The sequence below is a fragment of the Elgaria multicarinata genome, chromosome 2, assembly GCF_023053635.1.
Source record: "Elgaria multicarinata webbii isolate HBS135686 ecotype San Diego chromosome 2, rElgMul1.1.pri, whole genome shotgun sequence".
Lineage (NCBI taxonomy): Eukaryota > Metazoa > Chordata > Lepidosauria > Squamata > Anguidae > Elgaria > Elgaria multicarinata.
Window position 1 is genome coordinate 65,376,626 of NC_086172.1, and position 72,089 is coordinate 65,448,714.

The 72,089-nt window shown below is 43.4% G+C and overlaps 1 protein-coding gene across 2 annotated transcripts; it reads left to right on the top strand.

Moving 5' to 3' along the window:
• Positions 1-6,975: 6,975 nt before the first annotated feature.
• MARCO (macrophage receptor with collagenous structure) lies at positions 6,976-33,256 on the top strand. Of its 2 annotated transcripts, XM_063118641.1 has the most exons (18): positions 6,976-7,135; positions 10,930-11,031; positions 13,496-13,654; positions 16,599-16,643; positions 18,116-18,169; positions 18,735-18,797; positions 18,917-18,949; positions 19,585-19,638; positions 19,745-19,789; positions 22,091-22,198; positions 23,104-23,211; positions 24,076-24,120; positions 25,243-25,326; positions 25,413-25,466; positions 27,463-27,507; positions 29,388-29,432; positions 29,719-29,895; positions 33,000-33,256. In XM_063118641.1, the coding sequence occupies exons 1-18, from the start codon at positions 7,027-7,029 to the stop codon at positions 33,128-33,130; spliced, it is 1,461 nt and encodes a 486-aa protein (XP_062974711.1). In that variant the 5' UTR covers positions 6,976-7,026; the 3' UTR covers positions 33,131-33,256. The 2 variants fall into 2 exon arrangements, with proteins under 2 accessions (XP_062974711.1, XP_062974712.1); XM_063118642.1 differs by lacking the exons at positions 18,735-18,797; positions 18,917-18,949.
• The last annotated feature ends 38,833 nt before the right edge of the window (positions 33,257-72,089 follow it).

A 72,089-nucleotide genomic window follows, 5' to 3' on the forward strand; every position in this document is an offset into this window, starting at 1 on the left:
CCAAGGGTCCATTTGGTCCAGCACTCTGTTCACACAGTGGCCAAGCAGCCATCGGCCAGGGACCAACAAAGCAGGACATGGTGCAACAGCACCCTCCCACCCATGTTCCCCAGCAACTGGTGCACATAGCCTTACTGTCTCGAATACTGGAGATAGCACACAATAGAGATAGATCTCCAGTACACACCCAATCCCTATACTATAGTGTACACACTCTCATAATAACGCCACCCCTCACTTGTCCCCATCCACACTGCAGTTACTGAAAAATCACAAACTGTACAAACATCACAAACTACCTTCTTCTTCATGGCAAGAGTGAAATGCCTGCAAAAAGATAAAAGGGGGTTGATTTTACTAAGCCTCCCTTTCATTCTACTTTCAGATTAATTAACCAAAGCCAGGCCAAGTGCACTGGAAGTTGCTGCCTAGATGTATCAGCTGCCTTAACCCAGGGCCTGCCCTACCATAAGGCAGAGTGAGGTTGCCACCTCAGCCAGCAGATGCTGGAGGCCAGCAAAGGGTTCAGGGTGAGGAGTGGTGGTGAGTTGTTGGAGGAGAGAGCTGTGGATGCTTCATAGTCTGGACTAGGCCTCCTAAATTAACCTGCTGCCTTCAGGCATGGTGGAGGATACTGGCCCATTGCCAGTGTTGAAGTAAGATTAACTCTCCATCTAGCTGACTTCTGTAAGTGGACTTCAGGAGGGAGGCACCATCTTGCCTTTGCCTCAGGCAGCTAAATGTCTTGAGATGGCTGTGCCTTAACCCCTTTAGTCTTTTTCTCAATCTCAACTGAAGCCTAATGTATGACTGTATTTGAACCTATGTTAACTTTTACCCTCTTATCCTTGCCTTTCCTTCACTTCCCTTTGTTGTTTCCCCTCCTCTGTCTAAATTTAGACTGTAAACTTCTCAGAGCAGGAGCCTCTATAAAGCACCCTCTCTGCTGATATAATAATGATAATGATGAAAACAAGAATGACGGCTCTAAGACACAAATTCAGGGCTAGATATGTCAATAACAATGAACCCTGGGAATTAAATTGCACCTCTACCTAAGTATACGATGGAATAACAGCTGCTGGAAACAGAAACAAAAAGCCCATGAAATGAATATTACCATCGTGCTGTTACATGATGTGCTCTCATTAGACCCGTGTACAACTTGCACACATTCTAATGAGACTTACACCCACTTATAAGGAATCTTTTTACATTGGCAATAGATCGTCTGTGGTAAAGTAAGGTGATTCTTACTCAAGAAACTTACAGCACTGAAGGGGATAAGGCCACAATGTCACATTGAGGTTGAAACAAATACAAAGGCACAAGCTAGTTTGGGGGAAATTAGCTGAGCAAGTAGAGGCTTAGAAGCAGTTTCAAGACTGAAAAATAGACTTTTTGAGACTTAAGAGCATACACACAGAGACAGCAGGGGAAAGAGTAGAGGGAATCTTTAAAGGCAATATACCTTTCCTTGGGCTGCAGCCCTTTCCTGTAGAGCAGAACTGGGGAGCGTTGCAACTCTTGGTCTTAGGTGAAGAGGAAAAGAGTACAGCCAGGCAAAGCACTCACTCATGGCAGCTTGCTCTCACAAGCTGGAATGTGTAGTACATTCTGTGTTTTTGGTTCAAGAGAGAGAGAGAGAGCTAGCCCGCCTCTTCCCCCCAAACTTGAGGGTTTTTGTATGATCTTATCTAAAGATCGACTTGCTATGGGAACAAAAGAGGGAGATTTGGGATGATGGCTGTACTTGATGCAGCCTGGAGTTCAGCAACAGGGCTGCATTAGCACGTGTATGACCAGGTATGACACCTGCCATCCAGCATTTATATTCTGCTTGATTTTACCCCTACCTTTGTCTCTGGGGAATGCATTTGAAGAAGTCTGTCAGGAAATGGTTACTTGACCCAGGCCTTTTGTGAACGCTGTCAGTCTGTAGGTGGGGTTTTGGGTCGCTTCAAAATGGAGTCAGTACTGCTCACAGAAGCTACCTTGTAACAGTGCCCTGCATGTGAGCATCCCAAGGACATCTGGCTGGTCACTATTGGAGACAATGCTAGAAGAGATAAGATTTCAGACTACCCAGCAAGGCATCCATTACATTCTAACAGACTGATGCACACAGTAAACATCACTGGAAGTCCCATCACTGAATGATTTATCGACTGAATATGTGACCTGAAGTTTAATATGTGAACCATTTCCATGGAGAAATATCTATGTTTGAGGATACGTCAGATGATATGAGAGCTCTTGCCTGTGCTGTTTGATCTGTGGTCCTACTATGTTCAGTGTGACTTATTCTCAGCTAAGCGTGCATAGGATTGTTCCAGCCACAGCATGTGTGTTTCACATGAATGACAAAATGAAATCGACAATGTGTGAGAGGTATGGGTCAAAGTGAGTGGTTGTTACATCTAGCAAAAGTGACTTGTTCTTTATGCTTTCACAACTATTTACCTGTCATGCCCCAAGTCACATGGTGTCGCATAAAGCATTTTAGAGGCCACCAGTTCAAATTTGGCTTGGTTCTGAATTTGTCTTCCTAGGAAGAACATACATACGGTTCCTAAGTAAGAAAAAGTGTCTTGTTTTCCATTTGGTTTCATTCAATATCTACTTTGTCAATCCACACCCTGTGAAGTTCGTTTGAAAAATTGGGAATTGGCAGGAAGATGGGGCCTTCTGCAAATCACTTTCTCATTACGTTTTTGCCATCATTGTCCACATCACAGCAAGGTTTGATCGGTGTTCTCCTCTGTGTAACCAATCAATTTGGTTTATTCCCCTGTGGCCCTCTTCTAATTGTCATTACTTTGTTAAGTAATTAATTTAGAGCAGTGTTGGTCGAAATGTTCAGAAACTAATCTGTTCAAACTACAGAAGGGAAAAATCAGGTAAGGTGGCTCTCATTAGCAGAACAACATCTGTTGCTGCCAGTAGACAAAATTACAAAGGTAATATGGACACAGTTGCCCAAATTCCTTGGAAAAGAATGGGCAACAATACCCTGAGATGCTGAATTCCTATTGAATGCAATATTCTTTGGGGGAACCCTGTCTGAGAGCAGACATTTTTCTTCCTCCTACCCATTTGGTCTTCAGGAAGAGTTTCACGCACTTCAAGCATATCTTTGCAACCATATCATGCAGAAGCTTGATGTTAAGAAAAAGAAAGAAAATGGTGTTGTCTGTTGATCAATAGATTCAGACACCTCATGGGTATTAGTTGATTTGTTTATGTGGTTATATACAGCTCCCTGGCAGAGCTCCTAGCACAGGCCTGGAACAGAGTTTCTCCAGGGCTGGGCGGGGGTGTGGGGGGGGGTGGCACAGTGGGGCCAGTTGGCATGGGCCTATGATTTTGAGGGGGCCTACTCCGAGTCCCCCTGGGCAAAGTTGCTTGATTTCTCTGTTATTGTTGATGAATTTGCCCAAAGAAAAGCACTTAAAGCATTTCTGAATGTGAAGATGTGATGTGTAACATACATCTTGAATAAAAGTGCTTGCCGTTACCTTTTTTTAAATAAATCATTCTAGTTCATATGTATTTAGAACTGATTAAAGATACTTAATGAGCAGTTTGAAATGGGGCCTACATTTCCCATTTGGCCTGGGCCTACTACCAGCTTTGCCCAGCCCTGGGTTTCTCCTACTGTAACTAATGGGAGAGAGCCTGATGGAGGCTGTGCTGTGCTTCAGGGGACAGTATACAGTTAATACACTGTGCCTGAATCAAACTCAAAAGGTGTAATCCTTAGGAAGTCAAATTCTATGGTCAATACTACATTCTGTAGCTTGGGTTTGCTTTTGTGGAATCACACCATACCAAGCCCCACATCCTTCCCATATTTTATCATTCAGTGTCTATCTGAGATATTTAGATAGGCCTTTTTGACAACCACAATCTGTTGCCTGATGTAGCCACTTCACTCTGCCTGATGATACAGACAGCCCTGCACCATGTCCCTTCTGTGACAAAGTCCCCTTCTTGTGAATAATGCTTGCAGGACATTTAAATGGTTTTAGTACACAATGGCTATTAAAAGAGGTTACTCTCGGGCAACAATCCAGTTCTTGTAAAATCGACTGAACTGCCAATTAAATCAATGTGGATTTGGAAGAACAGACACAGGAGAGTAGGGCTGTCAGATGTCCCTCATTTTTAGATGTATCCTTTATTCCTGAATCGAAAAGTCTGCTGAAATCAGTTCCAAGTTCTGGATATACTGACCTAGCCCCACAACCCCACAACGCTTAATGGAAGAATCTGTACAAACGACAACTTCCCTGACTGATTTAGCATTTTAATGCTAAAGCAGAACTGTGGAGGGGGAAATACTTCAAGAAAGAGGTTCCAGCTACCATGGTTATTTTGTCCTATAGAATAGAGACTCCTTGGGGGTGGGGGTGCACTACAAACATCCAGATTAATCTTGCATTTTTTTTCCTTTCCTTTTTTGCACGTGCACAGGAGAGCATAGTGATTGACATGGACCTGGGAAGTTTGTTTGACTCCAATATGCAGAATTACTACACCTGACATTGAAACAAAACATATCTTTCATCTAAAGCTCTTGACCTAACAAAGCATTATCACCGAACACTCCTTCTTTGGGAATCTTAGTTTTGGCTACGTCAGATGTAAAGGAGATGTATGGGAGACAGGAATGATGCTCTCCACTCACTGATCTCCCACAGCTCCATGACATCTGACATTTATCACACTCCTAGGGGGAATGCAGCGCCATCAAAGTAACCTGTGTGACAGCCTGTTCAGCCTACTGTTGATGAGAAACAGTTCTTATGGTTCTTTCTCTTTCAGCTGGAATTGGACTGGGTAGCCCTTCAAATAGCTGAAAATGTTTCACATCTCACTCTTTCAATGAGCCGCTTAGGTCTCTCTCATGATATCTGTAACATATGTGAATGCAGGATGGAGTGTGAAAAATAAACTGAATATATCAGCTGTTTGTGAAGGGATTACTGGATTTTATTTTATTTTATTACAGTTTGGTCAGCTAACTTGACCAGCTCCATAGCTGAGGCCTAAAACATTGTGTGTGTGCATGTGTCATCCCATGGTGTCCCAAAGTAACTTGGTCCATCCTTCCGTGGTGAGCCTGTTTCTATTACAAAGGCAGGGCTGGGAGACTCAAAAGGAATAACACATTAATGGGGCTAGACTTACACATCATCTAAGAATTTTACAAATGAACTGGCTACATCCCAACTCACTGTGACATTCTCCAAGGCTATTACAAGAGACTGTACAGGCTCCAACAACTGTACCCATGGCTAACTGTGGCTTCCTGTTCAGAGATACTTCTTTTCTGCACCTATAGAAAAAACAGACTACTTGATTTGGGCCACAACCCTATGTATGTTCAGAGACAGAAAAGCCATACAACTGCCAGTGTTTCCCAGACAGCTGTGCTGGCTGGGGAATAGTAGAAGTTGTAGGACATTTTTCTGTCTCACCAGGCATAAGATTGCATCCTACTTATTTTATTTTTGGTAGGTGTCAATAAAGATAATAAAGTGTTTGGCATGACAGTGATAGGATTATTTATGTAAGATTATGAAGCTAGAAACCCTATGGTTCCTGGGAGAGTAGCCTAGGGACCATATGATTATTTGGAATTAGTGCTGGGCTGAAATTTTTGACCATTCTGTTTTCGGCATTTCGTGGTGGGTGGAGAAAAAATGAAAACTTGGGTGAAAGCGGGTGGGAGAGGTGAAAATTTCTGAGGATGTTCTCCTTGGGGTGGGGACAGAGTTTCCACATGTCTTTTTAAATGTTGTTAAGGGATTTTCTTTCTTTCTTTTTTTTAAAAAAAACCACAAACAACCATCATTTTCAGAAGACCAGGAGTTCTTCCTGAGTGCTTATTGGAGAGGGAGAGGTCACATGGACTCCAATAGGCATTCACTACGAACTTCTGGGCTTCTCCAAATGCCGAGGGAAGGGGGGGTGTTTTGAAAAATTTAAAAATAGAAAGAAGCCCCCTCAGCAACTGCCTACACAGCCTGACCCTCTCACCAAGGTGAACATTCTCAGAATTGCCCCCTCTCCCTTGGAAAGAGGCAGGGGGGAAATGCTTCTTTCACAGGGAGGGATAAAGTTCTCAAAACCAGAGGGCAGGATGTGGCCCAGGACTATTTGGAATCCATCACCCATGGCCAATCTCATGCTACGATCTCCCGTGCTATGATCTCAGGAGGCAAACTTTGGGTTCCAATCTCTTTGCACCTACCCCCTTGCAACTGCCATAGAAAGAACTGCATCGGCTACTTCCTGAGACTGCAAATATGGCCTTGGAGGGAAGGGGAGGGAGAACAGAGGCCAGGATATGAGAAATCCTATGGCCTCTCCAGGCCAGGCCAGACCCTGCCAGCACGTTCTCTCTACATGAGCTAAAAAGTTCATCTAGAGAAAACACATTTAAAAGGAGGACAGAGAGGCAAAAATCATCCACACCACTTCTCCCACCCTGCTGGCTGTAGCTCATCAGGGCACTGGATACACAGAAGCCTCCAAAATCGGAAGATTTCTTCTGTGGCTCAAAATTGATTTGAGGAAAAGATCCAGAGTGAATGTAATTGTTTACTATCTCTGAAGTCCTTTTTTATTACATGGTAATTAGGTGAAACCAGCAGCTTAGGCTAGTCCAACGGTAAAGTCATCATTATGAGAAATTTCCAGAAACGACATTCATGCTGACAACTGGCATTCACACTGCTGAGTAAACATCTTACATTCCAGCTTGAGACCCACAATGACCAGCCTAGTTAGATGTTTTAAAGGAAGTGTTAAAAAGATACCATGTCAGATATCTTTCTTTTTTTGCAAGTCTAGTTAAAAAAAAGTCACAAGCCAATAGAAAATGTTCATCTAATTGTATGCATTGCATATATCCAATAGATAAAATTAGGAAGCCCGTTTTCTCCTCCTTCTTTTCTTCTTCTTGTCCTTTGCCTACGTTTATCCTGACAGAACTGTAGGATACAATAAACTTTGATCATGGAGACCTCAAGCTGTTACAGTGATGATGGATTCTTCAAAAACACGTTAACTCATTCAGATAAAGTGAAGTTTACAACAACCGGAATAACGGCATTTGAAATAAATGGTAAAGTACTTTCACCATTTGATAATAATACAGACTTGAAAAGGAGAAAAGCAAGCTATTTGATGAGTGAATGTTTCAGATTACTTTTCTTTTGGGAAGTTTAACTGGGTTTTCATTGCATAACATGGCACTTAAATTATTGCAATTATTGTAGCAGAATATCATGAAGTATCATGACGACTGCAATCCTAAATGCATTTACTAGATAGTTAAGTGTTGTTGAACACAGTGGCTTTCAATGGGATTGCTCTGCACCAGGGATTCCTAGTATTAACTTTATTTGCACCCACGTACTAACTGTACATGTGCTTCGCATCAGCTGAGAATGCTATGTGCACGTTTAAAGATGCAGTCTTTCGCCAAAGTATAGAGCAGCACACTGTCCCACACATTACTTCTGTTTATTTCACAGAAATAGGAACAAATTAAATATGCTTATACACAATCTTATTTGATACAACATATGTAGATTTTGTACTCAACTACTCCAAGCTACAGGCTAAGGATTCATGGATTTTGTTAATTCTGTTCCATCTGTGTTCTACAGTTTGTCAGGCATCTTTTGTTCCATTGACCGCTCATCGATGGAAACCCATTTTTCACAATTTACCAAACTTGAGTTCATGTTGGAAAGTACAGAATTGCACAAATGTGCATTTGCCTCCCCCCCCCCAATTTGCATGTTCATGCTTTAGGCTATGGGGGGGTATGCCTCGTGTGTGTGTGTGTGTGTGTGTGTGTGTGTGTGTGTGTGTGTTTTTCAATGTTTTTATACAATTAAGTTTCCCTACAATTCCAGAAAGTAAAAAACTTTCATGAACTCATGAAATCCAAACTCATTTGAATCCATTGTGTATTTGTAGTGAAAAAGAAACTGAGAATTGAGTTCACACAACATTAGTTGTTGGTTGTTAGTTATTAATATGACGGTGTCTACATGAGCTGACCATTCAGTGGTGTGTTGATCCATTTCTGTGAATTTCTCAGCATGTGTTCATATCTCAGTTTACTCTGTTTAATCCAATATGGGGATTTTTTTTTTCAGTTCAGGTTGAGTCAGCCTGTGGTGCTGTGTTGAATCATTCACAAACTCACTCAAAAAAAAAAAAAAGCACTATGAAGGCAAGTCATGTTTGCTTGGCTTACTTCATAAAAAATGATGTTATGAAGAAACCCTAAGACAGGGGAATCTCAGGTCACTACAACACCATGGACACAATTCTCTGCACACTTATTTGGGGGATGAATCCTAATGAATTTAGTAGTAGGAGAGTCTTGCTTGCGTGTAAACATGCATAGGCTAGACCCCGCACAACTTATTTGTAGCTCTGGGGATCCATGAAATGGGGAGCTTTGCCTAGAAATAAAGCAAAGTTTAAGCAACGTTGAAGTAACAATCTATCACAGCTTGCTTTTCCAAGAACTCTCTGTTAACTGTAATCATGCAGCTTACTACAATTCATGTTTACTCATAAGTAAGTCACTGATTTCCATCATAAGTACTTGTGCAGGATTATGGCCTTAAACATAGGGTGACCATATGAAAAGGAGGACAGGGCTCCTGTATCTTTAACAGCTGTACTGAAAGGGAAATTTCAGCAGGTGTCATTTGTATATATGGGGAATCTAAGGAAATTTCCTCTTCATCACAGCAGTTAAAGCTGCACATGCCCTGCCCTCTTTTAAATCTGGTCACTCTAGTATAGCTCCTGCAGCTTTAACTGTGGTTTAACGAGGTTCTCCATATATACAAATGACACCTGCTGAAATTCCCTTTTCTATGCAACTGTTAAAGATACAGGAGCCCTGTCCTCTTTTTCATATGGTCAACCTACTTAAACAGTAATACATCAGATGACACACTGGCCACTCTTTTGTAACCCAAAATGGCAGAATCATATTACTATTAGGGATGTGCTCCGCTCCGATTAGGAGCATAGAAGCAGTAGCGGATTGGCCTGCTCCGCCTTACCCAGAGGCGGAGTAGGAGCGGACCGCGGACCCCCTAGAAGCAAGGCGAAGAGAAGCGGCCATTTTTCGGAGCTCCGAGTTCAGGCGGAGCGCTCCGGTCGCCATCTTGAAAACATTTCGCCATAGGATTGCATTGCGGCAAATAATCGCGCATAACTACGTTGTTTTTGAAGCTATCATTCTGAAAATTCTTGTGCACAGAGAGTCGTGGATGGGGGTCATTTTGAGACCACTCTCACCTCTCTGCGTTGTCTGGGTCGCGTGCTATATTTTTGTGAAAATCGGGTCAACCGCGCGGCTCAAACGGCGTTTTCGGCTTTTCGCCCATAGGATTGCATTGAGGGAAAGAATCGGGGATAACTGGGGGGGGGGTTTAAGCTATCATTCTGAAAATTCTTGTGCACAGAGAGTCGTGGATGGGGGTCATTTTGAGACCACTCTCAACTTTCTGCATCGTACGGGTCGCAGGCTATATTTTTGTGAAAATCGGGTCAACCGCGCGGCTCAAACTGCGTTTTCGGCTTTTCGCCCATAGGATTGCATTGAGGGAAAGAATCGGGGATAACTGGGGGGGGGTTTAAGCTATCATTCTGAAAATTCTTGTGCACAGAGAGTCGTGGATGGGGGTCATTTTGAGACCACTCTCAACTTTCTGCATCGTACGGGTCGCGGGCTAGAAGTTTTTAAAAAATCGGCGGGAAAAATACCTTTTTCAAAGGGCTGAGGGGCAGAGTCAGCTCCCGGTCATGATGATCCCAAAGTTGGAGGAGGGCATAGGCAAAACAGGTAACTTGGGATTCTGGGAAACTTCTCTTTCTTCATCTGAACGGGCTTTTCCCCGTGTTTTTTAACACAGTAGCCCCACCAAATGCACAAACACAACCTGAAATCATATACTAAGCCAAGAATAAGAGATAGAAACACAGCACTGCTCCCCACCCTAACCTTGGTGAACAACTGAATCGATGTGGTGCAAGGGGATGAGCTCCCCTAGGGCATCTCATCGTGGACGTGCCCCCACTCTCTCCTGCACTGGAAGGCCATTAGAGCCTTCCAAAGAGAGTAAAACGGTGGAGCAATGCCTATCATGAGTTGAAGTGAATGGTCACTTTTCAGTGGTGGAGCAATGCCTGTTATGAGTCGAAGTGAGCGTTTTACTTCTTCTCAGAGCTGTTGGTGGCTGTCAGTGTCTTGAACTGGCAGCTACTTCCCCCTCCCCCGGGCACGTCCCCCTATTGCTGGTAAAAGACAGATATAGCCTTTTTAAAAAAATTCTTCTTGCTGTTTATTGAGCAACACTGCTGCTTTTAATTCCACCCCTCCTTTGTTTATTGATTGATTTATTCCATTTTATATGCATTACTGGCTTATCCTTGGCTCACTTCCTTATGCCCCCAGAAATGCCAGCTGCATGCCTGCCTGCCTTCCCTCCCTCCTCCCCTGCCCACCTCGCAGGGATGTTGTGTGTGGGGTGCCCGATTTTCAAAAATTCGCCAAAAATCAGGGGATGATGGGATTGCTTTGAAACTTGGCGTGCGTGTGTATATCCCCATGAGGTGTCATGGTGCCAAACATGAGGTTTCTAACTTGAACAGAAAAAAAGTTGTATAATTTTTTAGCTTTCAATGCAAGCCTATGGGGGGGGAAACGGAGCTCCGGATCCGGATCCGGAGCTCCGGGCGGAGCGGAGCGGAAGTGGGCGGAGCGGGGGCGGGGCGGAGCGGCCCGATCCGGAAAATGGCGGATCTGCAAGTGAAGCGGAGCGGGGGGTCCGTGCACACCCCTAATTACTATGTGTCTTTTATTCCTCTCCAAAACTTTAGAACCAAAAAGCAAGAAAAGGAGATGCAAATGCTGTATTCAGGCTGTGCTTATAACATACCTGCTTATGCTCACTGCAGGCCTAGGAGTGTTGACCTATCAAGGTAATTGCTCTTACATGATGTTTACTGTCCTGAATCTAAAGTCAATGACATTTGTAGAGCTAAAGAGAGCTCTTGCGGACACTCAGCAGATAAATCTGGCTTTCAAGAACAGGTTATTAATTTATTGCTGTATTTCAAATCATTAATATTGGGAGGGTGGCAAGGCTTTCTTTCTATATTTAAAGGGCTTTTAGTCAATCTTACCCTAAAGCAGACTCCCCAGATATGTTGGACTACAAATCCCATTGCCCCCCAGCCAGCATGGACATATTGTTGGGGATGATAGATGTTGTAGTCCAACATATCTGGAGGGTCCCCCAGTTTGAAGGAGGCTGCTCTAAAGTCTCAGAAAGCATAGGCATAGAAAAATATACATATCTGTGAGTGGGACCTACACACATTGCTACTCAAAAAGTCAAAAACATTTGAGAGTGTTTTCAATGTGTCTTTGAAAAATGAACACAAAAGGATGCCCCATTCACCAAGGGCAAATTCCCAGCATACAAATAAATGTGCCTCGCCACAAGCTCTGACATCCAGCTACATGCTAGACACATTTGTCACTCAAGGACCCTAATGACAGCCTGGACAGACTTTTAAATGGCTTCTTCTCCTGCCGGATAATCATGTCTTCTTCTTCTTCTTCTTCTTCTTCTTCTTCTTCTTCTTCTTCTTCTTCTTCTTCTTCTTCTTCTTCTTCTTCAAACACAAAAACTTTCTACTGTTCAGTATAAGTTTCTGTGATCATGAGAAATAGCCTGGGACTGGCAATATATTGAACCAGCCTATTTTATCCAAATCATTTCAGGCACTGGTCTTCAGCTGGTGAACTGTACCTACTGGGTCACACATATAAGGGGCACTACTGTTTTCCTTTCGGTTTATATTTTTTGAATGCACACACACAGAAGGACAAGAGGGGTGGGGAGAGGAGAGTGCAGAAGAAAGAATTGGGGGGGGGGAGAGAGAGAGAGAAAATCAGAGGAAAAGACAACCAGAGAAAAAAGGCAAGAAAAAGGAGTGAAACAGATGGTCATACATAGCCAAGCTGTAAAAATGGTCAAGCTGTAAAAGCTGTACATGGTCAAACTGTAAAAGTGGGGCGCATGCAGCAGGTTGAGGTTAAAGGTGCATCATGGGGCTAAAGCCTTGCAGCTGGCACTGTAAATGCCCATGCAGCGAGGAAATGAAGAACCATTTCCACATAAATGAACATCACTTGATTTTCTTGGCGCTTAATGGTTCACAGCTGAGGCCTGAAATGTACATGGGAACGGCCACTTGTGAATCACCCGGAAAGAAGACACATGCATCACTAACAAAGGGGACAAAAGGGAATGCCAATTTGCATAAAATGTCACAAGTGTAGATATAATGATTGTAATTTAAATAGGAATATAGAATATTTCACCATTACGTGGAAGACTGATCAGGTGGCCTGTGTGCTTTGCTCAGTGTGCTGTCGGAGGGCAACTTTAAGGCTCAGCCCTTCCTCCTGATGGTTCTGTATCTTTAACATGGAACTTGACAGGCCATAGCCATAGCCCTTCAATTAGAGGACACCTTCAAATAAGAGGACTGTCTTCTGTAAAAGAGGCCACCTGGCTGCTCAGCAATGGCAGAGAAGCCACTGCAATGTGGCTGTTCCCATCTGATGGAAGTAGTGCTTGAAAGAACTTGATTATGTGGTGAGGCTGGATATGATTGCCTCCCATGGCTTCATCTATGCACCCGAGGCCCTGGCAATGGAAGTGTTTGCGAGGTAACCAATTTGCAGACCCTGCCCACATGATCACCATCCTACAAACATTTGGAGGTAGTGTATGCAATGGGCCAGAGTATGAGGTGGCTCTTAGTTTGGAAATGTTGTGTTTGAAGAAGTGATGTGGAAGTTTTAGCTGTGGTGCTGGATCATTCAGAGATGGAAGCCATCCCTGCTACAATCACTAGCCACTGGGCTTCTGCTGCAGCAGTTGCACAATCACATTTCATAAGCCAGTAGTAGTAATGGTAATAGATGTGCTGTTTGGCTGGCCCTGGAGCGGAGAGGGAGGATCACTTTCCCCCAAGAATAAAACATGTGATAATTTTGCTCACAAAATGTGATATCTCTGCAACAGCAAGAGAAAAGACAGTACAATTATGGCACTAAAACATGGCTCTCTGGAAAGACAGGGGTTTATCAACATGAGTTTATCAAAATGGGAATGTTCTTCACTTATTTACACCAAGCAGGATAAATGGTTTGAAAACCGTTTATGGAGTGTGTCATGAGCCCCAACGATTTTCAATACTGTTCCGAACCATTTTAAAACAGTAGTGTAGTTCCTGCCTTAGTGTTACATTACCACAGGGCTACATGAAAAATGCAAACAAGCTTAGAAAGCCCATGCATTTGGATAACAGGTAGTGAGCAATATTGTGCATTACTTATTTCATGACTTCCTCTCTTCTATTTTCACAGTCTTTTTCCTTCCACAGTCACATAAGCTGAGCTCTGATGTAGATAACACCACAAACTTAACAAGGATGGAAAAAAATTGGATCAGAAACTTAAAGGAAGAAATCCACGTCATCAAGCTGAGCAACCAAAATTTACAATGGAAAGTGGCCAACATAACACGTACGTCCACACTTCACTTAGTCTGTAGGATTGCTCCACTTGTGCTCCCCCCCAACAGTCATAGTGCTCATATTAAATGCTGTGAACTCTGTGTACAAAATGACAATGACTCTCCATATACAAATGGCAAATCTGTAGCTCAGTGATCACTTTCTGAACATTGTCATATGCCTATCCTTTCTCTGAACTCCAATGGAGGAGGGACCCCAATAAAGTGTATTACACAGCTCCCCCCAAACATGGAAACAGCTCTACCTTTGCCGTTAATTAAAAAATAAGGCCCACAAAGGACTTTTTAAAACTAATTGTGTTAGCTAATAACTTTATGCATTCTTCCTTTACGATTATTTTATTTTATTGTGATTTTAATAACAATAGTTTGCAACTGAGAGGTACTGGATGTGTTATTATTATTTCCTGCCTTTTTCCTCTTGCAAGGAACTCAAAGTGGCTTACATAATCTTCTTCCTCCTCTCCATTTTATCCTCACAACTACCCTGTGAGGTAGGTTAGGCTGAGAGTCAGTGACTGGCCCAAAATCACCCAGTGAGCTTCCATGTCCAAGTTTGACATTTCTTCAATCATAAGTCCATCCCCTCCCATTTGTTCATCAGTCTACATTTTAAAGAAACCCAACTATGAACATTTATATTTAAAGTTTAAACTGAACACATTTCCCCCTAAAATATTCATATATATATATATATATATATTCCCCCTAATATATACATTTTTGTATGCATTCTTCCCATAAATATGCATGTTATATGCATTTTTGAGCCTACAATTGTAAAATTCAGAGAGAGTGTGCAATCCAAAGAATGAAAGTGTCCCCGTCTGCATATTAGTTCTGGAAGTGTGAATTTGGTCACTTCACTTAAAAAAGCAGACCAAAATCCTCCACACTCCTAGTCCTGGGTCCTTAGATGAGATGGGGTGGGTGGAGAGGATACTGCCAGCTGGACACCAAATTAGCACTGAGTCAACATCTCTTAACAGGGGCTTAAGGAAACCAGTGGGCAAATAATATCAGAACCGACATCCTCCTATCCAACTTTACTCATATCTTTATTTATGTATTTATTTATTTACAACGTTTATATACCACTCAATTATCTAACGCAGATTCCAGAGTGGTGAACATAGGTATAAACCGTAAAAGAAAGAAGATTTAAAAGGCAAATTAAAATTGTTCAATTTATAAACAAAGGAACCAGAGAAACAGTGGCTAGTCAGTTGAGGAAGGCTTCTCAAAACAGATTTGTTTTCAGGAGGTGCTGGAAGCAGCCTAGTGTTGCTGCCTGCTTGACCTCCAGGGACAGAGAGTTCTACAGAGGGGGGCACTACATTAAGGCTCTTCTCCTGGTGGATTCCAATTGGGCCATGGGTCCTCGTGGAACCACCAGGAGCATGTCCTCCAATGACCACAGTGATCGGGCAGGTTGGTATGGGAGAAGGAGCTCTCAGGTATCCTGTGGACTACACAATGACCAGGATATATTTAACAACGAAATGGGGGGAATGTGGAATCAAGATGAATACACATACACACACATGCAATGTAAAAGTAAAGCCAATAAAACTGATCACCACAGGTTATTGAGTCATTTATAGTAGCTACTGCAGTGGCTAGCAATTAGGTCCTCGCTTTTATTGAATATGTCATTAACACATTGACCTAGTTTGCACATAATGAGAATCTACCATGGGTGAATTTCCCCGCAGTGTTTCTTGTCGTGATAGTGACTGCTGTTTTGAATATTTGATCCATATTTCAAGGCATGTCATTATATGTGAACCCAGCAAAGGTGAGTTCTTGGGTTGGTTGACAAGCTACCCAGAACCCCCCAACAACCCACCCTCGCCAGGTTCACACCTAACAAGCTACAGTGCACTCCTGCCACAGCTCAAATATTCAAAATGGCAACTGCCACTACAGTAAGGAGCCCCGCAAGGAAATTCACTCAAGGAGACTTCTCATTCTGTGCAAAAGACCAGCAGGCAATTGGAATCCACTTCCTTAACCACAGCTTTCTGCAATGTTTAAAGCTGAGCTTACCAATAATAGCTTAGGGTTGTTTGGAGGAGCAGGGTTAACTACAGGTTTAAGTGGTTTTATGAAGAAGCCCAGCTCATTTATGTCAGCTTGATGCAGTCACCAGAGGACAAATTAATCACAGAACATTACAGTGGCGCAGTTCTTTTGTAATGACAACACATGGGTGGTTAGGTCATGTGTTGTTGGCGTTACATGGGAGCAAGTGTCATGCCTCCTACATAACTGCTGATTTCACTGCATCTGGTTTTTCAAACAACCCAGGAATGTCCTGTTCCTGGTTTGCTTGATGCAACACTCAAAGCCAGAACTCTGAGGATGGGGGTTTGGGAGGACGAACAACCCAGTTTGGACCCATGGTTTGTTGTTAGGTTAAAACTCTGGGTTCAGACATCGCATCAAACAGATTTGAGAAACCAGATGCCAAGCGGAAGTGGTGAGCACATTGGAGGCAGCCTACTTACTTGCTCCTGCATAGCCCAAAAAATTCATGGATTAAACAACTCATGAATTGCTGTAATATGCAAACCACATCAATATTTTGGAGTACTCCAAGGAGAGCATAGGCTTTCTTAGTAGTTAAAAGATGTATAACCCGCCTTTTAAGGTAAACCTTTCCAAGATAGGGTACAACAAAATTTAAAGCTATATAACTTTATATAATTTATATAAAGCAATTGTAGAAACAATGATAATAATGAAGTCAACATTCCCCACAGAAGCTACCCAAATGGTATATGTATTGTCAAAATTCTGCCTAAAAGAATTTCTCCTTGAAGAAGAAGAAAATGATCTCCTTCATGAAAGCTAAAGTTTTTATTTTGGTTGTAGACTCCTTTTGCCATTGATAAGTATCAAGATATTGATAGGTATGAATATCTTTTTCAGAACAACTTGAAAGCAATGAGATCCAAGGATTTTCAGGACCTCCAGGTGGGTAAATAATATGTTCCATTAATCACTTCATCTATGACTCTTGCCTAATTCTGGTAAAGCAGCGGAGATTGGATCAACAGTGAGTTACATTAGTCAAAGTCCAACAAACTGATCTACAGAAAGTTTATGCTAATTTTCAGCACCTATGCAGAAAAGGTCTGTGAATCAGTATATGCAGTACCAGACAAGTTGAATCACTTTGAAGAGGGATAAATATCCCCAGGTAAATTAACCTTATGGTTAACTGCTGTTCTTATTGTTTACTTACTTATTGTTTATTTATTTGAGTGTATAAGTGTATTGTATGAGTAAGGGGTTGGAAGTTATTGTTTTAAATAGTTGTCTGATTGCCTCCTTGAGTTCCCTCTCTGTTAAATAGGTTGGATATAGCCCTTTAAAATGAAATATTAAAATAAAAGTTAAGTTTTAAAAATAGTAGTGAGGGCAAAAAAAATTGGTTAACTAAATAGTCAGGCCCAGTTCATATGCTACAGTAGAAACTGATTTGCATGACAAATGAAGCATTCACTTCCTTCTTTATATCCCACCCTTTTCCAAGGTGGCATGCATAATCCTCTTCTTTTCCATTTTATCCTCACAACAATCCTGTGAGGTAGATTGGGTTGAGAGTCTGTGACTGGCCCAAGTCACCCAGTGAGCTTCCATGTCCAAGTGGGGACTAGAACCCAGATCTCCTGACTCCCAGTCTAACACTCTAGCCATTACACCACACTGAGCTTGTTCAAACAACGTGCTAAGCCACAGTGGTTAAGAATTTTGAACTAAACATTATGGCTTAGCACATCGTGAGAATCATGACTTAGTGTGTCATGTGAACCATTTCTAACCATGGTAGCTACATAACTATGGTTTAAACACACTCACTAACCATTTGCTGCAAAAGGATAAGAAGCCTAAGCATGATTTAACGTGTTGTCTGAACAGGCCCACTGGCTTCTTCCCTGGAATAAGTGATTTGCATAGCCTCCAACATAAATTTCCATGCTGTATACTACTGCATTGGCTACATATTCATTTCTGGACTCAATTTAAAGGCAATAACCTATACAGTCCTAACTGGTTATTGAAGGAATATCTCTAACCATATAAACCAGCTCAGGCCTTGAGATAGTCCTAAGGAGCCTCTTTATGCATGCTGACTCTATGTCCTATAACTTACCTTTCCAATTCTCACATATGTTGATTTATCTCAGATTAACTCAAATGCAGTTTAGTTTAACAAATACTTTTAGTTTGCATTTAAATGTTTTGTTTTGTTTTTGTTGCTTCTGACTACTGTATTATTATTTTATTTGGAACTTTGTAAATGACCCTGGAAATGTTTGTTTAAAGAACAGTTGAAAATCTATTACATAAATACATGTTAACTTAGTTTCCAAGACTTTTTTTTTTCCTTTCTGGATCCCATTATTTTTGGATCTCTGAAATTAAGGTTTTCTTTTCTTCAGGTCCCCAAGGAGAGAGAGGAATTCCAGGAACAAAGGGAGACCAGGGCAATAAAGGTTTGTTTTCATGCACGTATATTATGAATTTGGAGCACACTGGCCCAATTCAGATGTCACAATTTAAAACAAATAATTCATAAACTGAACAAGCCATGTGCCCAGCACACCCTCCCTCCTTTCTCTTCCTTTCTTTCCTCCCTTCATGCACTCAGTTTCTTAAACCACAGTATCACAGGACATCCAAACCACATAACTGTGGGTTCCTTCCAAACCAGGATATATCACCAGGAATGCCCACATGACTCATTCCTGATCTAATAAACCATCATTTATCAGATCACGGTCATGACATCTGAACCAGACCCCTGACTGGTTCATTGAAAAATACAGAAATATATTTGGAGTCAGAGCTCAATCAGTGAAAATGGCAAGGGGAATGAAAATGACAGCTAGTCCATGGCCTAGATAGGCAGGCGAGGTTGAATGGGAAACCCAACAAAAGATGGAGCTAGCAGGTGGCTTTCGTTCAGCTAGCAAAGACATGGTTGGAGCTGCAAACATTTGCAACAAGCACATCTTAGAACAAACTGCAACAAACACATTTGTTTTGGATTTCTTTCAGGTGATAAAGGTGATAAGGGAGACGCCGGATTAAGAGGAAGTAAAGGAGAGCCTGGGCCGAAGGGTAAGCAAACAATATGACATCCCTAATAATCAAGCAGAGAGAGGAGAGATACTTAATACATCTGAAGCTGATTATTTATTTATTTATTTATTTTAAATGATATTTATTTAATTTGCCAGGTATCGGATTTCCTGGACCAAAAGGAGAAATCGGTAATTTGTTTTCTTCTGGCACTATAATACATGTAAAGTATTGCTGTAAGCACTGGAAAATTCCTGTGATAGTACATGATCCTAATTCCTAAGAAGGTAATCCTGCACTTATTTTCAGCTTGCAATGTCCGTAGAGTGCTAGGAGCAAAGGCCAAACTAACGTTACATTGAAGTGTAGGCAACAGCTGTCCCACCCATCTCTGTAAAGACCTTTTTTCAAAGGCAGGAGCAGTAAAAGAGTTGCCCTCCAGATGTTGTTGGACAGCAATTCCCATCAACTGTAGCCAACATAGCCAATGGTGAGGGATGATGAGAGTTACAGTGCAAGATCTGGAGGGCCACAAGTTCTCCACCACTGTCTCAAGGTGTTTGGAATTGCAGTAACACTCTGAAATATTCAGCAGAAAATCCCAATCTCAATGGGGCTGACTCCCAAGTAAGTGCATTTGGGATGGCAGCCTTACAGTGCAACCCTATATCTTTCCACTTAAGAATGAGCCCCACTGAGTTCAATGGGACCTATTCCCAGTTAAGTGTGTATAGGATAGCAGCCTTAGGTGCATGGCTAACTGAGGAATGCTAGGAGCTAAACATGCATAGGACTGCACCCTTAATGTTTTTATTTATATTTTAAGGAGTTCCAGGAGTGAGAGGATCTCCAGGTGCCCAAGGAGAGAAGGGTGAAACAGGTAATCAAAGATGAATCATAGATCTTGATGCTGAAAAGCAGGTGAAGTTCCACCTCCCTTGCCAATCATCTTTATTATAAATACTTTCTCTATATTTTGATTTCAGGAACTATGGGACCAATGGGATCAAAAGGAGAAAAGGGACTGCCAGGTATTTCATCTTTCAGTTGCTCACTATAGATGAACATTAGTTAGCATTCTACATATTTTGATTTAGGTTGGAAGATATTATATCCCTCTACTGTCAGGACGAGTGAACCCGGCATTGTGTGCAGGAATTGATCTGAATGCAGAATTTGCCCTCCCCCCTTTACTGCTTTCTCTTAAAGTAGACCCCCAACACACACCTAAAAGTATCATTCATTTTGTACATCTACTTAGGAACTTTCCTGGCTCAAACCAAAGGTCCATCAGCCATGCTGGCTTAGAGTCCAGAGACAGATCTGGGAACCCAAGTTTGGGAAAGCCTGGTGTAAATATATGTAACTTGAGAATGTCCATTTTTCAAGTATTGCAGCCAAGCTAAAAACCAGCAAGGCCCATTCATTACGCTGTACAGCACCATGTACATTGATGGTGCTATATAAATAAATAAATAAATAAATAAATTAATAATAATAATAATAATAATAATAATAATAATAATAACCATCCTGGTGGCAGTCTTGCTCTGAATGAAGTTTCAGACACTTCAACCAGAGTGATAGGGGAAAAAGCTAAAACTGCACACATCATTTTCCAATAAGTTCAAGGTGTTGCTTGACCATGTTGAAAAAGTAATCACTCTGAAACTTATAATCCCAATTTAGAAATAGTTATCAGAACATGTAACACTAGGGACCTTGCTAGACCCGGCTGGATAAGCCGGCAGGGAGGCGGGGTGACGGCACGCTAACTTTAGCGCGCGCCGCCCAGCCTCCTAGACAGCCGACGTGCAGGGACTACGGAAGCTCTGCAGCGTCGGCTATATTTTTGTTGTTGTTAAAGGGGCCACGTGTGGCCCGAAGACTCCAGAGAAGGTAAGGTTTTTTTAAAAAATTAGCCCCCCACCCTTTTTTAAAGTAAGCCCCCTGCCCCCTGCCCCCTCTTTCCCTGCCCTCTCTCCCCATCCCGTCCCCTGTGTCACCCTTTGCCATACCTCCCCGTCCTGTCTCACCCTCCCTCGTTGTCCCGTGCCACCCTGCGCCACACCTCGTCGTCCCGTGCCACCCTGCGCCATACCTCCCCGTCTCGCCCTCCCTCATCGTCCCGTGCCACCCTTCGCCATACCTCGTCGTCCCCTGTGTCGCCCTCCGCCCTCCCCCTCTCCTGCCGGTCTGGCCTTCCCCCCCTATCTCCCCCCCCCAGGATCCCCCCAGCCCGACGGGCACAGCGCTGAGCACTGTGCCCAGTCCGTGGCTTTTCCTGGCTACTCGCGAGTAAGCGAGTAACCGCAAAAAACCACGGCCCCTGCTAGACGTTCTGCAGCCCCAGCCTCAGGTGGGGCTGCGGAAAAGGCACGGCATAAGCGACTTCGCTTATGTCGCGTTAAGGCAGGTTTCAGTGCGGCCTGGGCCCGGATTCCCCTGTGCATCATCTGGAGGCACAGCAGGGAAACCGGGTCTCAAAGCACGCTAAGGCCTCGTCTAGCAAGGCCCTAGACTAGCACAGGACTAAACTAGCACAGGACAATTTCAATGGCTGCCATGTGAGAATTCATTGGGTTTAGACAACTGATGGTCTATTCATGTCACCACCCATCACTGGCAAGCTCGTTTTCCCAGTTTGCAGCATTCATGTGTCATGGCAAGAATCAATAGGTGATATAAGTTTCTGCCAATGAGATTTCCTATGACATTTGCAAAGAATGCGTAAAATGTACACCCAGAGTCACATTATGTATTTTATACAACTTCAGCCGGGAGAAAAGCTAGAATAAATGATGCCAGTGGGCCATTCCTGCCGTTGTCATCTGGCCTGCAGAGGGATTAGTGGGAGGCAATTTGGCCTTCAACACATATCTAAGGCTTAAGACCTGAAACGACTTACATCAGAGTAGTTCCAAAGGAAGTAGTAGAGCTACAACTCTACCAAAAATGGAGACGGGGGGCTAATATGTGCTCAAAGTTCTGCAGTGATTGTAAATCTGTGCTGCACCAGAAAAAAAAGTTGGGGACTTAGCCCGACTTTTTCGGTGGGAGTGAGGTCACCCTATCTCTTCCGCCGTCTGACCTTGCTCCATGGCCAATCGCAGGGGGCAGTCCTGGTGGATGGCGACCAGTGATTGGTTTCCAGAAACCAGGAAGAGGGTGAGGCGAATCCAGTACCTGGATGACCACTGGAAACCCTGTGCTCCCTCCTTGGCCTGGGGATCACCCACCGCCATCCTGGGTAAGTGAATCCGCAGGGTTTTGGGGGAAGGTGCCATGTTATTTAAAAACGTGTGTGTTTGTGTTTATGTTTTTGAATCCAGGCTTAATTGGGCCTGCTGGTGAAAAGGGCTCAAAAGGGAATCTTGGGCCAGAAGGGCCAAAAGGTGAACCAGGAATACAAGGACAAACGGGAGTTAATGGAATTCAAGGTGAGACTGTTTGCCAAGAGAGTTATCCCTGTGATTGTAGGAAACTCATATGCTAATGCCCCCTTTAAAAAAAAAATTACCTCCTGACTGAATTACAGTGGAAAACCTTGTTCAGAATCTACCATGGGTTCCACTCCTACAGCTGGCCTAAACATTATTTGAAATAAATGCAATGCTGGACATCCACAGATGAAACAGTCAAGCCATCCCTTCACTTAAGATAGGGTGGGGGAAGTTGGGAGGATCTCTTGAGCCAAATGGTTCAGAGTTACTATGTTCAGCATCCTCTGCACACCCCACCCTCACCCCCATGACACCTGATCCGCATTGCTGTGCAGAAACAGAGGCCCCAATTGGCAGGAAATTCAGTGGTGGTAGTAGGTGGGCATGGGGCCATACCAGTGGCCTAGGGGGGGTTGGGGGCACATGTAGCCTGTGGGTCACCAGCTGGGCTCTCCCCATCCTATACTCACATTATCATTTGTTGTTTTTAGATATATGCTCTCTCTGTGTGTTTGTAAATAGTTTTTAAACTTTGTATACTATATTTAATCTCCTACACACAGCAGGAAATGGCAGAATGTTTCACTACAGCCAGAAAAATCAGATTTTCCTGGTCTTCTTTGTGATGGGAAAATGAACAAAACGGGTGGGAGGCAGATGGCGTCCTCAAAAGGGCCGTGAGTGCCCAATAATGAGTGTGCGATAAAATGCTTGTCTGATGATGCACTGTATCACATGATTGTCCCTAATGAGGTGGATATGAATGGTTGTTATTGTTGTCATCATTGCTCTTGTTGTTATCAATGCACCTAAAGCCAAACGAGGCTTTAATAAAATAAAAATGAAGACAAATCCCTGCCTGCGGCATTATAATCTGAAACCAGTTCAAACTTTCTAAATAGGTCTTCCAGGACCCCAAGGAATCCATGGTGAAAAGGGAGAGATGGGCCCAAGAGGACCAGGTGGTAATGCAGGAGAGAAAGGTGACCAGGGAGACCGAGGCTTCCAAGGTGAGTGGAAACAACCAAGTGCCCACCCTCAACCATGTGTGCCATTCTTAGGCTTCAGAGTGGCCTTATTGACTGAACCACTGCTGAGGGTGGAGGAAGCAAGAGGAGGTCTTGCACCAGCGGTGGTTCCTGCTAGTGCAACATCATTAGCCCAACAGAATTTTAGCATTAGATTCTACCCTATGTTTCTGGGTTGTTGTTTTGTCAAACTCCTCATGCTGACAGTATTTACATTTTCATGTAGCCACCCACCTTAATCATCTTTAGGGACCATATGAAAAGGAGGACAGGACTCCTGTATCTTTAACAATTGTGTAGAAAAGGTAATTTCAGCAGGTGCCATTGTTATGCATGCAGCACCTGGTGAAATTCCCTTTTCATCACAACTGTTAACATTCCAGGAGCCTTGCCCTCTTTTGTATCTGGTCACTCTAGTATAGCTCCTACACCTTTCACTGTTGTGATGAAGAGGGAATTTCACCTAGTGCTACATGCATACAAATTACACCTGTTGAAATTCCATTTTCTATACAACCATTAAAGATATAGGAGCCCTGTCCTCCTTTCCAGATGGTCACCCTATTACTGTCACATGCCATTCTACACTCCTAATCTTTCTGAATGGTTTTCTCTGTAACCGTACCCCTAATTCTACCACTGTACTCTCTCTTTCCTATGGGGCTAACAACAACTATACGCATAATTTTAAAAGGTGAACTCGATCATACAGAAGCATGATTCTATTTTCAGTATAATTTCCTATTTATTCCTCATGTTTCTTAGCACTCTGCTAGTCTTTTTCGGCTACCTGCAAAGCAACAAAGCAAGCATCTCAATGTTAACAAAGTATTTATGCTGTTTCAGGCCCAGTGGGTCCTCAAGGTTCGTCTGGACCACCAGGAGATACAGGTACATTATGATGAATGCATGCATTTTAAGCACTCTGTTTTACCATTCTGTGTGTCTCTAAAAAAACCTCTGTATTTTAATCTTATATCAATTTTGCTGCATGGTTTTATCCTGGTTGTGCTTTTTATACTGTATTTTGTATTTGTGCTTTTAACCTGTTGGTTGTTTTATGATGGTTTTAATTTTTGTGAACCACCCAGAGAGCTTCGGCTATTGGGCGGTATAAAAATGTAATAAATAAATAAATAAATAAATTTTGAGGGTGGATTGAATTAACAGGATTTCATCAGCACATAACTTCTCTAAACAGTACAATCTTGTGCTTGTTCATTCAGAAGTAAATCTCACTGTGTTCAGTACAGGTTACTCAGGGGTAAATGTGCTTACGATTGTAATCCTATGTGCACTTAGGATTGTGCATTACTTCCATAGGATTTCACTGATAATTGCAGTAGAGATGTCACCAGCACAAATTTAAGAAGGCATAACAAAGACAAATATTGAAATGGTTAAATTCTAGGTTGTTGTTTTTCTAAGAAAAAGTGCAGTGCCGTTGGCTTCTCTGGCACTGGGGTTTTGTTGTTTTCAGTTTTGTGGACAAGTGGCTGAGGACTGCTCCCCCCTCCCTTACACTTGCAAAAAAAAAGAGCAAATGCTGATCAGCTGTCATTGCCTGATTAACAGATGCTTCTACATTCCATGTACCCAAAAGGCTTTTGTTTTCTCCCGGGTTGGTCAATGAACTGGGCTTCTATTTAATTGCAAAAAAAGAAATCTGAATCTCTCTGGCCTTATTCATCCCAACAACTGTCATGCAACTTTATAGATTTGCAGCCTCAATCTGTCCTTATTTAGCTAAGTGAAAATAAAAATAAATAAGAAGAAACAGCTAAAGATAGTCTCTCGCTATATTTCCTTTGTCGTGATTCAAGATTCAAGAAGAGAGGCCCATGGGATGAAGGCTGGCAGAGAAATTCCCATGTTGTTCTGATGGCATCTACTGACTCAAGTGGTGTCGTGTCCTGCAGGGTTAAAACACCTTCCCTCATTTCCCAGCTATGTGACAAGTCCTTCACTGCCTTGTTTTGATTCTTGATAAACATTCTTTGGTTCACTTACAAGGTGCTGCTGGGGACCCGGGCCCATCAGGAAGTCCTGGTCCAAAGGGTGAAAAGGGGGAGAAAGGAGCACCAAGTTATCTTCAAGGTACAAACATAGTCCATGTTTCTTACTCTATTGAAATATTGCTTTCTATGGAGTTTCTGATGTGTTCTTCCTCCCTCCTCCTCCAGGTCCAGAAGGACAGAAAGGCGACCAAGGGGAAAAGGGTAGCAAAGGAGATGCAGGTATAGATGGAAATGAGACATACTAGCTCAGTGTATGTGGAAAAACACACCTTATTCAGAGCGAAGTGAGGTGCCTATACCAAGGAAACTAAGGCCTTAGCTAGACTGGGCTTTATCACAGGGCGAAACCCGGGATTGTCCCTGTGTATCCACATGACACACAGGGGATCCCAGAATCAGGGAGGGACAATCCCTCCCTTGCCCCGGGATAGAGCCCTCCCCTTTGGGCCCACTTTTTCCACGGTCCTGGGCTGAGCCCAAGAACGCAGAATGTGTGGCCCATTGCCGCAGTTTGCTGGCTCCACGCGATTACTCGTGTGGAGCCAGGAGCTGCGCCCATTGGGGTTAGGGTGGGGGGAATGGGGAAAGTAGTTAATTTTTTTAAAAAACTTGCCTTTAGCATATGAGCGTTCGTGCACTCCATCCTCTTTAAAAATAAAAAAATGGTGGGTGCAACGCCTCTCTTCCTGAGGTCATCATGCCTCACATGTAGACGGAGGAGGGATCTCACCTTAATCACAATGCGAGATCTTCCCTTCTCCATCACAGACTGTAAGGTAAGTCCAGCTAAGGCCTAAGTGTTTCCTAAGTTCTCAGCTCCACATGTGAGCAAATGACATATGGAAATACTTTCTGCAAACACTTAATCAAGTGCATGAGACCCTTATGACTTGCTGTGGCAGAATCTGGATTGTTAATGTTTTAATTAGTTTAGTTTAATACTTCCAAAGAGCACACATCTGCATGGCAGATGCCCTGTTCTCAAACTGACATTGTGTGAAATGGTGATGCCAGATACATCAGCCTGTCTTTATGGAAACTGCTGTTGGGTGCTTGGCTTGCCCCACAAGGCCTTTTGGAAGATTATTAATGAAGGGTGCACTTCAGCACTGTAAATTTGACATTTAGAGGAAGATCTTTGCAGTTGTGGCAGCCATCCCGAGGGCCATGTTCTAGAACAACGGTAGGTAACCTGGTGCCCTCCAGATGTTTTGGGCAACAATTCCCAGAATATCTGGCCATGGGCTATGCTACCTGAGACTCCTGGGAGTTGTAGTTCAAAACATCTGGAAGGCACCAGGTTGCCTCGCCCAGTTCTTGAATATCAAGCAAAAGTTCTCTTCTGCAACCACCCTGCAAGTGGCTTGACTAGATAACCTACAAGGCCTTCTCCAACTCTTATAATTCTAGAGTTGTTACATATGAGTAGGGACAGATGGATCAGTCTATGACCAGTCCATGTCAGTTTCATATGGATGAATTCATTAGTCCATACTATCCTGAGTCTGTATGCTGAGGCTTTACAACCCTGTTCTAGCCAATACAGGTTTAAAAACTGCACTACAGAAAGCCACAGCACTTAAAGCCTTCTGTGAAAATCTCCTGAGGAGAACAGCCCTGGAGTTGTCCAATGCTCATTCCTTCTTGCAGTATGCCTTAACACAGGATCTCTTGCACTTTGGTCACTATGGCTCCACTGCTTCAGTGCCTCCATCCACATTTATCCCTTTTGACCACCGGACTGTACTCAAATATTTTCAGTTGAGTCTGGTGGCTTTCTGAACTCCCTAAGGTTCAGCACCTTGGACAGCTCCTTGGAGTTCTGGCTGGTTGTATCTGAAACCCAGAATGGATTTACAGCTCCACCGAAATCTGATCCACCAGCTTCCAGTGAATATTTCCAATTCTAATATGAAGTGGTGCAGTGTCTTCCATCAGAACTATATAAATGAAATACTTCTGTATATTTCCTGGATTGTGTTTGTAAGCCATAAAAGCACTCTGCACCACACATTTCTGTTGGGTTTTGGTGGGATTTTTATTTTTTATTTTTATTTTATTTTATTTTTATGATAAAGCTGTGAATTCAAAGGTTTATCTCAATACATGTATTGGAAAATAGGATACTAAGAAAATAACATTTGAAATTGCCACACTCTTTGGATTTGTCAACATTTTAAGATACTCTGATTTCCCCCCACCTCCATTATTTTAGGCTTACGTGGAAGTAAAGGGACAAAAGGAGATGTGGGAAGGCCAGGTAAGGTACTTTCTGGAGTTCCTAAATGAAACCAATAGAAGTTCAATAGGATAAACCTTATTTAATTATTGTATTATTGTCTTTACATTCTGTGCCTTCAACACTGATAGTGTTCCCCAGGGTGACTTACCATTAAAATGAAATAAAAAATTAGAAGACAGTGATATAAAAAACACACACACAGCAAGACCTAAAACTGCAATACAGTCCTGAAAATAAAATCTGAAGAGAACATAGCATAATCCAACACTCCCACCTGCTTAAAAGGTGAAAAATTCAAATTCGATTTTATAAGACTGAGAAGAGAAAAACTTCCCTACCTAGCACCAGAATAATGTCAGCATAGGCACCAGAAGAGCCTCCCTGGAGAGAGCACTCCAGAGATAGGAGGCCATCTCTGAAAAGGCTCTCTCTCTCCAGTCACCACCTGCTGCACTGCAGAAGGTGACGGCATCCAGAAGAAAGCATCAAGTGACGATTTTCACTGAAGGTCTTTAAATAGAAGCTGATTCTGTATGGTGGTCCATCAGTAGCTCAATAAAGAGGGTTTGCAGTCCTAGGGCACATAGTAAAAGAAAGGCTTTCACTGAGTTTCTAATGTGTCACAGTGTATACTGGGCCTCTGCATTCGGCATGGATTGCAACTTTATGCGGTTCTAGATCAACAAAGCCAATGAAGATGTATCAGCTGTATTTGGGGCTAAGTTTTATCTGGTTTCTTTTTGAATGACTAAGCATATCATCAGAAATCAGATTACACCATTGGAAAGAGTAGCCCTTTTTCTCCCATATTGATTTCAACATCTGATCACTTCAGGATACAACCAGACATACTGTACCCATAAGATATCCAATACACTATTAATAAACTTCAAGAGAAATGCAGTTTCTTTGGAGTGCCATATTTCAAGAAGGATATTGACAAGTTATAGCGCATTCAGGAGAGAATGCCAGAGTTTATAGAGTACTAAAACGTAAGAGTCGGTTTATACACTGAAGTAGGAAGACAAAAGATACAAGGGATTCATATTTCCATGAGATGTGGGTGATCTTGCCTAAAGAGAAATCTATGAGCATTGAATGATAGCAAGAGCTCATAGATCTTACCATGAGAAAAATCCACATCCCACTTCCCATATTGCATGAAAAGTGGAGAGGCATCCCTCTTTGCATTTTCAGAGCAAACCAGCACTACATCTGCATTAGTGCATTCACTCCAACTTTGCATTTATAGAGTAGTCTCAGTTGTTCAAACCATTCATTATCATAGTAAACTTTGCAACAAATGTGAAAAGTTAGGCTAGTATTGGCCCCATAAGTAGGGGCGGGGGGGGGGTGACTGAGAAATAATAGCTTGCCTAAGGCCACCAATATATTCATGGTGGTAATGAGATTTCAGATTTCCCGGTTCATAGCTCAGTCTCTAAGCCACTACACCATGCCAGTTATCTCTAAACCACACTTTGCAACCATGGTTAAGCTGGCAAACCTATACACACAGTTACCTGGGAGTAAGCTCACTTGAATTCAGTGAGACTTACTTCTGAGTAGGCACGTATAAGATTGAATTGTAAAAATGGGGTTTTGAATTGTGCTTTGACAAAAAAAAGCCAATGTACATGGGATGGTGCACCATGTTTGGCTCAGAAAAAGAAAGGAAATTTCTACCATAAGGCAGGAGGAGGGATGGAAAGAACAGAATGTAAACATCATGGTGTGGAAGAGTTCCTCATTACAGCTGTACCAGGCCAAAGAGAAAAGGCTTTGCTTTTCATCTCTAAAAGAAAGATCAAGATTTGAAACTTGTTACTGCAAAAATTTCAGCCAAATTGTCCAGATGTTGCATCAAACATTTGTTCCTTTTTCCTGTGTTAAATTAGGATCTCCAGGGACACAAGGGTCAAAAGGCGAAAAGGGTGTTCAAGGTAATTAACATCACCCTTTCTCTCTCTCTCTCTCTCTGTCCCCCAATTATATAAAATTACACCAACCAAAACTCTGTGGAGTTTCATTGTGCATTATAGAGTTCCACATGAGCTGGGGTTTCTCTACCTAGTTCAATGTCATACAGGAAAAATGTGAAAGGTACAATTGTGATCTTGTTGAAAGCTTCCTGTTAATGTTGCATTGCTTCTTAAATGGTCAGCTCCTGTTCCCTGTTAGGGGAAAGTTTTAAATTATTATTTTTTCCTTTCCATTTTCAAATAACAGTTGGATACAGTCCCATCTTAAGACTTCATGGAGGATTTAACCGTGGCCGAGTTGAGATTCTACATGACAGACAATGGGGTACCATATGTGATGATAAGTGGGACGCAAATGATGGATTGGTCATATGTCGAATGCTGGGATTTACACGTGTACTTAATACCTACACTGCAGCTGACGGTAATCTACGAATTCATTCCCTTGCTAATTTAATCAGGTCACAAAATGAAAGAGTCAGTTCCATGTGATATGACTTTATTCAAAATAACAGGGTAACAGGCTTTTTTCTCCGCTTTCTTTACCATCCAAAATATGTCACTAGAGCAGAGAGAGGCAAAAAGCAGCATTATGCTCACCCTGAAAATGAATTGGGTCTTTTGAGCATTCCAACTGAATGCTTGAAATCCCTTGAGTGGTTTTCTGGGGATTTGAAAAAATACTCAAAGGACATGGTACCCTCACTATCTCATCCCCAAGGGTGGGAAGGCTCATGTTGAGGGACAGGTCAAGTTAACAGACAGCAAAGGCAGCTCCCTTGAAGATGGGAAAGTGTCATGATTCCAAGCCCTCTCGCAGAGATGTGAGTCAATAAAGAGGTCTGCCATGCAATCCACAAAGCTTTATCCAGTAAATAGACATCTCTTCACACCTGAAGGGAGTGTGAATGCTAGGAGCTATCCTCTAAGCTGAATTAGCCTAACAAAGCAATGCAGTTGCCTGACAACTAAATGGACAGTTTCCTGCTCTGCCTGACAGGTTTTTACTGAACCCCTCCTTCATGGAGGGTCTTCAAGTTGCAACCTCTGGCAAGTGTCTAGTCTAGTGGACCACCTCCCACCTCCTCTTAACTCTGCCTGCTTGACCCTGCAGCGGACTCTGGGATCTGTTAATTCCGATGCTCCCTCCCCCTCCGACGAAGAGTGTGATTCGTGGGCGGAGAGAGAATGATCTCTGGGCCTAAGCCCTCTGTTCAATAACCCCTGGGGAAGACTCCTCCTTGACTCCTGGAGAGTCTTAGAGAATTTCTTCCCCTGGTTCCTGTCTTGGCTAGTCTACATCTTCTTCTTCAGGATTCATACCAGGGAGACCGGGCTTGATCCTGACAGAAAGTCCTGCTGGACTTCTCTTCCTCCCCTGGCTGATTACAAAAAGTAAAGACCCTGATTTTGGCAGCATCTTTTTCCACTGTGGATCATGGGGGTTGTAGTTCGATGATCCCCAGTGGAAAAATTAGACAGTGGGTAGGTGGACATTTTTCTCCCTTTCTCATGATGCTAAAGCCTGGAGTCATCTAATGAAACTGAATGGTGAGAGATTCTGTACAGATAAAAGAAAGTATTTCTTCACACAGCACATAGGTAAACTATGGAGTTCGCTACCACAAAATCTAATGACGGCCACCAAGTTATATGGCTTTAAGAAGGGATTAGCCAAATCCATGTAGGATAAGGCTATCAAAGGCTACTAGTCATGATGGGTATATATTACTTCCAGTATCAGAGGCAGTATGCCTCTGAATATCAGTTGCTATGGAACACAGTCAGGAGGGTGCTGTTGCACTCAAGTCCTGTTTGTGGACTTGCTGTGGGCACGTGGTTGGCCACTGCAGGGACAGAATACTGGTACAAAATGGCCTTTGGTCTGATCCAGTTTGGGACTGTTCTTAGTTTCTTAACTTTCCAAACAGTTGGGGGGGGGGGGAGAGAAGCTCAGCAGGACTCTTCTATCTTTGGGGAGTTCTCTCCCATCTGCAACCCCATCGCTCACCCCCCAAAGTAAGTGATTGTTCTTTTAGAATAGCATCCAGCGGAGGTGGGGTGAGCGAGCAGATCTTTTGAACTGGGATGTGCACATAGTTGAACACTCCTGCTTGAATTTTGGCACTGCCTCTACACCACAGTGTAAGTGCAGATAGTGTCTCAAATGTGCCCAAGCTATACAAGAGCTCTTATAGGAGGGTTGCACAACCTTTACAGCTCCAAAGGCCACATTGGGTGTCTGTTGGGATGCCAGGGTCCTCACATAGGTGCATGAATGCAGGCATATGTGTGCACACTAATTCATAGGCAAACACAACTATCATTCACACACAGGGTTGCTGGGGGAGGAAGGCTGAAATCCTGATCTGACCACTGCTTTGCCACCACTATGAGCAATAAAGCAGCGATTCCACCAGCACACTGTGCTGCCAGTCAGCACAGAGGCTGGGGATTTGGAGCAGGGGGATGACCAGGTATGGCTTGGAAGACCACTTGTAGCCCATGGTCTCCCTTTTTTGCACTGTATTATAGCTTCATCCTACCTGAAAATCACATCCTAATGCTCTTTCCATGACCCAAGATCTGGGTCTGTTGAATTCTGTACATTAAAAAAAAAAAAGATCAGAATTTGCTACCAGGAAATCCAAGTATCACAACTGCAACTCAGCATGTAAATTGTACAGATATAAGGTTGCAGGCCTTTTCTTTGGCTATTGCATTAGAACATGCTGCAGTCTGGAATTGTTTGCTATATAATAGGATGGTGAGAAAGGAAAGAGGAGGAGGTTTGAGGATTAGTAGGGCCCTTCTCAAACAAATATTTCTGGGGTGAAGGGGATAATTTAAGCAGTTGTTAATCAGTTGTGTTGTGCAGGATTCATACGTTTTTTCTGAAAGTTAGCATATGTCCCACTGGGAAATCACACATGTGCAGTAACCAAGCAATATAAGATGTTTACTTGTAAAATACATTGACTTGGTGTGCATGTAACAACAACTCAGTTTACCCATCATTTCTCTTCCAGACAATTGTGAAAGGTGTAGGTTGTTGTTGTTTTTAATTTCTGGGTTGATTCCTTCCTTCTTTTCCTACCCACCCCACACCCCTGTATCTAAGATGCCTTTGCAGCACTCTAGTCCTGGCAAGTAGAATGGCTGGGGGTACAGGGATTACAACTCTTGTCTGTCACCTCTGTAGCCCAACAAAAGAACCCATGGTTCTAGGTTCGCATGTAACAACAACTCATAATTAATACCACTCAGAGTTCACAACCGTTCTCAAACCAACAAAAAATATAGGTTCCCTTTCTAGGTTATTTGTGGTTTACAACCAATACTGAACCCATAGTTCTGGGTTTGCATGTAACAACCCAGGATTCCACAAGCCATACTCAACCCACACTTTGGGTTGTCATTACGTGTGAAGCCAGTCATTATGAATTTGTTGTATGTTACTTTATCTTTTCATCTTATGCTGTGGTAACTCATTATATCTCTGCTTATTTACTTTCTGTCTAATATCAGGTTCTGGAACAATCTGGTTGGATGACTTGGAGTGTTCCGGAAGTGAACAGTCCATTGATTCATGCACTAAACCTGGCTGGGGCGTCCACAACTGTGCTCATAGTGAAGATGCTGGGGTAGAATGTGGCTGAAGACACTTCTGCACTGAAATCTGTACAACAAAACCTAAATATATAAAGAAAGACTTATGGCACTGCCATTCAGTGTGTATCTATGAGCTGTTTTAGATAATGGATTATTTTGAAATCCTACAGGACCAATGCATATTACTAGGGGTGTGCACGGACCCCCCGCTCCGCCTATACTCTGCTCCTCTTTGCCGCGGAGCTCCGGCTCTGAATCGGAGCTCCACAGTGGAGGGGAATGGCGCCAGGTAAGGCCGGGAGAGGAGGGCGGGGGGGTTACCGGGCCCTGCCGCCATCGCCGCCCGTGCTGCGACGGCGGCAGAGCCCAGTAAGGGACCAAGAGAGAGGGGGGCCTTACCTGCCTCCGTCTGTGGTCCGTCGCTGTCTTCAATTGAGCCCGCGGTTCAACCAGGAAGTCTGGGCCGCAAGCGGCCCAGACTTCCTGGTTGAACCGCGGGCTCAATTGAAGACGCTGATGGACCGCGGACAGAGGCAGGTAAGGGAGAGGAGGGCGGGGGGGTTACCGGGCTCTGCTGCTGTCGCCGCATGGGCGACAGTGACAGCGGCAGGGCCCGGTAAACCCCACTTACCTTTCCGGCAGAGCTCCGGATCGAGGCGAAGGATCCGCCTTCACCTCGATCCTCTTCGCCACGCTCCGCCGGCCCCCCAATCCTCTTCGCCTCCGCCTTAAGGGCAGGCGAAGCCCCCAGCTCCGCTCCTGCTTCTCCGGTCCAATTAGAAGTGGAGCACATCCCTACATATTACCCTTTGCTGATCCAGGCTATTTTTGTCAGGTGTGTGAAAATCTGTTTTATATATGAGGCAGGCGGCTATCAGGAAAAGGGCCTTTTCTGCTGTGGCACCCTGGTTATGGAATGAGCTTCCTAGAGAGGTTCGCCTGCTGCCTGCATTGCACTCTTTCCAGTGCCAGGTGGAAGCATTATTAGCATTTTAGCATTCCTGTTTTTAGCTCTGCTGTTTTAAATCTGCTATTGCATTTTGAATATCTGCACTGCTGCTATGTTTTACTCTGGTTGCACTTTTATACTGAAGTTTTAAGCCATTATATATTATATTGTAGTTTATGCTGTATTTTGTGGTTTTAGTTTTTGTGAACCACCCAGAGAACTTTAGCTACTGGGTGGTAGAAATGGAACACATTTTTAAAAAAATGCATCTGGGATCACCTTTTTAAACCAGTAATATAGTGGAATCAAGGCTCACAGGGATGCAGCACCAACACCTTTTTATTAGCAGTGACCCTGAAATCATCTGCCCACCCCAACCCTCACCCTCAGAATTCCCTGTTCCCTCTGAGCTTAGCTGAAATCCTCACAGTAGGGTTTATATATAAAAGCCCATCTTCTCTTGTGGGCAGGTTAATGGCTATTAAAAAGAAATGGGTATGGTGGCCCTATATCTGAGGAATACAGATGAAAGGGTGTCTTGCAGCCCGTCCTACCTTACATGGTGGCGGTGCAAACATACTGGTTTGTCACACCATAGCATGGTTTTGGATTCTAGACAGGTGTTTTGCTACCTGCCTCAATGAAGGCAATACTGAGAGGACAACTAGGCACTGAGCTCTCAAGTGATTTCTCCAAATGTTGGGCTTTATACTACTAAAACATATCCCTGGAGAGCAAGCAATGCATGTGTAATTGTTGTTGTTTCTGCTGAGCACTTGCATTTGGGGAAGATGAAATTTAGGTTATTAACTTCCTTCAGATCAGAAAATGGGGTTGTTGTCACTGCAAACTACAACAAGCACCATGCCCATCACTTTTAATTCAATATTTAGATTTCAATTCACTGATGAAAAATCCCTGCAGATACCTCTCCTAGACAGAACATGTCAGTGCAAACACATCTCACCCAAAATGGAAGATGTTCGACCCAATGGCTTCTTTTATATGTTTTACACTGTATTTTTAGTCTGTGCTATTTGTTGTTGATTGTTTTTTGTATTGTGTTTTATTCTTTCAGTTTTACAATCCACCTGGGGAATGTTTCTTATTGGGTAAATTAAAAACAAAACAAATACATTAAAATAATATCCAATTTAAGAAGTGGATGATATAAAGCTTATTATAAGTAAAAGCCTCTGACAGCCACTTCCTAGGAAACACTGTGGGAGAGCTAGATTATATGACTGATAAATTGAGGGCAATAGTCATCTCTGCACTATGTATCAAAATCAGATTCAGATCTTTTCAAGTGCCCTGCTGGCTCCCGTCAAAGGATTTGGGGAATCGTAGTTTATGAAGGGGCTCGGGAATCTCCAGCAAATGCATAAGACAAATGCATCCTGAAGACTAGAAAGGTTTCAATTATTTTGTATCTAATGATCAAAACAAGTTATGTTCCACATTCCCCGTATGAATGACCTTCATTGCAGTGGAGTGCAAGCTATGTCACCTATGCAAGGGAACAGAAGGGGGCAGGATGTCCCCTCTCGCACACTATAGCCATACATAGATAGAGGAAGGTGTGGATTTACAGTAGCACTCAGGAATGTGTAAGTCTGAAAATGGATGTGACAAAAAGAAAGGAGTGTGGCAGTTCCCACATCACACCTTTGAACCAATTTTGGATTGGAGGAAAGGAATTTTTGCAGTAGGCGACAGGAACACATCTATGTTGCAGAATGAAAACCATCCAGAATTATGTTGTTGTTGTTGTTGTTTAATAATAATAATAATAACAACAACATTATTTCTTACCTTCTTCTCCCTTTGGATTGAGGCGGGAACAACATTAGTACAAAAAAATCAACATATCTTAAAAACTCTTGATTTCACATTCATCTGGGTAGGCCTGCTGGAAAAGGCTAGTCTTTAAAGCTGTCTTGAATTCAGAGAGAGTGTTAATTTTACAAATCTCCTCCGGCAGGCCATTCTACAATCTGGGGGCAACAGAAGAAAAGGTCCTCTGGGTAACAGTTGTCAGCCTAGTTTTGGCTGACTGAAGTAAGTTCTCCCCAGAGGACCTGAGTGTGCAGGGCAGACTGTATGGGAGAAGGCAATCCTGCAGGTAACCTGGAACCAAACCATGTAGGGCTTTAAAGGTAATGACCAGCACTTTGTACTTTGCCCAGAAACTAATTGACAGCCAGTGGAGTGATTTTAATGTTGGGGTAATATGCTCAGCCCTAGATGTACTGGTGACCAACCTGGCTGCCATATTTTGAACTAGTTGAAGTTTCCAAACTAGGTACAATGGTAGCCTTTGTACAGTGCATTGCAGAAGTCGAGCGTTGAGGTTACCAGTGAATGCACTACCCATCTTTAGGTCTCCCAACTCTAGAAAAGGGCACAGCTGGCACAACAGCTGAAGCTGATAGTAGGCACTCCTGGCCATCACATCTATCTGGGCTGTCATTTGGAGCACTGGATCCAGGAGCACCCCCAAACTGTGAATGCAGTCCTTCAGAGGGAGTGTAGCCCCATCCAGAACTGGTTAACACACCTCTAAACCCAGGTCAGAGCCCTTGACAGCAAGCACCTCCATCTAGTCTGGATTCAGCTTCAGTTTGTTTTTCCTCATCCAGCCCATTACTGACTCCAAGCATTCATCCAAAAGAGACACACTATTCTTAGCTGATGCTGTTATCGAAGGCATAGAGAAATATATTTGGGTGTCATCGGCATACTGATAGCACCCCACCGCATGCCTCCAGATGATCTTTACCAGTGGTTTCATGTAGATGTTAAACAGCATTGGGGGTAGGATGGTGCCTTGTGGTACGCCATACAACAGCTCCTTTTTTGAGGAGCAACTATCCCCAAGCATCACCATCTGGAATCTACCCAGGAGGTAGGACTGGAACCACTGGAGCACAGTGCCCCCGATTCCCAAACCCCTCAGGCGTTCCAGAAGGATACCATGGTCGATGGTATCGAAAGCCGCTGAAAGGTCCAAAAGTACTAGCAAGGACACACTCCCCCTTTCAATACTCATGTGGAGATCATGCACTAATATGATGTGTTGCTATCGTTGACCATTGTCTAAGTAAGTTATGGGGATGAATTATGCTTCTATTTTGGTCTGGAGAACATCGGGATCTAGGAATGCTGAGATCAGTGCTGCTAGCACCACATTTCACCAATTTATGCTCAGGCATATACAGATATGCCAAGGTTTAGGACTTGCCAGAGCAGACATGAAGAAATTACTTAGAGGAAACAGGAAGCATTGAAATAGCAAAGCACTATATTTTTAGAGCATTGTTTTATGTGGTGCTTATTATTTCTTCTAAAGCATATGTCATTTTAGCTGAACTGCAAGCATGGTAAATGCTGACCTGAAGGGATTTCTGTCTAATGTAGTTCAGCAGCACAAACTCTCCAAATGTTTTGCTCTTTGCATAAGAAATTCAGAACGGTCTTAAACACACATGCATGTCGTCGTCGTCATCATCATCATCATCATCATTATCATCATCATCATCATCACAATGCAGTTCGTATACCTGGAAGAGGCCAGTTTTAACAATAGGCAGGATCCAATGCAGCCCATCCGCTAGCGGAGCTGGCTGCCAATTCTGGTCCACGCACAGCCAGCACAGCCAATTCCATTTCGCAAGGGGATCCTTCCATTTGTGGAAAGGCAATTTAGCAGCCTTGGAGCAAGTAGAGAGAGAGAGGGAGAGCAGGGGAAGGGTCTACAAAGAGAGGCTGCTGAACCATTTTTGTAGGTGGCCCTAAGTTGTTTGTCATCAGTTTTCCACAGCCTCCTCTGCATATCATATTCTCCATCCTGTCCTCATGGTTTATCTGCTTTTGGAGAATGGTGGATTTGCATGTGTGAGCTGATTGGCGGAGAAAGTAAGAAGGAGAGGATGACATGTGTGGTAGGGGGCTATATAAATTGGGTGCTGTGCCTGTGTGAGGCATATGGGGATTGATGTGAGACGGATTAGATCAAGATAGGATGGGAGGAGAAGGACAAAATGAGATTGGGTTTAGATTATTTATTTATTTATTTATTTAAAGCATTTTTATAGCGCCGCCTCACCATTTCTAGCATCGAGGCGCTTTACAATAACATATAAAACAATTCCATTAAAACCCTTAGAAACTGGGGTCAGAGCTGTGGAATGTGGAATAAAAAGCAAGAAATAAAACTATGAAAGTGGATATCTTACAACTTATCAATGTAATTAGTAAAGCTTTCTTTGTTTATAAAATCTCTTGGCTAATAGGAGGGTAACAAAGGGACAGTACAAAGTTATAGAGTAAAGTCAGTGTGTCCTCACAGAGTAAGGGTTGGGCCTGAGCCTTAAAGGTCCTGGTGGCAGCTAAACCAAGGCCGTTGCTAGACAAGGGTTTAGCCCGGGTTGACCCCTGTGTGTGCAGATGATGCACAGGGGATCCCAAGGTCAGCCCGGGCTAAACCCTCCCTTGACCCGGGATAACCAGATCCACTTGTGGCCTGGTTTTTCCACAGCCCCAGGCTGAGCCCGGGGCTGCGGAAGGTCTAGCTGGTTCCGTGGCTTTTCCCGGCTACACAGCTTACTCATGAGTAGCTGGGAAAAGCCACGCACTGGGCACAGCGCCATCGGGCTGGGGGGGGGGAATCACCGGGGGGGGGGAGCGGACCTGGCTGGAGAGATGGGGGGAAACAACAGAGCCAGGGTGTGGAGATCACAGACGGGGGGTAGGAGCGCTGTGCCCATTGGGCCAGGGGGGGTAAAATCACAGGGGGGAGATGGGGGCCGGGGGGGAAAGAGCGGACCCGGTGGGAGAGATGGGGGGAAGAATGGAGTAAGGGTGGGGAGATTGGGGGGGAAGAAGAACGGGGCCAGGGCAAGGAGATCGGGGACTGGGGGGGAGAAGAACGGGGCCAGGGTGGGCAGATCGCAGCCAGGGGGGTGGAGGGGGCATCGGACATGGCGAGCGGGGGACGGGCGGGCGAGTGAGCAGGGGGCGGACATGGCAAGCGGGGACGGGAGGGCGAGTGAGCGGGGGTGGACATGACGAGTGGGGGCGGATGGGTGAGTGAACGGGCGGGGGGCATCAGACATTGTGGGGGGAATCAGGGGTAGGGGGAGCGGGGAACCCTTTATTTTTAAAGAAAAAATACTTACTTTTTCGTTGGTGCGCTCCTGCGCACATGGCCCCTTTAAGGTTAAAAAAAATGGCCGACACGACAGGGCTTTCCCTTACCCCGTCACGTGTTACGCCTAGCTAGGGGCGACAGCCCACATTAGCTGCAGCGTGGCCTCACCCCTACTCCCCACCGGATTATCAGGTAGGTCTAGCAAGGACCCAAGTTTGTGTGAGAGAAGGTGGTTTCTGCTTGCGGGTGGGAAAGGCCTTAGAGAATTCTCACTGAGAGGAGCAGGAACACCACAGTGGGAATCAAAAAAAAAAAAAATGTGGAGGGACAGTGATTTACACAAAGAAACCAGAAAATAGGTATATTTTCCTGGTATATAGCAGCAGGAACATGTTCCCAAGAGCAAACTAAAAATATTTCTTTTCTTAAGCATTAAACATTGTTTCATGCATTGGCCTAAAGATGAGGACTGCACAGTTTAGTCCAAATTTTTGAGGACGTTGGACAAGGCACTGTCCATGGTCCCCCTCCCTCAGTGGGTCTACCTTCTCACCTCATTTTCTCTCTTATCATTGCTGCCACTTGTTTGCTTGACAGGCAAAGACTCCATAAGCAAGTAGGCCGCGGCACCTACTGCTCCTCCTTCTCACCACCACCACTGTTGCCTGGGTCAGAGCAAGGGGCAGGAGAATAAATAGGATGCAATGATGAAGAGCAGGAGCAAGTCCCGGGGCCTCTTGTCAGTGGTCCCCCGCTGGAGTGTGGTTCCTTGGCAGATGCCTGATCATGCCTAGACTTGACGCCAGCCCCTTATCAGTTGGGTTAAGCTCTTTAATCAAGAAAAAAAACACAGATCTGCACCTGTTGCTGGGGAACATGGGCAGGGGGGTGCTGTTGCACTATGTCCTGCTTGTTCATCCCTGGCTGATGGCTGGCTGGCCACTGTGCGAACAGAGTGCTGGACTAAATGGACCCTCGGTCTGATCCAGCTTGACACTTCTTATGTTCTTATGATGTGCTGTTGTTTTTAATACTAATCATTTTTCATACAAAAAAGATCTAAGAACTGTAGGAGGTAAGTAGCGTCTTAGGAGACACTACTTGCATTCTGCCTTTTTTGTCACACAGGTGAGCCTGCATCTTCTAGGAGGCTGGCTGTTTTGACATGGGCATCATCTCAAAATAAGAAAAGTATACTCTGTTTTCCCTTCAAGAGGTCTGACCTGTCCACATACAGATTCATACAGATCTAATTCATTCATCAACTCAAGCTCATGCTGTGAATCAACTACGAATTTGCTTTCACTCCAAGACAGCCCAACACAATCAACAATAAACATGGGTAGTCATATTGCTTCTTTATTCTACCTTGTAGCAGATTTCCCCACCACCACCACCACCACCAATTACTTCTTACTAGCACTAGGTGGAGCTCAAGGTCCTCATCCCCCAAATAAAGATGTAGTTCAGGGTCTTCTTAAGCAAAATATAGCAGCAGAGAGTCACTGACAAAAGTAATCAGTGAGCCTATGACATTGTGTTGATATATAAACTGTCATACTCAGGGTGTGTGCCCAGGCAGATGGCTTTTTTTGGTGTAGGTCACTTTGCAATTTCCAGTCATTTTAGCAATGTTTTGATACATGTAAACAAAGATATTTCCTTTCTCATCTCATCTCTTGTTCCCCCGCCCCCTATTAGAATTCCAGGGTCTGTCACCCAACTATCCATCAGAGGCAAATTAATTGCAAGATTGATACAGATCTAAGGTCTGCAGAGCATGCAGTATGACTTCTTTAATCTAAGAAAAGGAATTTTGGTGCGCTCAATTTTTTCTGCTGGGTTGCAAGCTGGAGATCCCCCTTTAGTATGTCAGAAGGCTAAATTAATCCTCTGCATCCCCCCCCCCCCAAGCTATTTGCATTGGCCTTAAGCAAGCAGGAAATGGTCTGAGAATTTTTGCTCCTTTTAACCACTAATAATGTGAACATTCAATGATAATCAAATCCTTTTACTATTTGCAATAGCTCTCAATGCCCCAGACCCGATCATTATATATCCCTGGTCGTTATTATTATTATTTATTACATTTACATACTGCCCCATAGCCAAAGCTCTCTGGGCAGTTTACAAAAGTTAAAAACAGTGAACATTAAAAAGAAATATACAAAATTTAAAACCATAAAATACAAACAATATCCATTTAAAATCAATATAATATCCATCATCTGGCTTCCCACGAAATGTACCAAAATCAAATAACAAACTATTTGTAAACTGCCCAGAGAGCTTCGGCTGTGGGGTGGTATATAAATGTAATAAATAAATAAATAAATAAATACTAGAAGTATTAACTATCAAACAAACACACACACACCCCAAAAAAGCAATGGTGAAAAAGCTAATAACAGCAAGACTGAAAGATGCTACACATTAAAACTAGAAGCAATTTAAACAAATAGGCATTATGCATTAAAGAAAACTGTCTTCAGTTTTTGGCAGAAGAGACCCAGAGCAGGAAAGTATTGCAGTGTTGTGGCACCACCAATGAAAAGGTCTTGTATAGCTGTAAGAAGAAGCATATAGAACTGGTGAAAAACTGTAACAGTGGTAGAGCAGGCAATGGGTTATGGTGTCCAACCATATATTTGCAGAGCAATCCTATGAATAGACTCCAATAGGACTTACTGCCAAGTTATATGTAAAACATTTGTATCCCGCCCTATATCATTAAGATCTCAGGGCAGCATACAGATAAAAGCATACAGTATAAAACAATAAATATGCACAGTTAAAAACAAATTAAACCATGAACAAAGTAAAAACAAATAATTTAAAAGCAGTTAAAACAGTTAAAACAGCATGCCATCATATATATATATATATATATAGGATTGGCCCTGTTCAGAAGACAGCTTAAACCATGGCTTTAACCACGGTGGTTAAGCCAGAAAGCCAGGCTGTGTTCAGAAGACACCTTAAACCATGTCTTTAACCATGGTGAATAAAGCAAAAAACCTTATCCACCATAGTTAGAGCCACGGCTTAAGGTGTCTTCTGAACACAGCCTGGCTTTCTGGCTTAACCGACATGGTTTAAGCTGTCTTCTAAACGGGCCCATTGATTGCAACCTAAACTACTATTGAGCTAGGATATATGTTGTGTGAGCCAACATCATTGCAGGCTCATGACTTCACAAATTTTGCTGCTGGAAAATCTCCTTTAGGACATTGCAAGTTACACATGGACTGAAGGTGCAATAATGTTTTTGCAGGTTTCCCACAGGCAGCTGGTTGGCCACTGAGAAAACAGAATGCTGGACTAGATAGGCCCTTGGTCTGATCCAGCAGGGCTCCCCTTATGTTCTTGTGATATATAAAGCATCAAGATTACGAAGGTGTTTCTTGGGGACTATACTAGCAGGAATGTCAAACATGCCTCTATAGGCCTAGTGGAAAACCAAGTCCCAAGCGTTGCTGGGAATGAACATGAATTTATTTATTTTTTAATATTGTGAACCAAAGGTAAGTTGTGTTTGTTCTAAGTGTGCTACATTGGTGACAGAAGTTATGATAATTTCTGCTCAGTTTCTGTACTAGAAGCACAGTTGCTTATTGATAAACATTTTGGTAAATTATATTTTAGGTGGTGCAAGCCCCCACCCACCCCAAAAAAGAGACCTCCAAAATTTAATACAAATAGCTAGCAAGAACCGTTAGTCCTGGCATAGATGATAGATAGATAGATAGATAGATAGATAGATAGATAGATAGATAGATAGATAGATTCAGAGTGGTCTAGAAATATTTGAAGTTCTCCAGGGAGTAGGTGAACACGCGAACAAAAATGGGAACTTTGAGATAAATTGAAAGGCAGGTTTCTTGTATATCTCCTTACTTTATCTCCTAGAATTTCATTCCTACATTCCAAATATGTTGCAGAAGTTTAGACCATTTAGCCAAACTGCATAGTGCAGTGAATGAAGAGCAGATGTTCCCTCAATATAGAATTAAGAGAGATGAATACAGGACCAGCCCTGCCACTAAGCAGAGTGAGGCAGTCACCTCAGGTGGTAGATGATGCGAGGTATGGAGGGGAGCAGTAGCAGCCCCTTGGCTGTTCCTCTTAGTTGGAGAACAAAGCTGTGTGTGCCACAAGGCCTGTCCTGCACTCCCTAAGCTAGCCTGCTGCCCTCAGATATGGTGGAGGATGCTGTGAAGTAAGGTTCAACTGCTAGTCCAGTTAGCCGCTGGAGGTGGAATGGAAAGGACCAGCAGGAGAGGGGGATGGCAGAGGGTGGCACAGGAGACGGGGAGGGATGGTAAAGGGTGGCACAGGAGACGGGGAGGGATGGCTGAGGGCAGCACCGGAGACAGGGAGGGTTGGCGGAGGGCGGCACAGGGGACGGGGGCGGGGAGGAATGGCGGGGAAAGAGTGGGCAGGGGGCATGGGGCTTAATTTAAAAAGGGTGGGGGGCTTAATTAAAAAAAACCACTTACCTTCTCCGGAGTCTTCGGGGCGCACGTGGCCCCTTTAACAACAACAAAAAAATGGCCGACGCTGCAGGGCTTCCGGAGTCCCTGCGCGTCACGCGTCTAGGAGGTGGGGCGGCGCACGCTAAAGTTAGCACGCCATCACCCCGCCTCCCTGCCGTCTTATCCGGCATGGTCTAGCAAGGCCCTGGGATTGCACAGGGCACCCTTCAAATAGAGGACTTCTGCAAATAGAGGACTTTCCTTTGTAATTGAGGGCACTTGGCCATCCTACAGGCTGATGGCTTTGGCCAATGGGTTGCTTATCCTTGCCCCCTTAACCGTTGCAACTCCCCGTCAGCTAGCCATTGGGGAGAAAGCTGCCATTGACCTTCTAGACCCTCCTTATGCTCAGTTTTTTCCCCTTCATCCAAACTTAGTTATAGGTTGCCCCATAACAAAGTTCTTTGGATGACTTACAGAGTAGAACGAAAAAACACTTTACAATTTAGGATAAACAATTAGATATACTGAAAGCATGAAGAAGAGGAATAAAAATAAATGCACATACACACCAATCTGAAACAATATTTGTAGAATTATAGGACTTCAGAGTTGAAAGGGACCTTGGAGTTGACCATTAAGTCTTATCAGTGATGAAACCCCACCAGTAATGGAAGACACTTATGAATTGCCAAAAAAATAGGAAATGCATCACCAAAAAAGAAGACAAACGAGGACACCAATTTGACTATGCTAATATACAAGTACAGATGCAGATTTAGAAATAATTACAGTCATTATAATTTAAATAGACATCCAGTACAGCTCACCCTAGTGTGGAAGAGTGTGACCAGGTGGCCTGTGTGCCTTGCCTAGTCTGCTGAACACGTTCTGTTGATGGGCAACATCAGTCTCTCCCTTTAAACTGGACTTGGACCGGACAGCCCTTCACGTGGAGAGCATAAGTCCTCTGGCAGTCATTCAAACAGAGGACCATACTCTGTGAAAGAGGTCAGATGGGCACCTTACAAGGGAGACACTCAGTATTTCCATCCATTGTAACCTGAAAAATGTAACTGGGGACGACATGACGCCAGAGCACGCAACCATATTGCTGTGACTGCTAAAAGCATTCAGCAATTCTGAGGTACACTATCATCTCCTCTCTCCACACAGAAGATCGGATGAACTAATATATGTATAAGATAGCTAGTAAAGGATTGTACAGCTACGCTTATCATGACTTTGCAGCCCCAATTAAGATTTAGTTAAACAGAATGCAATTACATTGTCATGGATAAAAGGGATACCAGTAATTAAAAATGAATATTTCCCCTCAGGAAGGGTTATTATTTCCAGCTGTTTTCCCTTCTCCATCCTTGATCCTTTTTTATGATGTGAGGTTAAGCTTTTTCAGAACATGGACTGGTTGATTACAAAAGAAATCCTAAAGTTTGGGGTTTTGTTTTTAATGATTTCTCATATGTCAACTTTGTCCTCTGCTTCTCCCCTCAGAACTATTAGGGAAAGAGTTGGAAAGGCTTCCCCTTCACTCTCAAATGCCTGGCTTTGTAGTCCTGGCTACAAACATAGATTAGCAATTGTATCAGTCGCCTAAGGGAAGAAAAGGCTTTCCTACTCTTGAGGTGCTACTCAAAGGTTGGGTAGGCCCCTGTTACAGATACTTTAGGGTGAATGCAGAGGGATAGATGGCATTTTGTTGTTGTTTTTAAACATCCTGGGCAAGTATGAGAGTTGACCTTTTAGGTCCTTCCATCTCCTGGAGCCAAACAATTCCTTCTCTAACCAGTGGTGGCTCATACCTCCAATGTCAGGGGGGCAGTGAACCTGTTCAGGCTTTCAGTCAGAACCAGTAAAAACCTCTGACTGGTTCTAACTGAAACCCCGAGTGGATTCATTGCCCCACTGACATTGGAGCCACCAGCATTCACTGATTCTAACTCAACAAGATATCCATTTCTGGTACAGCGAGAGTACACCAACACACACACACATACACCCCATTCCAATACACACCTAATATGAGTTGAGAAGTTTGGCCTGCAACAAAATGTTGAAGTGCAGCATGAGGTGCTCTCTGATCAGGATTCCAGATAACCCATTCCACCTTCACCTCCCCGATATCCCCCCACCCCCCTGCTACCAACAGTCAATCAACTTTTCATGCTCAGTGAACACACTCGGTTCTCACTGGGCTATTTGTGTGTATGTGCGAGGGGGTCCTCTCTGAGGGTTTTTTCCTAAATATTTTATTAACTCCTGCACACCTTGGAGCTCTCCCAAGCCTGTTGATACTTCCCTCTTTGGGTGAATGGTATGGGGTGGATGTTCCACATGGAGGCTCCACATGGAGGCTCATGTATAGGGAATTTGTGCAATTTGTCTCCTGTACAAAGCAGAATCGCTGTTTCATAGGGTTGCCATAAGTCGAATTGAAGTCACATAACTTAACAGAGCAAAAGAAAATTCATGCAAATAAGGCCTACATTCATATGGGCTTCTTTATGGTGCACCTGTTTCATGCATTACTTTACGCAGAGGTGGAAGAAGGGTGCTTGCTTGTTCACGCTTCCACTTTGTGAAGTGGCAGCACTGGCAGGGTAAATTGTAGGGGAGGGGTCTTAGCTCAGTGGTAGAGCACCTGCCTTGCATGCAGAAGGTCCCAGGTTCAATTCCTGGCATCTCCAGGTGGGGCTAAGAAAGAATCCTGCCTGAAACCCTGGAGAGCTACTGCTTGTCAGTGTCAGCAATATTGGGCTATATGGACCCATGGTCTGACGGAGTATAAGGCAACTTCCTAAGTGAGTGGATCAGTGCTATGATTCTATTACTACTGTTGTTGAATTTCAGCAGGGGTGTTGAACATGGACTTTTCCCTGTCTTCATTAAACTCTGGCAGGATCTACACTACTGCTTATAAAAGTTTAAAATGGTTATGACAACTGTTCAGGCCCAAGACACATTACATATACTGTTTTCAAAACGTTTTGAAAGTGTTATATCCTGCTTGGTGCAGATCGGGCCTAAGTGTAATTGCTGCAGTTTCTTCCAAGAACTGATGAGTCTCTCAGCAAATGAAAGGAATGGGTCCATTTCATCTCACACACTATACTGTCCACTTAGTTATCGATAGCATTAGAAACTAAAATTACTAAGATGAAAGCTTAGAATTTTATTGATATGTATAAACTCCCTGGGAAAACCATTTTTAAGACCAGGGTGAACATTTTATAATTAATTAATTCATCTGACCTTCTTTCAAAAGCTTGTAAGCTCATTAATAAGATGATTTGCATGGTCAGCTGTAATTCAAGCAAGATCACAACTTAAACATTATGGGCAGTATCCAAACTTGCCCATGTAGCAGAGGGACCCACCGCTAGCACAACACTCATTTCCTGAACAGGGCAGGTTAGCAGAGCTTGCAGAAAGGAACTCCGCTCACCTGTCCCAATGTGGAAACAAATGTTTCCACATGTTTCTGGGGTTGCTTTTTGAACTACTAGCTTTCTGTTGCATGAGTGGTGGGTCTCACTGGTGCACCAAAATTAGTAGGAGAGCAGCAGCAGTATTGGATATTCCCCAAGGGCTTTAAAAATACTTCAGTGTGAAATATGGCAGTATAAAGTGAGTGGCTGCATTTGGACGTAGGGCTAACTATGGGTTAGCATTATGTGGATGAAACTTCAGCTCATCAACTCCCTACTCTACTCTTTCAGTGTGGCTATGAGAAAAGGATTAGAAGCTTTGACTTCTGTTTTTAATTAACCACATTTTAACATTATGTCCAAACCCAGGCTCTAGATGCTGCATGTGTGAGCCAATCCTAAGTAGTAAAAGACCTGTTTAAATGACTGAAGCAGTTACCAAACCCTAATAGTAGCTCACAATCCAGGAAAGGACACCATTCTACCTAACAGGTATAGCACAGACAGCTATAATGCAACACACTATAGAAATGGAGCTTCCTATCTAATCGTTATCACTACACCAGATTCTGCTTTTTGATAGACTGGTGTAAATCTTGTGTGATCCCAACGTTCATTTACTTTACTATCAACTGAATTCAGAAATGTACATTGAGAGGGGGGGCGAGGGAGAAGCCCTGGCAGAGACTCTAAATGATTGTACCTTTTATTTAAATATTTATCTTGTTCAAATTTGACTTAAAATCTATAAGTAATTAGATATTGTACTAGCTACACATTACGTGTGTGTGTGTGTGTGTGTGTGTGTGTGTGTGTGTGTGTGTGGTTTGCAAAGTGCTTCCCTTAATTTCTTATTCAGGCTTTGAGTTTAAACTCTAAAATCATTCCAGTCACACCAGGCATCAAAGGTCTACACGGGAGGAGGGGGAGTTAAATGCCTTAATATCTTCGAGATTTGCAAAGATATTTGAGGATTTGCTAAGGGACTCGGTGTAGGATGAAGAAAGAGTTTTTGTAAGCAACTAGAATAACTTTTGGCTATGCCTCAAAGGGAAATATGCATCCAAGTGCACAGAGATTATTTAGATGTGAGCCCCTAATAATCATTGTAATTCAATGACTGACTTTCTCTCTCGCTCTCTTTTGAGTCCTTGGTTAAAGAGATGGTTCAGATGAAGCAAAAAACACAAACATCTCTCCCTCTCCTTTGTAGCCAGTAAATGAATGTTAGCATTACAAGTCCCAACCTAAGAAGAAAATGCTTGTGCTAATTACCCAGCATCAAATGCGATTAACCAAAGGCCAGAACTATAAAGCGTATTTGACTTTTGGAGGGGCTCTAGTCACTACAGTAAGAGAAGGAAAGAAAGAGAGAAAAAAACAGGGGAAAACTTGTTCCCAAAGCTAAGAAAGGACAAGAGTAACAAACAGCCCTCATTGTCTGTTCCAACATGAAAGTCACCATTTGGGGTGGCAGGATTCTGGAGCAGGCAAGGTCAAGATGATCTCTCTAAATAATAATAATAATAATAATAATAATAATAATAATAATAATAATAATAATATTTATTTATTACCCGCCTCTCCCTCTGGATCGAGGCGGGGAACAACATTAAATACAATATAATACATAAAACTGGTTTAAAGAGCATATAAAACCAATATACTATTAAAATAACAATCACAACATCTTAAAATTCTTTGGTTTAAGATTCATCTGGGTAGGCCTGCCAGAAAATACTAGTCTTTAATAGGATTCTACAACTCCTATTTGGGCCCTGGAGGAAATGCTAGGGGAAATTTGCTCCACCCAATGATCTTTGTGGCACCTAAAGGTTCTATCTTGTCCCCGGTGCTTTTTAATATCTACATGAAAACCACTGACAGAAGGCATCCAGAGGTTTAGGCTGTGGTGTCATCAGTATGGAGATTGTATGCAGCTCTACCGCTTGATCCCATCATCTAAGATTGGAAGGTGGTGTAAATTCTGAGATGGTGTCTGGAGACAGTCTGGGGATGGATGAGGGCAAAGTAGCTGCTACCACTCATACTAAATCCTGCCAAGAATGAGTTTGCACTCCTTCTGAAGAGTCAGATACACAGTTTGGTGGTGCTCCTGAATTCAGTGCTCTCTATGGAGATGTGACAGTGGCCAGGGTGCTTTTTTTACCAGCTTTCGCTACTTTCCCAACTGTAGCATTATCAGACCTTGCTCTGGTTACCTCTAGGATGGATTACTGCAATGTACCCTACATAGGGCTCCCTGTGCAGATAGTTCAGAAAATTCAAATGGAATGTGGCAACAAAGTTGCTTTTGAGAGCTAGGCAAAGAGAACATGTTACACGTATTCTGTACCAATTACATTGGCTGCATGTTGATTTCCAGGCCCAATTTAAAAAGGCTATTAGCCTTTAAACCCTAAGTGGTTGGGGCCTGGCTAGCTGAAGGATCTCCTGCACCCATATGAGCCTGCCTGTGCACTGATATTATTGTTTGCAGCCTTGCTTTGAGGTCCATCTTTAAGAGATGTTAGATTAGTGGGTCGCAGTAGCAGGGCATTCTCAGCAGTAGCTCTGCATGTATGGAATTTACTCTCTATGCTGAGATTTGTGGGGCTCCGTAATTACTAGGTTTCTTTTAAAAAAAATCTTAGAAGATTTTAAAATTTCAATCTGCACTATATCTATCGCTGTCCTGATTCTTCTTAGTACTGATCATTTTAGAGATATTCATGTATGTATTTTTAAAAATGGTTATTATTATTACTATTATTATTATTTTCTATGTATTGCTTGCACATTGCCTTGTGAGGGCTTACCTGAGTCCTCTGTGCACAAGAGCCTTCAGTGCCCAGCCCTGGTGATGATACTAGATTCATGGTCATGAGGTAAGGATTTCTCATGTGTCTAAAGGGATCAGGATCATGGAAATGGCAGGTTTTCTGGGCAACCTACAAACTGTGCATCTCACATAGTGTACTCTGAAGCTTTTTCTGTAATGCACAAAGGCAGGCTCCTACAGCAAGGCCAGAGGAGGTCTGAGTCAAAGGCTGGAGGAAGTTGTTTATTTCAATCAAACTTTAAATATGGAACATCTGCTTACATGAGATTTGAGAAAGGTGGGGGGGTAGAAGCACTCGATTTTTTTGTTGCATAAAGCAACATGATATTGAAGAAAAGAAGTGCTACAGATGTTCAGTTATTTGGGATGCAGCTGAGACATTTTGCAACCTTGGAACATGGTCCAACTCACCCTTCATGGCTTACTCTTATGATGGACCTCCAAGGCTCCATGACTTTCCACCTTTCACATTAGAATATGAAAAATTCTACATTTACCGTGTGCTGCTCCTAGGCATTTAGTGCCGCAGGTTGCCATAGCCCTGCTTGTCACTTATGGCTGAAGACTATGCCACATGCATGACCTGAGAAAAACAGTTACAATACATTGAAGACAGAGAAAAATTAAATGTCCAAATTGTGGTCAATATACTGCACTCTGTTCTTCCTGTAAATAGCCATGTAGGGCAGCCATTAATTTCAGCAGAATTTATTCCATGGACAAGTAACCTATCCAATAAGCAAGGAAGACTTGTGGAAAGTACTCTAATGTAGCAAAATTAGTGTTCAGCAATATTTGACCTCATAAAGTGTTAGATGTGGTTGCATTCCAAAAGTTCACACTGGAGAGCTTCACTATTAAATTTTGCTAATTCACAATGCATAATTTGCACTAACTAATTGGCAATTCTTGCCTTCATAATTCATGACTTCACAATTCATAATTCATGACTTCATGAATCCTCAATGGTGCAAGGAGAATGTTAAGGAATATTTACATATTTTAAAATCTGTTCTATGATTTGTACTCTAGGTTGATGTCCATGGGAGTCAGGAAACATTCTTCCCAATAGTATCATTGGCTAAATGAATAAGGCTGCAATCTAACACATACTTACTTGGAGTAAGTCCAACTTATTTCCAAGTAGAATTGCATAGGATTGAGCTGCATGACTTTCCAAATCTGGTCATAGGTTGTCAAAGCTGCACATCTCCTGAATTACAATGAAGAGGCTATTACTAAATCCTGCCCAAAATGGAAATTGTAATGGAAATGTGGGTTCCATCAAATCAGGAAAGTCTTCGAAACTGGCAGGGAGACTTTCTTAAATCCACATTGCTTTTGTCAGGTCAGTCGAACTTTCATTCAATTCTTCTATTGATCTTAGTGCCAAGCCTCAAAGTAACAAGTGTTCAGTGTTACTCATGCTTTTAGCACCAAATCTTTTATACATACGCATGGATGAGAACTACTAATGTCTTAGACAATCTTAAAACTATAAGAAAACTTATAATAATGCAGACTAAAACTAAAAGACAGCTCAAACCAATAATGAAACCCATAATGCAGTGTGGCTACAAGTGAAATACACAGGCATGAGAACATGTAAAAGAAGAAGCAAGAGAAACTGAGGAAGCTTAAAGCAATCTTCCTCAACCTGGTACCCTCCAATGAGTGTGGACTTCCACTCCCATCAGCCTTAGCCAACATGGCAACTGGTCATGAATGCTGGGATTGTAGTCCAGAATGTAAGGAGGACACGAGATTAACTGGAAATCCTCTGGATTAAAAATCCACCTCTGGAGATGATGGGGTTCCACCAGAGTGATTCATAGAGAATATTCATTAACTGTCATGAACATCGTGCTCAGAAGCACCAGCAATCAATTCATCAGCCGTTAAACTATAGGCAAGGTATTATAGGATAGTTAACTGTATCCTAAAGTTAACCCAGTTTATAAGCAGAATATTGAACACAAACTGGGAACTGAATTAATTAGAGTGACCATATGAAAAGGAGGACAGGGCTCCTGTACCTTTAGCAATTGTGTAGAAAAGGGAATTTCAACAGGTGTCATTTCTATGCATGCAGCACCTGGTGAAATCCCCTCTTCATCACAACAGTTAAAGCTGCAGGAGCCCTGACCTCTTTTGCATCTGGTCACTCTACTATAATAAATCAGTAGATCTGCAAGGTTTAATTTTCCATACACAATTGAGCAAAATACATGTGCACACACATATGCCCAGTGTGTGAGTGGAATGCCTACTGGAAAAAGTGGAGGAACACTTGAACACTCTTAAATGGAAAAGCTGAATAGAAATTATTTCAGTCCATCAATAATGAACCAATGCTACAAGGTAAAAACTAGGGGTGTGCACGGACCCCCCCGCTCCGCTTCTCTTCCAGATCCACGATTTGTGGATCGGGCCGCTTCACCCCACCCCCGCTCCGCCTATGTCCGCTCCGCTCCGCTCCGCTGCGGAGCTCCGGCTCCGGATCGGAGCTCCGTTTTTTCCCCCCCATAGGCTTGCATTAAGCTAAAAAAGTGTACAACTTTTTTCTGTTAAAGTTAGAAACCTCAAGTTTGGCAACATGACACCTCATGGATGTATACACACGCATGCCAAGACTCAAGGCAATCCCATCATCCCCTGAATTTTGGGGAATTTATGAAAATCGGGCACCCCATTCACACCCCTTTCGATAGCTCCGTCAATTTGCACATTAGAAACCTCAAACTCACCACCATGATAGCTTATCCAGGGATACACATGCATGCCAAGACTCAAGGCAGTCCCATCATCCCCTGATTTTTGGGGAATTTATGAAAATTGGGCACCCCATTCACACCCCTTTCCATAGCTCCGTCAATTTGCACGTTAGAAACCTCAAACTCACCACCATGACAGCTTATCCAGGGATACACATGCATGCCAAGACTCAAGGCAGTCCCATCATCCCCTGATTTTTGGGGAATTTATGAAAATCGGGCACCCCATTCACACCCCTTTCGATAGCTCCATCAATTTGCATGTTAGAAACCTCAAACTCACCACCATGACAGCTTATCCAGGGATACACATGCACGCCAAGACTCAAGGCAGTCGCATCATCCCCTGATTTTGGGGGAATTTATGAAAATCGGGCACGCCATTTGCAGACGTGGACTGTTCTCTGACATTTGGACAGATTAAAAAAAGGGAAGTGGGCACACTCACAGATGCCATCTAGACCCACAATCATGCCAAGGTACAAAGCAATCCCATCATCCCCTGATTTTTGGCGGAGCTTAAACCTGCAGACAGCTCAATGGGGCCATTTCAAAGGAAATCCCAAGATGCCATGAACTGGGGAGTAGAGACCAACCTAAATATGAATCTTCTTCCACACTTGAAAAATGGATTTGGAACTTCCAAAAGTCTAATTGAGCGCAGGAAGGACTTCTCCCCTGAGTCAAAGCCAGACACAAACCATCCCTGCGAGGCAGGCAGGGGAGGAGGGAGGGAAGGCAGGCAGGCAGCAGACATTTCTGGGGGCATAAGGAAGTGAGCCAAGGATAAGCCAGTAATGCATATAAAATGGAATAAATAAATAAATAAATAAACAAAGGAGGGGTGGAATTAAAAGCAGCAGTGTTGCTGAATAAACAACAAGAAGAACTTTTTTAAAAAGGCTATATCTGTCTTTTACCAGTAAGAGGGGGACATGCCCAGGGGAGGGGGAAGCAGCTGCCAATTTGACTGTTCCTGTCTAGGTACAAGTCTTTAAGAAGCAAACAATCACTTCAACTCATGATAGGCATTGCTCCACCGGGTTACTCTTTGGAGGGCTCTGATGGCCCTCCAAGTACAGGAGAGTGATGGCACGTCCACATGCCCTAGGGGAGCTCATCCCCTTGCATCACATCTATTCAGTTGTTCCCCAAAGTTAGGGTGGGTAGCAGTGCTCTCTTATTATTGGCTTAGTATATGATTTCAGGTTGTGTTTGTGCATTTGGTGGGGCTACTGTTTTAAAAAACACTGGGAAAAGTCCGTTCAGACTAAGAAAGAGAAGTTTCCCAGAATCCCAAGTTACCCATTTTGCCTATCCCCTCCTCCAACTTTGGGATCATGTGATCATGACCGGGAGTTGACTCTGCCCCTCAGCAATCGAAAAGGTAATCTTTTTCCCGCCTTTACCCTACTTTTTAAAAAATTCTAGCAAGCGAACCGCACCACGCAAAGAGCTGAGAGTAGGCTCAAAATGACCCCAGCCACGACTCTCTAAGCACAAGAAGTTTCAGAAAGATAGCTTAAAAAACAACACAGTTATCCCCTTTTCTTTTCCACAATGCAATCCTATGGGCGAAATTTTTCAAAATGGCGATTGGAGCGCTCCGTGGAAAGAGAAGCGCTCCGCCTATGGGCGCTTCTCTTCGCCTTGCTTCTAAGGGTCCGCGGTCCACTTCTACTCCGCCTCTGGGCAAGGCGGAGCAGGCCAATTCGCTTCTGATTCTCCACTTCTAATCGGAGCAGAGCACATGCCTAGTAAAAACAGTCAATCAGTTAGGAGAACCATGAAGTCATTTCTACTGTCACTATGAAGTGCTGCTTATTTATTTTGTCATGAATAAGATGCTGTTTAATGCAATGCTGCATGCATTAGCTAAGCTTCCTTTTCCATGTACATACAGGACTATTTCCGTGAGGAAAACATCATGAACAAAGACACTCTCAATGTGCATCTTTGATCAATTGGAGGGCAAGGCTAAGGGAACGAGCACCACTTTAATAATGTTGGGTCAGAAGGGCAGTAACTGTCTGGAATACTCCGAATGTGCTTAGAACAACATTATGAAGTGGCTCGCAATTGCTCCTAGTTTATAGGTGGCAGAAACTTAGTAATCCACAGCAACGCTGGGACACAAACTTTGGCCTCTCTGACTCAGATCCAACCCTCTATGCCTTAGAAGACATTGGATTTGACTTAATCTCTACCTGTAAAGCGGAAAGTATGTGTGTGTGTCACGTATGTCTGGAAATGTTTACCCACTTCCAGATGAGTTAGAAACTTGAAATTTGATGTGGTGATAGTCTGGCTATACAATGTACCATGCTCAAAGGCACTCTGTCCTGATATCACTGTTTTCTCAGAATCTGGGGGAAGCAAGTTTGTAGCCTTTGCCCTTAAGACGGTGGGAGGAAGGGGAGGCACTCTGCATATGCCCAGAAACAGACCCAACAAAGGGGGGAAGTGCCTGGCCCAGCCCTGGCCCTTCAATAGAGGCTCCTGATGTAGCACTTGGTGGGTGAGAAGCACAGGCCAAGGCAGTCCCAGCAGTATAGGCTACAGCTGGGCATGTCCACTGACAGCTACTTACCTCCCCTCCTCAGCGATGCTACACCTCAACATTCTATTGAGGAGCAGCATCAGCAACAGGAGGATGTCTCAGAGGACGCAGGTACCTGCAGGCTGCCAAAGGCATGCTGGGAGGTATAGTACTGGCATGTAGAGTGGCTGATTTCAAATGAAGTATGAGTGAACAAAGCATGTCACTATCTCTCAATCCTAACTCAGCCCCCACTTTCCTGACCTCTCACTAACTGTCTTAGTATTCCTTCTACCTGACTTTTTCCAACTGCCACTAATCCCTCCCACCATTCCATTCTAGGCTCAGCTATCAGTCACTCCTCCATTTACTCTTCTGTTTCAATGGTATAGTCAGGCTTTTATACAAAAATCATAAACTTGATTCAGTAATTCCTGCATCTATTCTTGGAATGTTGTGGTTTAGTTATGACCGGGGGGGGGGGGGGGATGCAGCATAAAAAATCTCATCGAGTTAAAAGGCCTTGGAAAATAATAATAATAATAATAATAATAATAATAATAATAATAATAATAATAATAATAATACAACTCACTTGGCACTTAAAAGCTATTAATTCAGTCACTAGGCAAGCCTGCATGGAAAAAAGAAATCCACCAGCAGGGTGCCACAACTAAGAAGGCCACTCTCCCATTATCTCCCACCACACCTCAGATGGTGTTCAAAGATTAACACATTATTCAGAGACCCAGGCTTACCCTACAACTCCCAGCATGTACTGGGTGGGAGGAAAGACTTATTAGGCTTTGGCAGTCTGGAAGTGGCTCTCCATCCTTGGTCACATGTTGCTAGGCACTATTGAGAGCAGTAGGGGAGGAGGGCACAGCTCCAGGTCTGTCACTGATAGCAACAACCAAGTTAACTGTCAGTCAGTCAGCTGGCCAGCTCCCTCATGGTCCACCAATGGGCACAGATTGCACAGTGCACAGTCAGACTTTACTTCCCATTATCCTCAATGGCAGGATTCCCATTAGGCAAGTCGGCACTACAGTGAAAGGCATGCTGGGACTTGTAGTTTTTGTTTTCTGTGGGGACAAGTAAAATCATGGCAGCACCCCCAACACCCCCATGTTTCAGTGGTGAGAGAGAAAAAGAAATGGATTTAATTTGTTTTAAAGTTACATCAGAGATCTAGCATTGGCCTACCTTGCAGGGTTTGTTATCAGGATGAGAGAGGTAAAAAAAAAGATACAAATTTAATTCATTTAAAAGTTAACTCACAGGCCTAGCACCAGCCTACTACTTTAAGATGATTACCTCACAGACATATATCTTAGGGGGGCCGAGCAACATTGGATATATCAGCTAGTATTTATATATAGAAGAGACTGGTATGATGGTCAAGATTAGCTGCTCACTCTGGAATAGATCAGTTGAAGTCAGTAGGGCTGACTTCAGGATAAATGGGTTAAGGGCTACATGAGCGATGTATTACACACTCATGATTGGCCACTCACAGAAGTTTGCAGGTCCTTTTACATGATTTTATTTATTACATTTATTTATTTATTTATTTTATTTCAACCTCCAAGATGTCTCCCATGTCTTCCCCAGTAAGCTTACTTTTAAAAAGATTAGAGATGATGCACTATTTAAAATGATCATGGGCCACTGGATGGTGCTATTTCATTGAACTTTATGGAGCATTGCCCAGAGGGGAACATTTCAATTGCAAATCATGTGGTCGCTATTGGTTGCCATCTAAACAAGCCATAGTCGATGCGGAAAGACACAGAAGAAGAAAAATGGTAAGGGTGTGAGTTTTTTCTGTAATGTAGAGATGCTCTGTATCTTCTTGTCTTGAAGGGGGTGGATCTCCTGTAGTCCAAGTCTATGGCCTAATCTACACCTGCCATTTATCCTGGAGTGGACTCAAGGTTGTCCCTGTCAGTCCAAATGACACAAGCTAATCCTGGGGTGAACTGGGGACGACCAGAAGTTCTCCCAGATATCTGGGACTGCTTTTGTCCCATTTTTTCCTCTGGTCTTGGGGAAATCCTGAGGTCTGCAGGCAATGTGGCTCTCCCTCCCAGGGTCCTCCCTCTTCCCCACGAGTAGCAGGGCTCAGGAAACAGGCAAGGCGCTGTGCGGGGAGAGTCCATGGACATCGGAGGTGAGGGGGAGAGCATTTTTGCCGTGTTTGTGATCTGGTGCCGAGAGTGTTGTGTGTGTATTTTTTAAAAAAATCGTACCTTCACGCAGCATCGCACCTGTGCTGTTGCGCAAGTGTCTCCACTTGTTTTGAAAAATGGCACCCCAGAACAGCACTCCTTTACTTCTGGGAAAACTGGCGTGTGGCCCCTCAGGGACGATCCCAGAAGCACAAAACCCTGTGATCATTCTTCCCCACTCCTGGAAGGCCTCCAGGTGTAGATTAGGCCTATGTTTGTATGTTCCAAAGTAAGCGCTATGGAGTTCAATGGGGCTTACTCCCAAGTAAGTATGCCTAGGGATGCTGTGAAGAGAACCAGTTGCACATAAATCTTCCTGTGAGCATGGCTTCTATCTATCAAACATCACTTAAAGCAGGGGTGCAGAGCCTGAGACGTGGGGGCAAAATCTGGCCCTCTGGGATTCAGCAGAAGGCCACACCTCCTTCACCTGTCCCCACTCCCTTTTTCCCAACCACTGAGTGTTTGGTGTTTTCCTGACTTTTGTGCAGTTTTCCACCATTCTAAAAGGTCAAAATACCTCTCCTAAGGCTTAGGTACTGGCAACGAGAGCTTCAAGCGACAATAAGTCAGTAGGTTTAGCCCCACCCTTTTGCCCTGGGCCCCGCCCACCCCTGGAATGTGGCCTCTGAGAGCTTCTCTGAAATGGGCTTTGGCCCTCGGGACAAAAGATGTTCTGAGCTCCTGAGCTAAAGGAACATCCCTTTGCAGAAGCTGAGACTTCTGAGTGTCTTCATTTAATCTTCCAGCATTCTGTTCTCCCCATCCCCCAGTGTCCAAATTTGAGCAGTTTATCAGCATACACAAAGTAGAACAGGCACAGCCCGAGGTTGGCAAAGATAAAGGAAGGAGTCAGAAAGGCATGTCACTTCGGTTTTCCACTACTCAAATAATGCCCGCGGTTTATCACTCCAGATGTTTGAAGCCATGGCCAGCGGGAAGGTACTGGAGGGTTAGTACAAAGACCCGGGGAGGCAAATAGCAAGGCCGTCATTTACAAGGCGCAGGGTGAAGAAAGGGAGCATGGATGCTCATTTGCTGTGCGTCTTCCCGCTTGGAACGGTTACATCATTGTGACATGTAAGCCCAAACCGCAGCCCATGTAGAACTAGAGGCTTAGGTGAAACTTCTCCCCCGCCCCCTCTTCACACCTTCAGGCTTTCAAATACATCTTCTAGTTCCTTCCCTGTTCCAATTTTTATTTTCAAATGCAAACCTCGGCCTCCTCCTAGCTTTTGCTTTCAAGGGATGGTGCAAAACTCATCAAGAAGCAAACAAATCAGGCACTTGAATAAGATCAGCAATTTGTTGCTCTGTAAAATGTCAGCGCAATTCAATTTGTACCGTTTAGGAAAACCCAGCATTTCTCTCATTCATTGTTTCCGTGCATAAGCAGACGCACCGAAAGGCAATGCAATTCCCCGCCTTGCTCTTTTTTGAAGGAGGACAGAGTTAGACAGCCCATTTAATATATGACCTTCAGAAGCTTCAGAAAAGAGTTGCAAATGAAAAAGAAATGGCTGTGAGTAATCCTATTTGTAGTCCATATCATATCATACTGCAGAGATTTGTTATAAATCTCCCACTCAACATAGCAGATGATAAAGCAAACTTTCATATATATATATATATATATATATATATATATATATATATATATATGGTAATCTAAAACATTCTCTCTGTTTGTTCGGAAGAGATAGTTAGTTTTCATTGGAATAGGAGATAATTTCAAAATACCCATGACTCGGTATTAAGATCTTGCCTTAATGCTAGTTTTATAATTCATACAATCTCTCTAACCCATACATAGGTTTTACTTCAGGAATGTTTTGAAAACTCCTGATAGGAAATCCATCACATTGTAGAGTGGTGTGTGAATTGTATCATTATATACAGTACTTTAGTCACTGGAAACAACAGAACTCTGTGGCACCTTTAAGACTAACATAGTTTATTACAGCATAACCTTTCATGGAGTACAGCCCACTTCATTAGATGAATCACAGAAGTTTAAGGTACCACAAGATTCTTGGTTGTTTTTGCGCAGCACATACCTTGTTTGTTTGTTTGTTTACTTACACACACACCTTTCATCCAATGCATTCAGGGTGGTTACAAGTTAAAATATTATGAGTTTTTCTATACAAGGCTGTTAATTAGCTATTTATCCGCTGTATCTATTTTCTGTTTTATCACAGAATTAAGAACATGAGGACCAGTACACGAGGAGCATTTCCTTTCCTGCATTTCCACTATATAACCCCTAAGTGGCACTGTGGTATAGCAGAATAGTATAAATACACAAGAGGAAATTAAAGTTTCTTTCATTTTCACAATTAAATGCTGCACTTTCCCTGCCCTAAAAAATAAAACAAAAACTCACCAAAAGTGCTGGGTAGACACTGCAGTGAAACTGGAGAGTCACAATGTCATCTAAAGAACCCCACCATGAGTAAGAAATTAGAGGCACACAACAAATGCCTTGTGTAGAAAAGTTTTAAAACAAACAAAAGACAAAATTAAATTTAAAAAATAGGACAGTAGTTTCAGGCGGTTGGTGTTCTCTTCAGGAGCTGATAATTGCATGAGTCTCCAGGCCTGGTTATAAGAATATAGAAAGCTGCCTTGTACTGACTCAGCCATTGGTCCATCTAGGCCAGTACTGTCAACACTGACTGTCAGCAGCTCCCTAGAGTTTCAGGCAAGAGTTTTTTCCAGCCCTACCTGGAGATGCTGGAGATTGAACCAGGGACCTTCTGAATGCAAACCAGATACTGTAGAACTGAATTATGACACCTCACCTTTTATTTATTTATTTATTTATGTATTAAGATGTTTGTATCCCGCCCTATATCACAAGGGTCTCTTCTCTTTTGTCCTTCCTTCAAGGTATACAGATCTTTACTAGCCCCTTGGAAGTTGCCCCAACTGCACTCCAGACACCTTGTTGGAATCCACTGCAGTTGAACATTCTGATTGACAAGCACTGTGACAATAGGGTGACCAACTGTCAGGATTTCCCTGGATTTGTCCTGGTTTTTGTTCTATCCTGGGTGTCAGGGGGGATTTTCTGTAATTTTCTATAATGTCCTGGAATGACACCCTTTCACCTTTGAGGCCGCCATTAGCATGGCGGGGGGGGGGGGCGGATATTGTGCTTTCTGGAGGTGAATCATTCCCCCTCACTGCTCCAATGGGGGCCTTAAAGGGGAAAGCATGTCATTCTAGCACATTATAGAAAATGCCCCGATTGGAGCAGTGGGGGGGACATGCTTTCCCTTCCTCCACCCCAATTGGAGCCTTTAAGGTGGCGTGGGGGGGTAATGATGTGCTTTCCGGGGACTCTGGAAATCTACTTTCCAGCCCCTCCCCACTGGGCATCCTCTTTTTTGGTTTCCCAAATATGGTCACCCTATGTGACAAGCACTGTCAAAGCCATCCCTTAAATTTCAGTATTCAGTGCCTGATCAGGCTCAGCACATTGGGGACATCATGGCACCAACACCAAAGTCTAAGAAGCCTTTTGACTAAGTCAATAGCTAGAGTTAGACAGAGTGTGCTACAGGGCTTATTGGGTGAGACCTAAGAAGCTTAATAATAGTTTTATTTATATATTTATTCACAATATTTATATACCACTCTTCATTCAAGAATTTCAGAGTGGTAAACAAATAGAATAAAAGAATAAAAACAGAATACAAACATATTAAAATACATTTTTAAAAGAAATAAAGTGTAAATAAAACTGTGGCTGGTCATTCAGGAAAAGCTTCCTGTAACAACAATGTTTTTAGGAGGCACCAGAAGGAATACAAGGTTTGTGCCTACCTGACCTCCAAAGGCCAGGAATCCCATAGGAAGGGGGGCACTGCATCTTCTGGTGGACTCCAATTGGACCATAGGTCCATGTGGGACCACCCGGAGTATGCCCTCAGATGACCTCAGTGACCTGGCAAATTGGAAGTAGGGGAGAAGGCACTCTCTCAGATATCCTGGATCAATGAGCTGTCTTAGCTTATTTCATTAATTAGACTAACCTTATTGATTGTTGGTAAACATATTTTGAAAGCTATTAGGCCTAGGTGATCTATACATTCAATAAAACAGGCAGACAGACAAATAATAATACTTAACATTTTATAGTTGAAGGGTTGGATCCAGTCATATGCAATCAATGGGATAAGCTAATCATTACTAACCTAAGTCCTATTGGTTTCAATAAATCTATTCTAAGCATCCGGATCCAAGCCATAATCTTCACCACAACTCTGTGAGGTAAGATGATGATGATGATGATTTGCTGCCTTTTAATAATGTATTAGTTTTATATGTTTTAAACAATTATATGTATTTCATGGTGTTTTGTATTTGTGCTGTACCCCACCTTAACCCAGAGGGAGAGGCAGGTTATTATTGATGATGGTGATGATTCCCCATATTACAGTTGGGTGTGCTAAGGGGAGACATGATAGAGATGTACAAAATTAGAAATACTCTGAAAATGTGGAGAGGGAAATATTTCTCTCTCTTTTTCGTGATGCTAGAATCTGGAGTCATCTGGTTGGCCACTGTATGAACAGCATGCTGTACTAGTTGGACCATTGGTCTGATCCAGCATGGCACTTCTCATGTTCTCTTTTTATGAGAGAGATTGGCTTGCCTAACCCCACTAATGAATTCACGGCTGAGGCGAAATTCAAACAGGAGAGTTCCTGATTTGTCGCTTACAGGGCAATCCTGTGCATGGTAACTCAGAAGCCATGCAAACTTCAATGAACTCAATGGGATCGACTACTGAGTAGACATGTACAGAAGTGTGCTATCTGTCTCTTAGCACTACATGACAATAGCTCTCAAGAAACAGAATTTGGCTACAATAAGGGTGACCACACGAAAAGGAGGACAGGGCAACTCTTCTATGCAACTATCTATAATAGTTGCATAGAAAAGGGAATTTCAGCAGGTATCATGTGTATATATGGAGAACCTGATGAAATTTCCTCTTCATCAAGCTACTATACTAGAGTGACCAGATTTAAAAGATTTAAAAGGGCACCTGCAGCTTTAACTGCTGTGATGAAGAGGAAATTTCCCCAGATTCCCCATATATACAAATGACACCTGCTGAAATTTCCTTTTCAATACAACTGCTAAAGATACAGGAGCCCCGTCCTTTTCATATGGTCACCGTACTACAATCCTCTGCCCATTTACCTCATAGTAAGCCCCGTTGAACTCAGTGATTCTTACTTATGGGTAAGGGCTTCTTTAGATTAAAGGGAAATCATGTTTGCTTACCAGTGCTTTGCTTCCTGCTTCTCTTCCTCAATTGTAATAAACTGAATTACACAGGAGGAGAGGGATGTCCTCCTGCCTGTAACTGAAAAATTCCCTGCTCATATACTTGAATGAGACAGTGCCCTCTGGTGGGTGTATTGAAGTACAACTTCGGCAGCACATGGCAGGAAATCCCAAGATATTTCAGAAGAACTGGGGTTTCCAGTTTTTGGTTATTTTAATGGAATAACCGGAGGAAGGAGTGGGAGAAGAGCAGGAGGCTCACAACGTCATCAAAATGACCCACAAACGACCGTGAGTGGCCAGTCATGAGTGTGCTATAAATCACTTGTTTAAAGAAGTCCCAAGACAAGTGCAGGATCCATCCAGATGTACATTGTTTTAGACTGTGCCATATTGTTTTAATCTCTCTTCCAGGTTGGCTTCTAGTTAATGGTTTGAGCTCTCAAAGGCATCTTACCCAATTAATGACAACATGAGAGAGAGAGAGAGAGAGAGAGAGAGAGAGAGAGAATAATGACTATAGGAATATGCCTACTTCAAACTTTTAGAAAGAAAAACAAAAACAAAAGCTAATCAATAATAATCAATGGGCGAGTGTTAATTAATGTCTGGTTTTTGAAGCTAAGCACCGTCAAGCTGGCGAACCACTCTTACCTCGCCTCTAGGTAAATGATGCTTGGTTGCCCTTTGGTGAGACAGCCCCAGTATACAAATGAGCTGGCACTCCCAGCAGACTCACCTGAAAGGTTAGCCGTTGTGCACAGCATCTTAGATGAATGTTAGAAATCTACGCGATACAAATGAGGATTTCAGCAAAGAGCACTTATATTTGATTAATAGGGACAAATTTCACTTTGATGGGAGTACCTGAAACTGCAGTGGCCAAAAAGGTTATTCATCATGGTGCCAAGGCATCCGCCGTTAAGTATCGCTGCTGTAACTATTGTTGTGACATCAGAAGTGTGGGGGTGAAAATGGATGGTCTCCGAGCTGCGTGATGTTTAAAGATAAGCATGTTAAATGGGGGAGGTGTAATGAGGGGGCTAGCCCCCTCATTTGCAATCTTTCCAGTCTACAGATTTGTCAAAATATCCTGCGACAGGTTTGTCACTTTCCCTCCCCTGATGCTCAGCTGTTATTTAAATATTGATGCCACTGGCTTCATAGTTGTTTCAACAAGGAACCAGGGTGGGGGGTGGGTGGAGAAGGGGGTTAAAAAAAGTTTCCTATAAGAAACATTCATGTGGCTGGAAGATCCCATTTTAAAAAATATCCTTGCAGGGTTTTATTGCCTTTTGATAGCAAGGCGATAAGAGATGAATATTACAAAATAAGCATACAATCCTAAGCGTGTTTAGACAGAAAAAAGTTCTACAATTCCAAGCACCCCCTCCCAGCCAGCATGGCTGGCTGGGGCATGCTAGGAGCTGTAGGACTTTTTGCTACCTAAGCATGGATAGGATTGTTCCCTAAGAAAACAAAGGACCAAAGTAGATGAGGCATTAAGCATCTGCTTGACTCTTGAGTGGCTACTTTTGTTTACTCAGTATCAGTGGCATTCAGCTAATCTGAATAATCATGGGGCAAAGGGTTAAGAGCTCAGTCACACCTACTTTTTTTTCTTGGTATGCCTCCACAATTTCCACCTCTGTTTCATTTGCACATCAAGCACTGATCACTTTTGTGAGCCTGCATTCTTGTGCTGTTTCACCTTGTATACCTTTTCACCTGTGCCGACTCGTGCTTCATAGTATCACTGCCCCACCCTGCCCCTTCTCCTTCCCCCTCCAGTTCATTGGTTCTTGTGGTTGGTGGACATTGTGATGGATGTGGGTGCCTCCCCCCCACCCTTGCTCTGGTTTTGTTGTCTACTGTTTTAATGGTTTAATGTTTGATCATTTAGGCGCTGTTTCTACCTTTTGAGGGGGAGAAATAGCAATGAGAGAGCAATGAGAGTGGGGTTGGAGCAGCGGAAGTCCATTCGAGTGACTCAGCACAAGTCCGGTCATTTGAGCAACTCAGCACACCCTCCTCTTTCGTCAGCAAGACTGCCCTTCAATGCAGATGTCCCCAAGAAGGAAGCTTCTGCAACATAGTGCGAGGATGGCAATACACGGGGATGGAAGAGCAGTTTTATCTCTTGTGGAGAAAAAACGCACTTTCCCCACCCTAGAAAAATATAGAAAATGGAGGGGACCTTTTATCCTTTACTTTGCTGATCCACAGTTGTGTATCTTCAGGTTATAAAAATAGAGATCTGCTGGGGTCCCTGACTGTTTGCTGTAATGGGGTAAAATGATGGTGTGTGTGGTCTCCCTATGAGGTCAGACAAAAACAATCATAAATATAATACACACACACACACACACATATGTGTGCTTTGAATATATATATATATATATATATATATATATATATATATATATGCTTTGATTCAAAGCATATAAATTTGAGTCCTGTCTTCAAAACAGGAGATACTAGTACTAACAATAGCAAACTTTTTTCTCACCACCCCTTCTTCTCTTGACTTTAGGCCCAGCCAAGTTGCGTCCATACTTGCAATACACAGATCACCCTTTAGCACAAGATTCTTTTCCATATCCTAATATTGGCTTGTAAGACTGTATGGATCTAGACTTCCTGCCAGTCATCATCACTTCCTGGGACAACTCATTTACATGGAATGGTTTTCATTGTTTTCATAATGTGAGCCATTTTTCCTAAATCCTTCCTTTCAACCAACATCAATTTTTCAAGAAGTGAAGGAAATTTGTTGTAGTTTCATTCTAGTTCAAACACAGCTCCCATTTTAAACGTATGTTACCAAGTTGACCCACATGGGGAACTTTGATTTTGTAGGAGGTTCTAGTTTCTGAAAGTTCTGCAAGCTCTCTTGAGAGAAGATGAAGTGCATATGGGGAGTGGAACTTGGACTCTTTCTCGCTTCAGGAGCTAGCAAATGAATGAGTTACAGGGCAGGGGGAAATGGGTTATATCATTTGCAATCCCTCCCCCTAAGCACTGTAAGTGAAGGGAGGGACAGGGAGGAGACTGTGGCTATTGGTTAGCCATAGATGTCAATCTCAAAACTATCCCACCTTCAGCCCTCAATGACTAACTGAAATGGAAGTTTTCAGTTAGTTGTCCATCAACATAAAACAAGCCCTCATGTCGCCTAAAAAACTTTTGTATGATCTTCTAACTGCACCGTGGGTTTCTGATGGTTTTTAAACCGCCGCCTAACCGCACCATGATTTTGGAGGTCCGTCAGACCCCCAGATTTTTGGTGTGGAGTGCACATCCCTAGTGTAGGTCATTGACCAAGGTGACCAAAGCTGTCAGTGTTCCATAACCACAACTGAAGCCAAATTGAAATGAATCTAGATATCCTACCTCATCCAAAAACTCCTGGAACTGAGACTCCAGCACCTTGCCTAAGAATGGAATATTGGAGTCTGTCCAGTATGGTAGAGGATTTTTTAAAAAAACAGCTAAGGTCTCACCACTACCTCCTTTAGACAAGGCTTAATCTTCTGACACTTAGAGGTGGAGTTAGTAAATGTGGTGCACTGTCAACTATTCTGAAGTGATTGCTTGCCCTAAAAATATATTTGTTGCCAGCACAAAGAAGGAAAATGAATGCAGAATCCATATTCTAAAGTTATGTTGATGGTTCACTTGGTCTCTGTGTGTGCATTTTACCTTCAAGATCACCTAGGGCTAACCCTCTGCCCAAGATGTTCTGCTTTTCTACCTATTACTTCTGACATTTTGGAGACTGAACTATTTTTCCAGGCTATTAAATCTCTTGCAGTGCAGCAATTGCACTTCTCCAAGAGAGATAACATATGAAATTGAGTTGTAATGAGAGTGGTGAGATGTTTTTAGTCTTTTGAGAGAAGAAGGCTCTTCAGTAGTGCAATCAATGCTTGCTGGGGAAGCCTACCCATAAGATATTTCAAAGGGGTATCCAGTACTTATAAGGCTAAATAGCCTGGTCCCAGGCCCCATTACGAGGTGGTGAGGACTCATGGCTCCTCCAGCTCATCTTCCCACCCTCCCAATGCCACCACTGGTCGGTCTGTCTGCCTGCCTGTCTGTCTGTCTGTCTGTCTGTCTGTCTGTCTGTCTGTCTCTCTCTCTCTCTCTCTCCAGCGTAATGAACAGTCTGCCCCAGCAAAATTTCTTTTGCAAGTTCGCTCTGACATCTGTAAGAACTAGCAAAAGATCTACATAATGATCTACAGTGTAGATTCTACCAGAGCCAGTCCAAGACATTTTGCTGCCTAAAGTGAAAGACAAAGTCATGCCCCATCCCCCTTCCATAAACCAAAGTCAGCTGGACTGGCACTTAAATCCTACTTCAACAATGGCAATGGCTGTGAGTTAGTGTTTTGTCTGAATGCAGCCCATTTACTGCAGGGTGATTATTGTGTTGTCTGAACGCAGACAGGGGGACTTGTTAACCATGCAGTATGAGTTGTTAACCACCTTGAACAACCAAACAATAAACCATGGGTTCTCAAGGAGGCTTGTTTGAGAAAATAAGCCACACTGCATGGTTAACAAGCCACCCTGGTTGAATTTAGACAACATTATAATCCACTGTTCAACAAACAATCCATGGTTCAAAAAAAAACCCACACTTAACCACTGAGCGTAGGAGGCTGTCTATACACAGGGAAAGCTTCGCAGCTACCACAGGGCTTTCCCGTGAAGCTCAGCATTGTAAAGGTCAGGGACTTACCCTTACTTTTTCAATGGGAGCAAGGTCAGTACACGTCTTCCGCCATCTAGAAGACGGATGATCAGAGCTCAGTAGCAGATGAGATGCTGTGCATACAGATGTTCCCGGTTTCAATCCCCATCATCTCTAGTCTAAAAAGGGCGAAATAGTAACTCTGGGAAAGTCCTCTGGTATTGATCTTGAATTGCTGCCCTTTTTTGGAGCACATGACACTAGACAAGAAGGACAATCTGAATCCTAATAAGGCATCTGCCTGTGTTTGGCATGTGCTCTCTGAATATCAAGAGGGATTCCCACCCCTTCACCAACCCTTCATCTACAACCTGGATGCCGTGTGTTTATTAACATTACATGGGTCAATCAAGGTCCAACCTGGTTTGCCTGTGTGAAAGCACTGTGGAACTTCAGATTTCATATACATCATGCCTTTCATAAGCCTCTATTAATTACCAATTACCTAGGGAGGTCGTGGCCTCTCCCACACTAGAGGCATTCAAGAGGCAGCTGGACAGCCATCTGTCAGGTATGCTTTAAGGTAGATTCCTGCAATAAGCAGGGGGCTGGACTCAACGGCCTTCTAGGCCCATTCCAACTCTACTATTCTATGATTCTGTGATTCTATGAGATTGGTCCCTGAGCTAAACAAATGCACCATTTCTCTTCAGAATCCTCACAATAATTAAAAATAAGGAACATGCCACTGATGTTTGAAGAAACATACTATGTGTCAATTGGAGACTCGCTATAGAATGGGTTGGATTCATATTCAGTCATACTTGGAGTAGTCCCATTGAAATCACTAGGACTTAAGTTAATCATGAATAACTTAGTTTGCATTGATCTCAATAGGTCTATTCTAAGTAAGATTAAATCTGGATCCTGCCCAATATATCATAGAATCATAGAATAGCAGAGTTGGAAGGGGCCTACAAGGCCATTGAGTCCAACCCCCTGCTCAATGCAGGAATCCACCCTAAAGTATCCCTGACAGATGCTTGTCCAGCTGCCTCTTGAATGCCTCTAGTGTGGGAGAGCCACACTATATTTCTAACTCCTAGATACTTTGACAGCCAAGTGCAACCTTTTGCCAGAGCAATGCAGTTTAATTGCCAGTTTCACTCTGGCGGTAGGTGTGGCAGGGCAGGGGGGGGAAGGAAGATGTTTAATTGGCTGAATGATTATTTCCCATTGTCAAGTGACAGAATGGCAGGTAGCAGGTGTGTATATGCATTCCGAAGGCATGACAATGCCACTTGTCATGAAAGGCAAATCTCCTTTCATGTTAACAAAGAAAATCAGGATTCAGAGTGTAAAGTGTTTTGCCAGTAAGTGTTAAGTAGCTGACTGATTGTTCCAAGACTGATAAGAGACCAGCTGCTGCAAAAGAAAAATAGTTCCATGCAGAGCTTTTCTGTCCTTGTGGAAAATTAGCACCTGATATAGCCTGAATGCTCAAAGATTATGAACAGGACCTGAATCATTCATTCTGCATTTTTCTTTTTCTTTAAAAGGCCCCCTTCCCCTTTACAGTTAAAAATTTAGAATGTCACTCCTCTGTTGTTCAAATGGCATTAGTGTTAGTATTATTACAAACTCAAGAAACCTAGAGACCTGCGGCCAAAGAGCTGGCCATTCTTTTGATTAGAGAGGTCAGGGTTGCAGATTAGGAAGAAGCGGCCTTAAATGTCCCCTCCTGGAATTTCCAGGTCTTCACAGGGATAGCCAAAGCTCTATGGACATCAAAACACATTCACGGGGTCAAGACAACAGCTGTGCACATGGTGCCACAGGACTCACTGTTGGTTTTGTTACAACCAACTTAATATGCCTACTCTTTTGAAGAGTTGGTATGTTGCATGTGGATGTCCCTCTGGCATTGAGTGGAGGCAATGGCTTAACGAACTGTGAAACAGCTTCTAATTGATAAGATTTTATGGCACTGGGTTGTTTGACTTCTTGCCCAGATTTTAAGAAATATTCTCTTCTGTACCGATTTTTGGGAAGACACCTTATAAAGGAGCAGTCTGTTGTTCTATAACAATGCCCTGAATTCCCTTGTATTCCTTCTATCAAATATCAACCGTGCTTTTCTCTTGTGATTGCATTGGCTATTAAACTAATTTTAGAGCTGCTTATTGTACTATGAGTATCATAATTCATAGATAGATAGATAGATAGATAGATAGATAGATAGATAGATAGATAGATAGATAGATATTTTGATGATGAAGAAGAGAGAGAGAGAGAGAGAGAGAGAGATGTAAAAGGACCTCTGTTCAGTCCCTGGAATCTCTTATCTGAAACCCTAGGGAGCTGTTGCCAACCAGGGATGGGGAATGCGTGGTCCTCCAAATTTTATTGGACAGAAACTCCCATCAGCCCTAGGGCAATGGCAGGGAGGAGGATGGAAGTTGTGGTCCAACAACATCTGAAGAACCACTGATCTAGAGCTCCATCACACCAGTGATTTAGTGCACTCTCACCATGACTGGTGTACAGATTTGCAGCGTGGTACTCACATGACGCTGTGCCTGTCCTGCTGACACCCTGCCTCTTCCCCAACCTTTTCTGTCTTTTCCTAGAATGCTTAAAGTCTGGATTATTTTCCCTAAGTGCGCTTAATGCACCCCTAAGCCTCCAACGCTATACTCACATTTTCCTTTGTTGGGTGTGTACTGTGATGGAACACTTGATGTTGACTTGAATGGGTTGCATCAGGTCCTGGCAGGGAAAAGCAATCTCTCCCAGCAGCCAGCTCCAAGCCTCAATAGAAAACCCAAACCTTGCATCCCAGGCTCAAAAGCATTTTTTTAAATCGTACAACACCCGCATCTCTGCAGAGACAGGATTGTACTCCCTCGATGCCCCTGAAGAGCCAGACTAAAGGGTCATTCCATTTTTGTTGGGTAGGAAGGCAGTCTGGTTGAAGTACTCAGCTGACAGGACCTGCTTGTATATGTCTTGTTAAAAGGGGGGCAGGAGCAATCAATGAACTGGAGGGAGAAAGAAAAGGGGTGAGGTGGAGTGGAGTGGAAGAGCAAACAAGCGAATTCAGATGAAGGGGACCATAAGCTTGACGCGCTTATGCATCGGAGGTAAAAAAGTGGAGGGAAAGCACTTTTAGCTCCTAGATCATACGGAGTGTGATGGATCTGATTCTGAATAAGGCAGATTTCTATGTTCTTCTTGTGTCTTATATATTTATCCTGTTATTTCTATAAGGTTGTGCTTTTTTAAAGGACTAAGATCATGTATTTGGGGTATTTGAAATCACAAATATAACTCTCCTTTGCAACTTCTATGTGTGTATATATAATATAGGTAATAAATTATGCCCAATATTTTCCAGAAAGTGTGGTTGCCTGGACGGTCAGCCCTCAGGAGGAATGGAGCAAACTGCTTTTGCACGGGTGACAGTGGATGAGGGCTATTACATGACTGTATTAATTACGTTGTATTTCCGGCTTGCCTGATCCCGATAAATATAATTGAAAAACACACGTTAAATGGCCAATTAAAATGAATGAATAGTACCTTACACACCTCGACTGAGCCAAATGAAATACTTTTGAAAGGCTCTTGGATTTTGGCAAGTGCCCAAGGGAAGGGAGTTGCACAGGTTGTAGGGCAGCTGCTGACAATCCTACTCTGCATACTCTTCACTGCACTGGTGGAGGAGTGAACCTCAGGCCGTTGCTAGATGAGGCGTTAGCCCGGTGTGAGGCCTGGTCTCCCTCCTGTGCATCCAGATGACGCACAGGGGATTCTGGGGTCAGGCCAGGCTAAGACCTCCCTTAACCCGGGATAAGCGGATTTGCTTATGGCCCGGCTTTTCCGCAGCCCCAGCCTGAGGCCGGGGCTGCGGAAGGTCTAGCAGGGTTCGTGGCTTTTCCCGGCTGCTCGCTTACTCGCGAGTAGCTGGGAGAAGCCACAGACTGGGCACAGCATTCCATAGGAGCACTGTGCCCATTGGGCCGGGGGGTAAAGAATCATGGGGAGGGGAGATGGGGGCCAGGGGAAAGAGCCAACCCGGCAGGAGAGATGGGGGGGGGAGCGGAGCCAGGGCATGGCAAGCGGGCATGGGCGAGCGGGCACGGGACGGGCATGGCAAGCAGGGACGGGGGAGAAGAATGGGGACGGGGGACAAGGCATGGTGGAGGGGGGTGGGGAGAAGAACAGAGACAGGGGACAAGGCATGGTGGACAGGGGGAGGACTGACAAGCGAGCGAGCGGGCAGGGGGGGATCAGACATTGTGGGGGGGAAATCAGGGGCAGGGGGAGCGGGGGACCCTTTATTTTTTTTAAAAAAATGTACCTTTTCCGGCGGTGCGCTCCTGCACACATGGCCCTTTAAAGGGTGAAAACCCAGAGCACACGACGGGGCTTTCCCTTGCCCCGCCACGTGTTTACGTCTGGAAAAGGGCAACGGCGCGCGCTAGCTGTAGCGCGCCATCGCCCCTCCTCCCAGATGGATTTTCTGGTAGGTCTAGCAAGGCCCTCAGTCATCAAGCAGTGTAATCAACCAGGCCCTTTTCTCTGGTTCC

Bases quoted from the DNA above. Each gene is read 5' to 3' on its own strand.
- MARCO (XM_063118641.1), top strand. From the start codon at position 7,027: ATGGAGACCTCAAGCTGTTACAGTGATGATGGATTCTTCAAAAACACG. The intron at 13,655-16,598 runs GTACGTCCACAC...TATCTTTTTCAG, and splicing joins GAAAGTGGCCAACATAACAC to AACAACTTGAAAGCAATGAG. The intron at 16,644-18,115 runs GTGGGTAAATAA...TCTTTTCTTCAG, and splicing joins AGGATTTTCAGGACCTCCAG to GTCCCCAAGGAGAGAGAGGA.